At 41.3% G+C, this 72,089-nt stretch overlaps 1 pseudogene across 1 annotated transcript; it reads right to left on the bottom strand.

Annotated features, from left to right (window-relative positions):
* Nucleotides 1-54,157: 54,157 nt before the first annotated feature.
* Nucleotides 54,158-54,536, bottom strand: LOC113614337 (cytochrome b-c1 complex subunit 7 pseudogene; annotated as a pseudogene). Its single transcript, XR_003430588.1, has one exon. The product of XR_003430588.1 is annotated as a cytochrome b-c1 complex subunit 7 pseudogene (transcript).
* Between the last annotated feature and the right edge of the window lie 17,553 nt (nt 54,537-72,089).

The raw sequence follows: 72,089 nt of genomic DNA, 5'->3' as shown, positions 1-72,089 counted from the left end.
CCCTGGAGCCCAGCTTACACCAGCCTCCCTGCTCTGATTCATGATCTAGAAAATTCCTTCTGCTCAGGTAGGACAGAATTTACCCCGCACAGATGCTGGTCACAGCTTAAAGACCCCTGCATTTCCTATTCCCCGTAAATCATTTTCTAAAGCGACAGACCTGAAGGTAAAGTAATATAAAACCTTCAAACTTAAAAAAAAAAACAGAAAAAACCCCTTCTTTACCTTACACAAGAGCAAGGTCAATGTCAAAGTCCCTCGCCATGCTACGAGGTGAGGAAAGAGCATACATGGGGGGGAGGCATCCCTTTCTTTGATTGCTATGCAAAGTGATGGGACTCTGTGACTTGGGTGAGAAACCCAGGAAGCTAACACAGGTTCAACAAGCTCGGGAAGCAACTTCAGACACACACTAGCAGCTTTATATAAAAATCAAAGAGTTGCGCAGATGAGCTGAGGAACATAGATGGAATAGCTACCTCGCTCTCTATAAAGCAGCAGCAACATCAACCAGAAATAGCACATAGGACATGGCAGCTAACCCTTGCCACTGCCTCAGCTCTGTTCATTCCAGAAGAGGTGCTTCATCTCACAAAAGGTGGTGCCAATTCTCTCGTTTTATTTTTACTGTTTAAGGGCCAGTCTTGTCAGCCTAAAAGCCCCTCAGTAGGCTCACAGGAAAAGCACTGAGAAGAACCTGATCACAAAATGAGTTCTAGAAAGAATACACACAGAAAGGAAGACTCTAGCTTGGAAAAGAGCAAGCTTACACAGGAGGGCTGATTTTCCTCACTCCACAAGTATCAGAAGAAAGCTGTCTGAATGGTAGTGAAGGATTGGTTCGTGCCACGGAGACCTCCTCTGAGTGTATCTACACTTGGCAGGTGGGGGAGGGCCCTTTTCGCCAGCAGAGCTCACTTCTCAGCCAATGGTCAGAAGCAGCCTCTCCTGGCTGACGTTTCCCTCTGTCCTCAACCTCCTGCAGCCTCCATAGTTTTGCCATATTGGGGTTGAGTTGGGATCAGTCTCCTGCTTTGGTATATCCTTTGAAAGCATCATTATTTATAACATTAAAGAGGAGTTATTTTTTTGTGATGAGATTTGGATTTTCTTTACTGGCATTTCTCTGTCGGTCTTTCCTAGAAAGAGAGAGGTCATGCACCCCTTACTTGGCGACTCCCCCAGACAGAGTGATCTGCGCGAGGAGTCACAATCATTACCTAGTTGCCCTTGAAGTTTGTCGGAATCTGGATTAGACAGACTTGTAAAGGAGCAACACTGCAATCCCTCTGACTGAAATTTCGGCCAATATTGGCAACTATCAATTACCATTGACCTAGTGGAAAGGAAGGGGCTGACCTTCCCAAAGCACAGGTTCCCGGGAGGGAATCCAGTTGCTATGGAAGCTTTCTTTTCAGGAACAAGATTTTCATTTAGGGACAAGATCATACTTGCAAAAGCCAGAGGAAGAAGGAAATAGGAAAAGTATTGGCCTTTCCAAGAAATCGTACATGATAAAATTCAGAACATGCCATCTGACACAAATCTATTTTAGATACCTTCTGTGATTCTGTGGTAGGTAACTGGCTCTGTAGTCAACCTTGCCATGGCTAAAACGCATGCGCTGCTCCCCTCCCTCCATACCTCCATCAAACCCCATCAGACACACACTTCTTAGGTTAGGTTAGGGTGACCTACTTCTCCTAGTCTGCCTGGGACTTTCCTGCCATTAGCACGGAACGTCTCACAACCCAGGAAGCCCTTCAGTCCTGGGCAAGCTGGGATGGTTTGTCCCCCTACTTGGTTGTACAATAGAGTCATCTGGGGAGCTGTGAAAATTCATGCCACACTCCAGACCGACTCCATCAGAAACTCTGGGGGTGGGACCCAGGTGACGCCAATGTACAGACAAGGGTGAGGACCGGATGCTGAGAACTCATGGGCTAACTTTTTTTGTGCTGAAGCCAGAGCCTCCAAAGGTCAAACAACACAGATACAATTATCTTTCCTATCCTATTCGTGATAAATGGTGCCTGCATTTTAACTAGGTTAAATTTATCAGGAGCATTTCCTTAGTCCCCAAGATTGAAGACCATTTTGTATGACAAAGCCGTCCCTTGAAGAAACATTGATTGTACAAATGGGGAGCACTCCAAGAGCTAGCAATATTTGTACAGAACTTTGGAACGTCACCCTCCCTTCCCAGTCTTGTTTTCTTTCAGCTCGCTGAGATAAGAGACTCGTTGGGAGCTTCTCATTTCAAGTAGTGGCCACCATTCATGGGGATCTCAGCAGCCTGCTGCCTTTCACTGTCTGTGGGATTATCACTAGTGAAGAATGTCACTCGCCCTAGTTGGGTTACTTCATTTTTTTAAGAGGTTGTTCACCTATACTTATTCTGAAAAATCTCCAAAAGAAGATAATAGTATAATTTCCCTTAATAGCAAGGAGGAGGACAGGTTCTCAACAACTCTACACCCCTTTCCTTTCCTGGCTTTTTTTTTTTTTTTTTTTTTTAGTTATCTATTTAAAATATAGCAGTGTGTGCATGTCAATCCCAAACTCCCAGTTTATCCCTCCTCCCCCCAACCTTCCCCCTTGGTAACCATAAGTTTGTTCTCATTTCGTTCATTTCTCATTTCTCTCAAGTCTGTGAGTCTGCTTCTGTTTTGTAAATAAGTTCATTTGTATCATTATTTTTAGATTCTGCATATAAGCAATATCATATGATTTTTGTCTTCCTCTAACTTACTTCACTTAGTATGATCATCTGCAGGTCCATCCATGTTGCTGCAAATGGCATTATTTCATTCTTCTTAATGGCTGAGTAATATCCCATTGTATATATGTACCGCATCTTCTTTATCCATTCCTCTGTCAGTGGACATTTAGGTTGCTTCCATGTCTTGGTTATTGTAAACAGCACTGCAATGAACACTGGGGTGCATGTATCCTTTCAAACCATGTTTTTCTCTGGATATATGCCCAGGAGTGGGATTGCTAGATCATATGGTAGCTCTATTTTTAGTTTTTTAAGGAACCTCCATACTGTTCTCCAATAGCGGCTCTTAGCAATTTACATTCTCACCAACGGTACGTAGGAGGGTTCCCTTTTCTGCACACCCTTACCAGCATTTATTGTTTGTAGACTTTTTGATGATGGCCATTCTGGTTGGCGTGAGATGCTACCTCACTGTAGTTTTGATTTGCATTTCTCTAATAATTAGTGATGTTGAGCAGCTTTTCATGTGCCTGTTGGCCATCTGTATGTCTTCTTTGGAGAAACGTCTATTTAGGTCTTCTGCCCATGTTCTGATTGGGTTGTTCATTTTTTTGATGTTGAGCTGCATGAGCTGTCTGTACATTTTAGAGATTAATCCCTTGCCAGTCATATCATTTGCAAATATTTTCTCCCATTCTGTGGGCTGTGATCAGATAAATCTTTTAGGAATAAAGTTAATCTGAAAAACTCATTCATCATGAAGGTCTAAGATTCTTGTGGATTGAGGTCCCAAGGCCATTTGCCTGTAGAGGGTAATGCTTTCCATTCATTTATACATCAAACGGTTGAGTCTGTTTATTCCAGGCACTGTGACATTGACTGTGAATACACTGGTGAACAAGGAATTGCATTGTCCCTGATTTCATGGAAGTGACGTTCTGATGGACCTCTTATTACCACAAGAGGATTGAACTATCCATCTCAGAATTTCAGGCGTTTATAGAGAAATTTTTGAGTAATCTTGGATTTCCTTATATCATTGCATATAGGATACCAAATACTCTGCTGACAGTATGGTTGGCCCTATAACTCTCTTTAACACAATCTAAGTGATATTTATATAAATACATCTGTATATATACACACACATAATTGTGTTTGCATATTATTTAATTTGTAGGCTAAATAAATAAACTGAAAGTTTATTACAATCCAAGTCCTACTTGAACAGACACAGTGAAATGACTTTTTAAAAAAAAATTATTTATTTATTTTTGGCTGTGTTGGGTCTTCGTTGCTGCACGCGGGCTTTCTCTAGTTGCAGCGAGTGGGGGCTACTCTTCGTTGCGGTGTGCAGGCTTCTCATTGCGGTGGCTTCTCTTGTCATGGAGCACGGGCTCTAGGCACGTGGGCTCAGTAGTTGTGGCTCACGGGCTCTAGAGTGCCGGCTCAGTAGTTGTGGCGCACAGGCTTAGTTGCTCTGCGGCATGTGGGATCTTCCCGGACCAGGGCTCAAACCCTTGTCCTCTGCATTGGCAGGCGGATTCTTAACTACTGCATCACCAGGGAAGCCCTGAGATGACTTTTAAGACAAAGAACATCTTATTTTAGAAAATGATTACCAATACCTTCACCTCTCATTCTCTTGTTTTTCTATCACTCTGGTATTTACTTGAGACTGTAGAAAAAAGAATCATAGAGGCCCCTGTCTATATGTATTTTCACAAGAGCCTTAAGGCATGAACCTCTGGCAATCAGCACACTACAGGCAGTAGGACTCAAGAGATGGTTGATAAGCTTTTGAAGAAAACAAATCTTAGCGAGTTACAGAAGGGAAAAAATGAAAGACAACAAATGGGGCCTCCGTTTCTTTCTTTTAGCACATATACCTTTATGCTTAATATAATCAGGAATTAGGTAGGAATATGAGAGTTACAAAGATGAATAACCTTCTTGCCTATTCTTCATGTTTTATATGGCCCAGTCTTTTATCTAATAATTACCAGATCTATTTTGGTGATGGTGACTTGAAGGCAGTTCCCGATATATAGGATGCACACAATAGCAGGTGACAACGACTCAAACACTCTTTTCTAAGGTAAACAAATGCACTGGTGCCTGAGACAGCTTTATGGTTCCCTCTGGATAGTGGTGATCAATGAAACCGTAATTACTAATTAGTGCTCTGTGCAAGGCCCTGGCCAAGTGTATTTTAAGAGATGGATGAATAATACTCCTTGCAATTTCTAAAAGATCCTACGAATTCAGCTGGAGACAAATGGATAGTAGAAGGGACAGGCCTGACACCAAGCACAGTCAGGGAAGTTTGAATGACATAGAGAAATTATACACGGGATCTTAGAAGCTGAGTAGGCGATTGACAGGTGCAGAGGGGCTGGCAGCGTATTCAAATTTGAGCACATGGTTGCCAAGGAAAGCTTGAGAACCAGAGTTTCCCCTGGGCCCTGTGACTGACACCCTAATGACTGGTACATGCCACTGTAGTGACGGACACCGACTCCTCCTGTCAGGGGTCAGCACACTTCTGTAAAACACCAGAGAGTCGATATTTCTGGCTTTGTGAGTCATCTAGTCCCAGATGCAACTACTCAGTTTTACTATTTTAGTGAAAGCAGCCATAGATAGTAGTAAACAAATGGGCTTGGCTGTCTTCCAATAAAACTTTATTTACAAAAAAAAGTGGGGCTTCCCTGGTGGCGCAGTGGTTGAGAGTCCACCTGCCGATGCAGGGGACACGGGTTCGTGCCCCAGTCTGGGAAGATCCCACATGCCGCAGAGTGGCTGGGCCCGTGAGCCATGGCCGCTGAGCCTGCGCGTCCAGAGCCTGTGCTCCGCGACGGGAGAGGCCACAACAGTGAGAGGCCCGCGTACCGCAAAAAAAAAAAAAAGTGGCAAGCCAGATTTGGCCTGTGGACTGTCATTTGCTGACCCTTTATTCTACAAATCCAGTGTTTAATTGTCCCCTTTTTTTCTTTGTAGTCAATGGTAGTAAAGTAGCCATTTTCAAAAAGAAAACTGAGAAATGAAAATAAACTAGTCAATATGAATCAGCTTAAAAGATGAATGTTCGAGAACAAATCATGGACCAAACAGAAGCCACAGATGCGCTTGTCTCTAGTTCACTTGTCCCTTTCTTGGCTCTGACGCCATCTTAACAAAGTCCTGTATTCAGCTTATTTACAAAGATGAAATGACCTATTACATTTTGGGTACCGTGAATGGATAGAAGTTATCTGATTTACCCATGTTCTGTCTGATCCTTATCTTTTAGGGATGACTGGGCTGGGGTGGGATGTCCCCTAGAGTCATCAGATTGCATCTTTGCAGCATATACTATTGTAAACATGCAGTGAATTCTTATTCATTAATTCCCAACAAGAGTAAAAGGCATTTCCTCAGAAGTCACGATCCACATTACGCACAGGGACAAAGCCCATTCTTTTATGTAGTGCATAAATAAGACATCATTAATGAATATGTAGGTAGATTATATTAGAGAGAGCATAATATCTTCAAATTTAGCATTCCATTTCCCACACAACAGTTTGAATCCATCAATCTTTATAGAATACAGGGTACAATGATAATTTATGATTACTACGGTAGGCAATAGCTCTCTCACACACAGGAGATAGAAACCACACCAGTAATATTAACGGAGAGAATTTAATATAAATAATATTCTCAGGCATTGGAAAACTTAAAAGGCAAAAAGGAAACATATCATGGAGGTAGCAACTGTAAGAAGTATTATTACCTCTACGGCTTGGAGGAGGAGAAGAAGGAGAAGAAAGAGAAGAGGTTGGCTTTATTAAAACTTAGAAGCTTGAAGGAGGGGCCCACAGAAGTGGGACTCGGGTCTCTGGGGAGATGGCAACGCTTGGCTGGCGTTGGTGTCTTTTGAGCTTGGAGCAGGGGCACAAGAGGCTGGGACCTAGAACTCTAAGAAACTCTAAGAAACTCTAAGAAAAGGACTCTGCCTGTGAGTGATGATATCTCCAGGGCTACACTGTGAGGCTAGTTCTGAGAGTGTCAGCAAAATTTCAAAGTGGAATCAACCTTTACTACTGGAATGAACTGCCAAGGCTAGGGTAGCAGCATTGCCAGGATGACGCTGACAGAAATAAAAGCAAACAGGAAGGAGCAAATCCCTTCTTCCTCCTCCAGGCTTGAAATGTTCCTCTAGTGCCCCCTATCGGCAGAGCCTAATGCAGAGCCGCTGGCAAACTGAAATGTAGTTCGCAGAATGCCAGCTCCAGCACCACAGTGGTGGGCTTCAAGCTGAGAGTCAAGGGCTTAACAATGGTGCCCCCTTTAAGAGTGTGCTTCTGAGAAGTTGCATGTCAATACAATTTTATTAAGTGGAATAAATTTTTTTCACCAACTGTCAGAATAATTTCAACAGCTGCTTTTTCTACATATATTCCTGAAAAAATGCTGCAAACAATGGACTGCTGCACATTTTGAGTTTTCCACGTCTCTCCTTTCTTCAGATCAGGGGTTGCCAAACTTTTTCTGTAAAGAGCCAAATAGTAAATATTTTCAGCTCTGTGGGCCACAGGGTCCCTGTCACACTACTCAACTATACAGTTGCTGCAGCTCACAACTCTGCCTTTGTTGTGTGAAACAAGCAGTAGACAATATATACAGAAATGGCTGTGTTCCAATAAAACTTTATTAGCAAAAACAAATGGCTGGTAGGAATTAGCCCACTCTTGCTTTAGTGCAGTGATTCTCAACCCCAGATGCACATTTAGGTTAATCCTGGAAAGCTTTCAAAATACTGATGCCCAGTTGCAACTTCCAGAGCTTGTTATTCAGTTGGTTTGAAATGGGGCCTGGGCATTAGCGTGTCTTAAAGGCTCCTTAAGTGATGTGAATGTGCAACCAGAGTTGAGAACTATATACTGCTTCAGACTCTGGGTAATCCTTTAATCAAGTGATCAATCGCCAATAACTCTTTTTTTTTTAACATCTTTACTGGAGTATAATTGCTTTACGATGGTGTGTTAGTTTCTGCTTTATAACAAAGTGAATCAGCTATACATATACATATATCCCCACTACCACAATCTATTCTCAACACAGAAGCTAGATTCATCTTGTTAAAATGTAAGTCAAGTCAAAAAATAGAATTATCATATGACCCAGCAATCCCACTACTGGGCATATACCCAGAGAAAGCCATAAAGACACATGCACCACAATGTTCACTGCAGCACTGTTTACAATAGCCAGATCATGGAAGCAACCTAAATGCCCATCGACAGATGAATGGATAAAGAAGATGTGGTACATATATACAAGGAAATATTACTCAGCCATAAAAAGGAACGAAATTGGGTCATTTGTAGAGACATGGATGGATCTAGAGACTGTCATACAGAGTGAAGTAAGTCAGAAAGAGAAAAACAAATATCGTATATTAATGCATATATGTGGAGTCTAGAAAAATAGTACAGATAAACTGGTTCGCAAGGCAGAAATAGAGACACACATGTAGAGAACAAATATATGGACACCAAAGGGGGAAAGCAGGGGTGGGAGGTGATGGTGGTGGGATGAATTGGGAGGCTGGGATTGACATATATATATACTAATATGTATAAAATAGATAACTAATAAGAACCTGCTGTATAAAAAAATTTTTTTAAATGTAAGTTAAGTCATATCACTTCCCTGTTAAAATCCTTCCACTGGCTTCCTATCATACTCATAATAAAACCAAAGTCCTTATAATGGCATACAAAGCCCTACAGGATTGAACTTTCACTGTCTCTCTAACATTCTCTCCTACAGCTCTCCCCCTGGTTTCAAGTCCAGCCAGATTGGCCTCCTTCCTATTCCTTGAACAAACCAGGCATCTTTCCAACTCAAGGCCTTGAGAGTGAAGCCTTGCTGTTAGCTTTGCCTGGAACATTATTTTCCCCCAGATAGCCACATGCTTTCTCCTTCATTTCCACCAGGAGTTTGTTGAAATGTTACTTTTACAGTGAAATCTTTCCTGATCAACCTATTTAAAAATGTACCCTCAACCCAGCCCTCCCTATCTTCCTTACATTCTTTAAATTTCTCCATATCACTATTCACCATCCGACACATTTATACTTATTGTTTTCCATCTCTCGTCCACTAAAATATAAATTCTATGATTATTAAGATTTTTGACCAATTTATTCACTATTTTATCACCAGCACTTAGAACAGTACATAGCACAAATGGAGTGATAAATAAATAATTATCAAACAAATGGATGAGTGAAGGAAGGAAGAAATGAAGGAATGGATTTCCCTCTAGGATTTAAGTGGTACTAGCCTTAAACTATTTCAGACAGATGCTTAAAATATTATCTCAGGGTGGCCACTCATTCAGTGGATTCCGACTAAATTATGTTACTGACTTACAGGATATAGGTTGATGTTTAACAGCCTTCATTGTGTGAGAATTATTTCTACCTGACCTGCTGAAGTTAGAGATATTTCTATTCCTTAATCAGTGAAGATGGATAAACTGATTATAATGCTTCATATGACTGTATTAGCCAGGGTTTAGTCAGAAAAATAGAAACCACAGTAAGTACTTCAACTGAAGAAATTTAATACAGGGTGATGGTCACACAGTCATTGGAGGTTAGAAAGATCGAAAAGGGAACACTGAGGTAATCTAGTGATTATAACTGCAGGAAGGAGTTGCTACTTCTGGGGTTGTGGGAATAACATAAAGAGGCAGAGATTATCAGAATTAAGAAGCTTGGAAAATATCATATGACCCAGTAACCCCACTTTTAGGTATATACTCAAGAGAATGGAAACATAGGTCTACATAAAACCTGTACATAAATGTTCGTGGTAGAAGTATTCATAATAGCTGAAAAAGTAGAAACAACCCAAATGTCCATCAGCTGATAAATGGCTAAACAAAATGTGGAATATCCATACAATGGAATACTATTCAGCCATTAGGAATGAAGTACATACTACAACATGAATAAACTTTAAAAAAATTAAGTGAAAAAAGCCAGTCACAAAAGGCCATAAGTTATATGATTTCATTTATAGGAAATGTCCAAAATAGGCAAATCTATAGAAATAATAGGTAGATTAATGGTGGCTTAGGGCTGGAGGAGGGGTGGAAAGTGACTCCTAATGGGTCCTGGGTCTCTTTGGGGGATGGTGAAAATGTTCTAAAATTAGATTGTTTTGATGATTGCACAACTCCATGAACACACTAAAAATCACTGAACTGTACACTTTAAATGGGTGAATGTAATGGTATGTGAGTTATATCTCAATAAATCTGTTTAAAAAAAGAAGCTTGGAAGAGAGGCTCTGTGGATCTAGGGCTCAGACCACCGATGAGGTGCCCAATCTGACTGCTTCTGCTACCTCTGAGGTAATATGATAAAGCTGGTTTGGGGATGGAAGAAAAAAGTTGGAAGCTGGAACCAACTGCACTGCTGGGGTAAAGGTTTATTGCAGTTGCACAGTAACAGCAAGGAGAAAGGTGTTCTCTTTCTCTCCCCCAGCCTTTTAATCTCTGCCTGGCTCCCCCTACCATCTGAACTTCACGGGAAGCCAGTTGGCAAAGGAGAAATGTAGTTTGCTGAGCTCTAGTCCCAAAGCAGAGTCTATTAGAAGGGCGGATTTGAGTTATCATTGGCCTAATAACTGACAGAATCCAGACCTGTGGTACATCAGGATCCAAGCACACTCTTTTCAATTTCATGCAACCTAATGAACAAATTTATTATTCTACCTAACAAGATACAACTATCTTTTGCCTAAACAAAGATAGTCTCCTCTTCTCTTCAAAAAAGGGGAAAGACAAAGCCCCAACGATCATGGTAGTCATCTCTGGTTAGCAGTCACTATTTCTCTTTCCAGAGAATTTTAACACTCCTTGAGTTTAGTCACAATCACACTTGAATATTCTGTAAGTGAAAGGCTAAATTATGACAAAATTTGCAATTTCTTAGTCAAAATTACTTCAAAGTAAAAAAAAAAAGGACTAAAATTTGAAGTTAACTACCACCAACAATACATACATAAAGCGAAAAGGGAAAAGGAAAAGAGAGATAAAAAGGAATTAGTATTATATATACACACATACACGTGTATACACAGTTACGGAGGCAAGGAAGAAAATGTAACTGAAGGCTTCATTTCTGTAACTGAAGACCTATAACTGTTCACAATGCCATCACTGATGTTTATAACCTCTTTCTGCCAGTACCATTCCATATTCCTTTTTCCCTGAGTAAGCCACTTGCTATTCTTTTACCTGGTTGGGTGGTTCTGCCTGCTTTTGGGGGGGGGCAAGGGGCAGAGTACTGTTACCATTAACTTACTCTTGGACATAGAAAGCACCAGAAGGATTCCCAGATAGTCCCTTGGATTCCAGATGTAATCTACTCTGACCCCATGGAGTAGCAGCAGATCAATCTCCCCTTAAATCCGGATCATTCATCTCAACCAGGACAGATCTTTACCTTTCTTTGCCTTTGGATTCAGGGTCGTCAGGAGTCCAAAATGGTGGTACCAGTCTCAACTTCCAATTCAGTGAAATCATGGTTGTGTCTCCTGCTTGGAATTAAGTCCTCCGAACCAGCAGAACCCAAGTAATGGGTTTAAAATCAGATATTCTGTGAGTAGGATATTGGGTGTAATGGTGAGAGGAGCTACTCCCATTTCCATCCCTTGATTCCTGGGCCCATGATTTCTGCCTGTGGGAGTTAGACATGGATGCTGGTTGCCGAGTCAAAGCACATTCTACCTCCTGTGAGATAGTTCCCAATCTTTTCTTCATCTCCCAACTGGTCACAACTAAACCTTTAGTTGGGTTTTCCTTCCTTCTATTAGACCATCTGCTTCTGGGTGATGGGGTATGTGGTAAGATCAGTAAATTCCATGGCCATGCACTCATTACCACACTTTTTCTTCTGTCAACTGAGCTTCTGGTCAGAAAGCAATGATTTTGTGGGACATCACGATGGTGAATAAAGCATTTTGTGTGTGCACAGATGGTGGTGTGGGCAGAAGTATTATCATCAGGGAAGGCACATCAAGATCCAGAAAACATGTCTGCTCAAGTGAAGAGAGAACACTACTTCGTGGGTGACAGAAGGGATCCAGGGTAAGTAACCTGCCACCAGGTGGCTGTTTGGTCCCCTGGAAGACTGTTGCCATATCTGAGACCTAGTGTCGGCTCCTGCGGTTAGTCGTTTAGGCCGCTCAGCAGTGGCCGTGGCTGGATCAGCTGGGTCAGGAACAGCTAGCTTATAGGAAGAAGGCACTCCCTCTCCCCTCCTCCTGCCTGCCAACCTTCCTCTAGCGCCCCCTATTGGCAAACCCAAATAGGAAGCTGATTGGTAAAGGAGAAATGTAGTTTAACTGAGTCCCTGCCATAGCCTCATGAAGTGGAATAGAGGCTGGTAGATTTTATGGTGAGATACAGTAGCTTAATCACCAGTTGTACTTGGTAAATGTAACTCTCCCCTTCCTGGGCAGAAGGAACTGTGTGACGAGGCTGAGCCTTCTCTATTTGAACTGAGAATCATGAAGGTGTAATAGAATGACCATGGGCTTTGTTGTCAGAGCTCCATCCCAACAGAGAACACTTATGTGGGCAGTTGGGCAAATCACCTGATTCCTATGAGTCTATGTTTTCCCATCCATGAATGGGGAATAAAAACTATCTCAGAGAACTGTTGTGAAACTTACATGAAGTACATGAGGTGATATCTGTCAAAGCAGTTACTGCTCAAAAAATATTGTTTCCTATCCTCCCAATACTTCCAGTTTGAATCTATGATCACTTATCTCGAGTATGGGATTACTCATTACCTTTTAGCAGTTGTTTTCAACAGACTGATTTCTGCCCCAAGATTCACTTGGAAATGTCTAGAGACATTTTTGGTTGTCACAGCTGGGGTGGAGGTGCTAATGGCATCGAGTGGGTACAGGCCGGGGATGCTGCTAACATCCTACAGTATACAGCCTCCCACGGCACCCAAAATATCAGGCACCACAGACCAATAACGCTGAGGTTGAGAAACCCTGCCCTATGATTACTTTTGCAAAAGCCACTCTCTCAGATGGGAAGGAAGTAACTGCAAAAGTGGCTGAACTGAGTTCACTGACTCCTTGCCACACTGCCTTGATTTAGCTCCAAACCCCGCTCCCAAATGGGTTCATAATGGTGCTTCCGGATCATAGTGCAATGGAAGAGCGCCAGAGCACTTACAGAAGATAACCAGCTGCCATCCTGGCCAGAGACCAGCCATCTTCCTTTCTAAATTTATAGCAGTCTAACATTTTGCCTCGTAGAGCAGGGGATGAGCCAGCCACATATTCCCTTCCCCAGGTTAAATGACACTGACATCCAGGACAGCTTCAGTGGCCATGAGAAGAGCTAAAATTTATGGAGTGTTCCCTGTGCACCAGGCACTCTGCTCAGCACCTTCCATGCGTTATCTCATTTTGCTTTTCTGCAGGGTTCCACTTTTTGTTTATTCTTTTCCATTCAGATCGAAGTGTTAACCCTTTAAATGGTACTGCAGGGACATTCACAGGGTACAGGCAGTGCCATGCAGGTATTATGCTTTGCATGGTCTCCTTCCCTGGAAAACAAATTATCTAAAGAGAGAAATAAATCACTGACTTTCAGACAATTAGTTTGATGTAAGTATTGTCTACATATGACTGACTGAAAAACAACAGCTCACGGTTTTCAATTATTTTGCACTTGTCTTTTGGCTTCTATATTATAATAACCAAAAAGAAAATCCGATCGCAAATCTTGGTGAGGAAAGATCAGAGGCGCTACGATGTGCAAGATGGAATTTTCTATAAATTTTGATCACTAAATATTTGACTTGGTTAATCAATAACTGAAAACTGTATCTCAAAATGTGACTCCACACACTTCTACCTTGAGGAGAAGAAAACTGAGAATCAAACTCTAGAAGGGCAGCAACTCACACCTACATGGGCTTCTTTTACTGTTAATGGTTTCCCATATTGAAGAAATGCTCACCCTGTGCTGGGAAAGCCCTGGCTTTGGAGGCAGACGAATCTTTTACGACTTTGAGTGAGCTACATATTTTTAAAGAGACTCAATAAAATGGGGATAATGAGACTTACTTTACAGAATCTTTGTGAGGACTACAGAAAGAACGAAGGCAGTGTGCCTAGTATATAGTTGATGCCCTATAAACAGTATTTCCACTCTCCTGCAGCATTAAAATAGCATTTCCAAGAGATCAAGGTCAACAGCACAAGTAATGAGACACATCAACATCATGAGCCCCTTGATATGTCGCACTCTTGTCAAACATGCGAAACTTCAATCCCATTGTTAGAAACGTCAGACAAACCCCAAATGAGAAACCTTCTACAAAATAGCCAATCAGTACTTTTAAAAAGTTTCAACGTCATGAAAGACAGGGAAAAACTAAAGAACTATTACAGACTGGAGGAGACCAAAGGGAAATTAGAACTACATACAAAGTGGAATCCTGGATAAATCCTGGAATAGAAAAAGTACCTTAGGGGAAAAACTGGTAAAACTTGAATACGTTCTGCAGTTTAGTTAATAAGAGTCTAATATCAATTTCCTGGTCTTGATCACTGTGCTATGGCAAGATGCAAACAATAGGAACATCGGAGAGGGATATAAGGAGATTCTATTTTTTTTGAAACTTTTTTTTTTTTTGCGGTACGCGGGCCTCTCACTGTTGTGGCCTCTCCCGCTGCGGAGCACAGGCTCCGGACGCGCAGGCTCAGCGGCCATGGCTCACGGGCCCAGCCGCTCCGCGGCATGTGGGATCTTCCCGGACCGGGGCACGAACCTGTGTCCCCTGCATCGGCAGGCGGACTCTCAACCACTGCGCCACCAGGGAAGCCCCTCCACTACATTTTGACTATGTTTTCGTGATGATTATGCTCTAATCAGCTTGACATTCCTTCAACAGCTGTACTAATTTCCATCCATAAAACTCACTCCCACTGCTATTCAAAGCAGAGAATACCCATGACTGTGGGAGAGAACCAATCCCTCCTGGGAAGATTCAGTATGTTCCTTCTAGATCATGGGCTAACTTATTTGAACTGGTCTTTTATCTTTGTTGAGGAAGAAAATGACAAATATATTACTTTTGAGGGGAGGTAGGCATGCTCTTGCTTTAAACACTGGAAAATGCAATTCTACTCACTTCTTTCAATAAAAAGATGTAAAATCCTTGTACTAATTTTCCTTCCCACATCCGGTTCAAGCACCGGAAGAGCACAGTCAGAAAGCAAGATGCTCCACTCAACTGACTCCTGGATTAATGGTCGCTACCTTCCTCCTATGGAAAGTAGCAACTGATGCCCACTGTCCACTGAATGCTTGTGCCTTGTAAGCTGGTCTCAATCACACACACACACACACACACACACACACACACACACACACGCACAGAGCTGTTCCCACCGTTAGGGTCTGTGCTTATCAAGCATTCATTGCATATGCTTCTATGCCAGTTTATGCCACTCTTCTTTGTCACAGCAATTACTCAATTTAATAAGGAAGAAAATTGCTGTTCTAAGAAATTGAGTTGGGTGCTGTGGAAAAACGCTTGTAAAGGCGAGTTTCTGAAACATTGCTGTCAAAAAGTGTTAGGGGCATAACCAGAAAAGCTTAGGGAGGTTTGTAAAAATTAGAAGTATTCTGCACCTTAAATGAATTTCAAGCAACTTTAAATTCTCATTGTACTTGAGACTAAAGTGAACTAGGAACTTTAGTCAAAGTACTAAGGAAGGCCATCTGAAGTCTCATTGGCAGACTTCTGCTAAAATAAAAAGTCATGGCCTTATGCTGAAAGAATTGGTTAGTGCATACATATTGATGTGTTGTTATTCAAAGCAGTTTATTAAAAAAGAATTATTCTTTTTATGATTCCTTACTTTAACTGACTTTTTCAAGTTAACAACCAACTTCCAGTCCTGAATGAACTGAAGAGGAGAAATTCTACCCTAAGACCTGGAGCAGGGGGTGGCAATCCACAGCCCTTGGGTCAAATCCAGCCTACCCCTGTTTTCAGATGGCCCAGGAGCTAAGAATAACTTTACATTCCTAAATGGTTGAAAAATATTAAAAGAATAATATTTTGAGATAAGTGAAAATGATATAAAATTCAAATTTCTGTGTTTATAAAGTCTTAATGGAACGTGACCATGCCCGTTCTTTTAAGTATCATCTGGGGTTGCTTTCAAGCCACTCTGGCACAACTGAGTAGTTGCAACAGAGATGGTATAGCCCGCAAAGCCAAAAATATTTACTGTGTGGTGCTTTACAAAAAGTTTGCTGACCTCTGCGCTAGAGCATCACTGAGAACTTTCTTACCTGCCATCTCTTTTCCTGTGGTTTGGTAGGAGGCATTTAAGGCTACCTTCACCTGTCAAGGCCGCCTGGATTGATGTCACCTTTCTGTGGGCTCGGATTCACACTAGGACAAACTGCTCTTCTTGGCAGTCAGACATTTTTCTGTCACAACTGAGTGAAGAGAATCAAGAGTGACCTTTTAATGCACATTATTTACTTATTTAAGCCCAGGCAACTCTGAGTTCATCCTTTGCCTTCTGCATCCTTGGGGGCAGGTTGTCTGAAAGAACAAAGCAATTCTTTTGCTTTGTTTCTATTCTGAAGGAATGATGGAGGTGAATGACCTGGAGAAAATTGATTTTTTTTTTCTGCCTCTGCATCTTGGTTTGATTTTCCTTTAGGAGTTGACAGATAATCCTCCTTTCTGATCTAGTGGAAAATACTGGTATTCAGAGTTAGAAATTGGATAGCCAAATCTATGATTTAGGAAGGGAGAGAAAAGAAAAACCACATTCATCTGTCTCTTTTTTGGCAGGAAGCAATCAGAGACAAAAGAGAAGATAGGGAGAATCTAGAATTGCATGCTTTTTTATTGAGACAAAGCAATACCTTATTGAACATTAAAAAGTGTTCAGGGGGACTTCACTGTTCCGGTGGATGAGGACGACGATATTGTAGGATAATCAGCTTCTGGGGTAACAAGGTGTTAACTGAGAGCTTTGACTGGGGAACCGAGGTACAACATGTAGCTGTCTTAGACGGCATTCTTTAGAAATAGAGCCCGAGACAGGGATTTCTGTGTAAGTGATTAGAGGAAAAGTCTGTGAAGGAGTGGAGAAAGCTGGCCAGGGAAGGAGAGATGAAGCAAGGATGTGGTTTCTGGTGAAGTGTAGCCTTGGCTCGAAACTTTGGGGAGCTTTGGAACATGAATAGCACCGGAGTCTGCCCCACCCTGAGGCAAGGAAGCAGGGCTTTGGTACCCTCACATCACACAGACCTTTGTCGCCTTGGGTGAGGGAGTGAAATTCCCACGCACTTCTAGCCAGCCCACCCCTACTGCCAAGGGCAATCCTCCAGGGTGAATAAGGTGGCAGGGGAGTGGGCAGTCGCCTTCACAGCAGCTGGCCAAGGGACCCGTGGGACCAATACCTTTGGATATGGGATTAGATTCCAAATCAGGTTGCCAGACTGACCATCACCCAGAACTTGCAAAGGGTAAACTAGTCTTAAAATTCGCAGCCTCATCAAGGGGATGAGTGCCTTGGGGCAAATCTTTGCCTGCAGCAGAGAGCCAGCGAGGCATATTTTTCTATTTTGCTGTGCAACACACCAGACCCAGGGGAGGGGAACAAGAACCTTCAAATGAAGATTGAAGGGTTCATTATCATATGGAACTGAACACATGCTGATCGGACACTGCGTTCTGAGATTTACAGTTGCCACAGACTCCTTTGAATTACCTAAGAATAAGTAGAGAAGTATTTAATCCCGGTTTTAATCCCGGGACAGGGGAAGAACTAGCCCCAGCTGGGGGACTTGAAAGAGGACAATGGGAAACAAGAATGTGCTTGCTGGGTGACAGCATCTCACTAGCCTTGCTGAACAGTGTATCACTCTGTGCAGAAGGCATTCAAATTACCTATTTAAAATTTGTGGCCCGTTTCTAGAATTGATCAGAACTGTTGAATCCACGGAGAATAATTTTTCATGTTTATATTCTAAAGTTTGTGTCCTAGAGTCCTCCTTGGATTTTAAAGCATCAGAGTTGGGAATACTTATGTAGAGAGAGGCAGAAGCAGGAACGCAGAGACCTGTTTGGGTTGCTGACAGTTTTCCAGTTCCCAAGTTTGATCTTCTGTGGGCTCCAAGAGATACACTAGCATCCTTCTAACGAACGTTTGTTTAGTTGGCTTGAATGGACTTGTGTGTCTTACAACCGAAGTCTTTTAACTAAGACTCCTTCCGTGGAGGGTCTTAGAACCAGTGATCTAGTTCCTTGTGGGACGGATGAAGGAAGTGAGAAAAACGAAGAGTTTAAGGATTTAGCTTGAAGCTTTGTTTTCAGGGCAATCATACTATTTTTACTTAGTTTATCTTTACCTGTGATGGTTTTGGGTATGGGTGCTTAATGGAAATTACACAGGTCCTCAGAGCATCTCAAGCCAAACTCGGGAGGTTGCCATTGTAAGACAGTATCATTTCCCTCCTTTTCAGAGATGAGGAAAGAGAGACTGAGAGGTCCACGTAAATTGCCAAAGATCGCACGGTGGCCAAGTGGCAAAGCCTGGGACCCTAGCCTGTAGGCCTCCAGTGGCCTTGCTCCTTCAATCCTTCTCAGCCTGCTGGAAAAGACCCAGCTTTGGGGAGAAGTCCCCTTGAATGTGTCTGCTGGATGCATCATGGAACGAAGCTTTTGTTTGAAAAGATCTGAAAATCTTTGGAGGGAGCTTATTTGTTTCCATTCACGTAACGCAATTGGCCTGTTGAAAGTGAGATGAGAATAAAATGTTTTTCTCTGCTCGGTCTCTCCATTTTTAAAAGCACACGGAGAACCAAGTGTACCAATGCTGACACTAATGTGTGTGGGAACACTCACCAGAAATGAAAACACTCATCTATCTCCGTCTAGTTATTACTTTGGTTCCTTCCTTCCCTCTGAGGGTAAATTGCTAAGAATGTGAGACTATGTCCTGACTGAAGGTTTATCATTTCGCTTAATTAGATAACATTCTCCGAGGCACTGGTGTTGTCATCATTCCCTCCCTTTCTTATGGTCATTAGTTCAAATCCTTACATTTACTTCTAGAACCTGGTAGGTTTTCCTCCCTCTTACTGATGCTGCCAGCATGGTAGATATTTCTTGCTCTTTGATTTTCACTGTATTGGAACAGATTTTCATTAAACTTTATAGCGATTACTTTACCACATCACAGGACTCATCTTTTCTCTCTAGATGGCAAGATTCTCATGTTCAGCAATATTCTCTGGAACAGATTTTGATCATGTAATTTAAAAATTCTATAAAATGAAGAGGGAGGAAAATATTATAAAGTTTTTTTTTTAAACTAAGCAGCTGGTTTCATTATCAATTCCCCCCCTTGAGTGTATATTGCTGTACATAGTAAGCTTTTGCATTTAGGAAAATAATTGTTTTACATACAACGTTCATCGGAAAAACAAAGGATAATAATATCACTATCATAGGCATATCCATCTGTAAGTCCGGGAGGAGGGTAGAGGCTCCTAATTTACCCCGTAGAGATATTTTTTCCACTTGAGATAAATTCCTTGGGACAAATTCAAAATCAAAATCTTGGGCAATGAAATTTCTTCTATTAAGTTCCTTATGAAACAGCAAGGTTATCTTTTCAAGGTAGAAAGTACAAAAATAATACCCAATGATAGTAGTAAATATTTGTGGCTGACCCAGTGCCAAGTGTTTTATAGGCACTTTTTATTGATATTTTTTAAGCCACTTAATTGAGGTATGATTGACATGTCGAAAGCTGTACGCTTTTAACGTATACAACTTGCTGAGTTTGGGGATAAGAATACATTTAGAAAACCATCATCATCATCAAGGCCATAAACATATTCATCACCTTCCAAAGTTTCCTCCTACTCTATTATTATTATTATTATTACTATTTCGACAAGCACTATTCTATTTAATAGTCTACTTAATCTTTATAAAAATCCCGATGAGCTAGGTATTATTATTACTCTCTCCATTTTAGAGTTAAAGCAACTGAAGCTTGCAGATTGCCCAAAGTTCCATGCCTTTTATTAGGCAGATTTGGGATTTAAACCTTCACCTATTCGAGTTTAGATATTAATTTCTTTCTTATGCTACTTCTCATCACAGAATAAGAGAGGGGACTCTAGGGAGTCAGTTAAACTTGAGATCAGAAACCTTCACAGTCAGACCTTGTTTTATTGTGCTTTACCTTTATTGCTCTTTGCAGATACTGTGTTGTGCCCAGATTGAAGGTCTGTGGCAGCCCTGCGTTGAGCAAGTCTGTCAGGGCCATCTTCCCAACAGCATTTGCTCACTTCATGTCTCTGTGTCAAAATTTTTCATTATTATATTTGAGAAGCTGATCTGTGATCAGTGATCTTTGATGTTACTACTGTAATTGTTTTAGGGCTCCATGAGCCATGCCTACATAGATGGTGAACTTGATAAACGTGCATGTTCTGACTGCTCCACTGACAGGCTGTTCCCCGTCTCTCTCCCTCTCCTCAGGCCTCCCTGTTTCCTGAGACACAACTATACTGAAATTAGGCCAATTAGTAACCCTACAGTGGCCTCGAAGCATTCAAGCGGAAGGAAGAGTCACATGTCTCTCACTGTAAGTCAAAAACTAGAAATGATTAAGCTTAGTGAGGAAGGCATGTCGAAAGCCAAGATAGGCCCAAAGCTAGGCCTCCTGCACCAAGGAGTTGGCCAAGCTGTGAGCGCAAGGGAAAAGTTCTTGAAGGGAATTCAAAATGCAGTGAACACACAAATGATAAGAAAGCAAAACAGCCTTATTGCTGATATGGGGGAAGTTTTAGCGGCCTGGATAGAAGATCAAACCAGCTGCAACATTCCCGTAAGAGCCTAATCCAGGCAAAGCCCTGATTCTATTCAATGTTAATGAAGGCTGAGAGAGGTGAGGAAGCTGCAGAAGAAAAGTCTGAAGCCAGCAGAGGCTGGTTCATGAGGTTTGCGGAAAGAAGCCGTCTCCATAACATCAAAAGTGCCGGGTGACGCAGCAAGTGCTGATGGAGAAGCTGCAGCAAGTTACCCAGAGGACCTAGCTGAGATAATTCATGATGGTAGCTACACTAAACAACAGATTTTCAATGTAGATGAAACAGCCTTCTATTGGGAGAAGATACCCCCCAGGACTTCCATAGCTAGAGAGGAGAAGTCAGTGCCTGGCTTCAAAGCTTCAAAGCACAGGCTTACTCTCTTGTTAGGGGCTAATGCAGCTGGTGACTAAAAGTTGAAGCCAGTGCTCGTTTACCATTGTGAAAATCCCAGGGCCCTTAGGAATTATGCTAAATCTACTCTGCGTGTGCTCTATAAATGGAACAATAAAGCCTGGCTGACAGCACATCTGTTTACAACATGGTTCACTGGATATTTTAAGCCCATTGTTGAGACCTACTGCTCAGAAAAAGATTCCTTTCAAAGTATTACTGCTCACTGAAAATGCACCTGGTCACCCAAGAGCTCTGAAGGAGATGGCAATGAGACTAATGTTGTTTTTATGTCTGCTAACACAACATCCATTCTGCAACCCAGGGATCAAGGATAAAACATTAACGGATGATGAGTTGCTTCTTATCGATGAGCCAAAAAAGTGGTTTCTTGAGATGGAATCTACTCCTGGTGAAGATGGTTAAAATGACAACAAGGGATTGGAATATGACATAAACTTAGTTGATAAAGCAGCAGCAGGGTTTGAGAGGATTGACTCCAATTCTGAAAGAAGTTCTACTGTGGGCAAAATGCTATCAAACAGCATTGCATGTTACATACAGAGAAATCATTCATGAAAGGGAGTCAGTCGATGCAGCAAACGTCACTTTTGTCTAATTTTAAGTAATTGCCACACCCACCCAGCCTTCAGCCACCACCCTGGTCAGTCAGCAGCCATCGACGTCAAGGCAAGAGCCTCCACTAACAGAAAGGTTCCAATTCGCTGAAGGCTCAGATGACGGTTAGCATTTTTTAGCAATAAAGTGTTTTTTAATTAAGGTATGTATATTTTTTAAAAAATAAATTTATTTATTTATTTTTGGCTGCATTGGGTCTTCGTTGCTGCGTGCGGGCTTCCTCTAGTTGCGGCGAGCAGGGACTACTCTTCATTGCGGTGTGCGGGCCTCTCATTGCGGTGGCTTCTCTGGTTGAGGAGCACAGCCTCTAGGCACGTGGGCTTCAGTAGTTGTGGCACGTGGGCTTCAGTAGTTGTGGCTCACGGGCTCTAGAGTGCAGGCTCAGTAGTTGTGGCGCACAGGCTTAGTTGTTCGGTGGTGTGTGGGATCTTCCCAGACCAGGGCTCGAATCCGTGTCCCCTGCATTGGCAGGCGGATTCTCAACCGCTGCTCCACCAGGGAAGCCCCCTAACAGAGAATTAAATGTCTATATTTGACTCAAATGTCGAAGCCGCCTTTCTCTTCCCGACTTTTATTAGAATGTTCTGGAATTTTTTTTCTGAAGCCAGCAAGAGGCATATATGCTATGTCTTCCAAATGAATCTGAACCTTTTGGATCACTGCTGGGGGTGCAGGAGGGTGTGAAAATCATGGGTTCCGTTCTGAGGATGCAGCAATCAAAAGAGTTTAGCCTTGTTTGTGGCTCTAAGCATACCTGAATGTTCCCATCTCTACATGCTTGTGAGGACAAATGTGGTTTTATGAATACTGACTGCAAATACAGACTTATTAATATTAATACTGATTCCCCTTGGCTCCCAGTTTCCATCTGCTTATACGGAAATATCAGTGCCTTGCAAATTTCCCCTCCCCGGGCATTTTGGGGGTCCTCAGGGCTGCCTTGCAGGTGTCTGTTTATCAGACTCACTCCCGGCTTGCTGTGGCTGCCAGCCAAGTGGGGTCTCTGAATATGCAGGCCCTAAATCTCCTAGGAGGGCTGTGCAGTGGTGTCATTACACCAGCTATAGCTGCCTCTGCCGCCTCAGTGTGGCTGAGCCAGAGATTTGCTGCCTCTGTGGAGCTTTCCACGACCCTGCTGGCCCTGACGGCCCTGCAGAGGTACGTCACTTCTGCTCCCATGAGACAGAGTTGTAGCTGCTGCTTCCAAAACCTCATTCTTGTGGCCCACTTAATATCAGCATCCATACAGCCCCCTTCAAGGTGAAAGGAAGACTCTGTTCCACAGCAAGGCTGCTTGGGAACTAAAGTGCCACGAGGCTGAAGGAACCAGCAGTTTCCACTCCCACTCATGGCTCTTCTGCCTTGCTGGGTTCATCATACCACAGGGGGGTTAAGTTCACAGAAAAGCTAAAACTACTATCTCCTCCCACCCTCAGGCCATGTTCCTGAGTCTGGCTGGTTATTCTGGAGATCATCTCCCCCATCATAAATTCATGCCCAGGGCACCGGGCAGCCCTCCCTGAAATCCAGCCTTCTTTGGGGCCTTACCAGCGTGTAGAACTTGTTTTATACATATCTGAACTTAAGTTGTGGTCAGGGTTAAATATGCCTCACCCCCACTTCCCAGTCCCCAAGTAAATATGTAGATATAAACAAATAAATGTGTGTGTGTGCACGCGTGTGCACGTGTGTGTATCTGATGTATCAAACTTTGAAATCTGGCCCAGCCAGGGACCCCTGTTACAGAAAATCAAAAGACTTTTCTGTTAATGGAAGGCTTGATTATGGTCTACTATGAAGAGAATTAGATATGAGAGAAAACTATATATTATGAGAAAATATATATTTTACATTAGTCTTTTATTTTGAGAAAAATTATATGGCTAATAATGGCTTTTATGATGATTTTAATAAATGCACCACAAATATTTTTTCAATGAATGAATAAAAATTAAAATATACCTTATTCAATACAGCATTTTTCATCCATTCAGCAGCATCTATTAAAATCATCATTGAAAAAACATTCGTTGTGCATCTATTATCTACCAGGCATTGGGGATATTGTGGAGATATGAGAGGTCCCTACCCTGATGGATCTCATATTCTATTGGCGGAGTAATAAACAAGTAAAGAAATACATATATAACTTTCGAGTTGTGACAATTTTCATAAAGCAAATTAAAGCAGACCAAGGGGGTACAGAGTGACAGCTAGGGAATGCTACTGTAGAGAGACAGGATGGAGACAGAAGGCCTCGCTAAGGATGTAACTTTGGAGGGAAGACTTGAAGGAAGCAAGAGAATGAGGCTTGTGCCAGTCTTGGAGGAGACAGGCAGAAGGAAAGCACGTGCAAAGGCCCTGTGGGTAGGTGAGGACAGAGGATGGATGGAGCTTCTAGGCTAGCATGGATGGGCATTCCTTTAGGTCAACTTTCAACCTGAATCACACTCTCCTCCCTCCTTCCCTTTCAGAAAGTTTAAGCATGCTGCCTGAAACAAGTCCATTAAACACCACCACCCCCAATAACAACAAAAATCACCATTTATGAAGATCTACCACGTTCCAGAGATTTTTACATAAGCCACTGACAATATTTAAAATAAACCTGGGAGGTAGGCATCGTAATCCTCATTTTACATTCATCACGTGACCTGCCCATGACCACATAGTTGGTAAGTGACTGAACTCAAATCTACTGAGCTCCAGAGCCCAGTCTATTGCCATCATTTACAAAGTTTGCAGTCCTCTCCAACTTCAGCCTCTTTCTTCATATTAACTATTCTGTACTAGGTGGGTTCTGAGGCTCAAATGAAGACCCATTGGGCAGGAAGAAGGAGAATACGAAAGGAAGGTGGCTGTGCAGGAAGCTGGGTAGGTCCCAGGTGATTATACTGCTTCCATCGACTTTTGGAGGCCTCCACTGAGACCCTGAGAGCGACCCCACAGTGGGAAGCCTTGCAGGAAGAAGTCGGGGGAGCTCGTCTGCCTCACTGGCCTGTGGGTGTCCAGGAGTTTAGGGCCTGGAGACTGGGCATCCCATGGCCTGTGAAGAGAATTTCCCCGGAGAGGGCAAGTTATGATAGAGGAGGGCCTGTCCACTTATAGATCCTACAGGTCTTCAGCCTGTACAGATCAGGCTCACCATGTCATTTGTTCTGTCCCCCCGCTCTGAGTGTCTATGGTGGTCAGTAGCTGAGAGCTTTCCATCTCCTGTGGGGAGTCCACTAGGACCGGTGAACTCCGTGTCCTGAGCTTGGGCCAGAAGCTCTTCTCTGCAGGCAGAGGGGTGGTTCTGCCACACCAAGCACCCTAGACCAGCTGGAGGAGGGGTCTTTTTCTTCTCGATTCTCTGCAGCGAGATTTGACGGTTGTGCAGGTCAGGACCCCTCAGGGATTGTGGTTGGGTGGAACCCAGGATTCTCTCTTGTAAATCCAGCTTAGACAGGTAGTGGGCATTCTCTCTAGTACCTTCTTGAGGACAGGAATCTGTTTTATGTTTCTGAAATCCCAACCATGCTCTTGGAGTCTCTCAAGTCCTCTGCCTCCAAATGGGAATCCTAATTAGTTAAGTACTCGTTATTCAAAGAATGTAATTGTTCACAAACCCAATCGTTTATTCATGACTCCTTGTGTTCTTTTGCCCTTTGGGCCATCCCATTCAATTATCTAATACACAGAATGTAATTGAACAGTTCACAGCATCTGCAGCTGCCTGTTCACTACTATTTGAAACAAAATCACACACTTGTAAAGATGAGTACAAGGATAGAGTAACTGCTATGAAGAACTATCCTCAAATTTTATGAGAGTAACATAGCAAAAGCGAAGGTCTCACTTACATAAGAGGGTACCATGTGTATTCTCACTCTTATGACTCTCCTGGGATCCTCCTTTCAAATTGCTGGCTCAGGAACCCAGGTTCCTGCCATGTTGTGGCTCCATCTTCCTCTAAGTCCTTGGAGTTCTCTCTGTTCAATCATCTAGTGGAGAAAGAAAAGGAAAGGCCACATATGTGAGGACTGTGGAGGGTCATGAAGGGGGCTTATATCCCTCTGTCTCATATTCTTTTGGTTCAGACTCAATGATTTGGCTGCATCATAGGCTGGAAAATGCAGCTTAGCTGGCTACCCTAGAGGAAAAAGAAGTGATTTGGTGAACAGTTGGTTAGCCACTGTAAATTCATGGTCACTAAAATCAACTGGGATGCTGCCTGCCCAGCATCCTCTGTTGCCCTAATCAGCTCTTTCTCTTCTATCAGTTATTTCAAATCTTAGTGTTTCCCAAATTTTGGACTCTACCATAATTCCCATTATTCTTTTTTTCAAAATAAGATATTTCCGGGCTTCCTGGTAGCGCAGTGGTTGAGAGTCCGCCTGCCGATGCAGGGGACGCTGGTTTGTGCCCCGGTCCGGGAAGATCCCACATGCCACGGAGCGGCTGGGCCCATGAGCCATGGCCTCTGAGCCTGCACGTCCGGAGCCTGTGCTCCACAACGGGAGAGGCCACAACAGTGAGAGGCCCGCATAACGCAAAAATAAAATAAAATAAAATAAAATAAAATAAAATAATTTCCGACATATGCAAAAGTATAAAGAAAGAAGCTCACCTGTATATCCACCACCCACTCAGGAAATAAAATATTGCAAAGACAGTTGAAGCTTTCTGTATATGTATCCCTGATTCTTTCTTAGCAGGTGATGTTGGCTCTTATTTAACAAAGAAAATAAAAGCCCACCATATTGTAACTCCCTCAGTGTTCTGCCATCAATAATACAAACATCCTTGCTTCCATCACCATTTCCTCCTGTTTTCGGTGGCTCCAGGAGCTCCCCTCTCCTTAGCCCACCCCTTCCACTTGCTCTTTTCTCTCTTCCTCATTATCAGAGAACTCACTCTTTTCTTATCCTCAATCTCTATGTATTCGGTCTCTTCCTTGTCATCAACACTGAATTATCTTCAAGTCTCTTCCAACTTACTTACAAATACCAAAGCCAACCATCACGGCTCTACGTAACTTCTTGCCCATCTCCAGGCTCACTCTGCTCTTCATGAAAATTCTCTGTGAAATGTCTGTCCACGCATACTTTAATCCACTGTAATATGGACTCATCCCAGTGCTCCAAGGAACCAATTCTCTCCTAGGCCTTTATGACCATTGACTCAAGCCAGCAGATATTTCTCAGTCCTTATCATCTTTGACCTCTTAGCACATTTCACTCCATGGATCTCCCTCTCCTTCCTGAAATAGTCTTTTTCCATGGCTTCCCTGGAACTATGTTCCACTTTTTCTCCTATCACTGTCTAGATCTTAGTACATTGATCCTCTACATTCCCTTAAATGTTGGTATTTCTTTGTGTTTTTTTTGTAACTACGAAAAGTTTATTGGTGCGTATCTTTCCATACTTTTTCCTGTGTACATATTTTTAATTTTTAAAAACAAAACTGGGATAATATTCTACATATTATTTTGGTTAAACAGATGATAGTTATCCATACAGTGGAATATCCCAGCCATCTTTGTACATCATTAAATATTCTTCAACATTATTTTTAATGGCAGCATAGTATTCCATTTTAATGATAACCATCAAAATGATGATATTTCTTAAATGTTTTTTCCTAGATCATTTTCCCTTCTCCCTTTATACATTTTTCTTAAGTGATCTCACCTACTTCTTTGAATTCTCCCCTTTTTCTTCCATATGTCATTTTCTTCTGAATTCTTGTCAGCCCCAAGCCCAAATCTCTCCCACCAAAACCAAACAAAAAATGAACAACATCATCAACAACAAAAATTTGTCTTTCAACCTTTGCTATGCCATGCACCTACTGTGCTACTCCTTCTTAGCCAAAATTCCTGATAATTACCTACAAATGTTCCTCCACTTCCTCACCACCCACTTTCTCTTCAGCCCATTCTAACATACTGGCTTCCACTCTCATCACTCCACCATGATGATTCTTGAGAAGGTCATTGGTAACCTTCACATTGCTAAACCCAGTGGGTATTTTTATCCATCTTTCCCCTGACCTCTTAGTAGCCTAAAGCCCGTGGAGTGAGTGCTTGTTAAAATAGCCTTAGACTCTCTGACATCACACTTTCCTTCCCCTTTTCTGACTACTCCCTCTATGCCACTCTGCGGGCTCATCTCAAAATATCTACCTTTCAAATATTGAGCTTTTCAAGGTTTGATCCTAAGAACCTTTTTTGTTAAAATTCTCAAAGTCTCCCTGCCCTTGACTTCAGTTACTATTTAAATCCTGATGATCCACAAGTTTATTAAATGTCTGATCAGATCTCCCTTCTGAACTCCAAACCTGTATATCCAATTTTCCCCTCAGCTTTGCCACTTGGATATTTTAAAGGCTTCTCCAATTCAATATTTCCCAAACTGATATCTTGCATTTTCTCTCTACATTTAGATCTCGTTCCCCAGTGTTTTCTGTTTCAATGAATGACACCATCATCCATTCAGATACACAAACCAACAGCCCCCACTCCAAATTATACTTAATAATTTCTCCTCCCTCTCCCTCTAATTCTTCTTGTTATCTTGTCAGTTTTGCCTCTTAAATATCTTGCAAATTTGTCAATTTCTTTCCATATCTACCAACACTCCTCTCTACATATCTTGTACCAATTTCCCTTCCCCTCCCACCCCCCCAAGATCCTGCCATACTGACTTTAGAGGCCTTTAAACTAGGTTCACTGCTCCTGTCCTGTTTTGTGGAACATTCTCTTTTTCTACTCCATGTTTCCCTATGACCTTGGAAACCCCTCTCATAATTCTGATCCCAGCTTAACCACTTTTTTTCCTCAGGGGATTGTTCCTCGATTCCTCAGACTGGATCAAGTTTCTTTGGTATATACTCATGGTTTACTGTACATTTCTTTCAGTACCTAAAACAGTATATTTATATTTGTGTGATTATCTGATCAATGTTGAGCCTTCTCCACTAGATTATATAGCCTAGTCTGGATTGCTAACCTCCCTACTCCTGGCACAGAGTTCAGGACATGACACGTATCAGGTGTTCAGTAAATGTTTAAGTGGTTTCAAGTACCAACTGTAGGCTGACAACTGCTAAACTATCTCCAACCCAAGTTGCTCTTCTGAGCTTCAGATCTATATAACCCACTGTTTGCTGGGCATCTCTGACTGGGTATCTCACTGGCATCTCAATCTTAACAAATCCCAAACTATGTTTCTTATCTCCTCCACTCCCATCCAAACCTCAATCTCTCCCTGAGTTTCTGTCTTGCAGAATGATTCCCCGCAACCTTTTATTTGCCCAAATTAGATACCAGGCATCAGCTTTGAAGTTTCTCTCTCCTTCATCTCTCACGTCTGATAAAGCACCAAGTCCTACTAATTCTACCCCTCAATTATGTTTCCAATCTGTCTGTTTCTACTCTACCTCATGGTCCCCATTCCAGTTCAGATTATGATCATCTCTAGCCTAGATCACTACAAATGGTGATCCCTTTACTGGCCTCCCTCCCCCTAGCTTTGTGTTCCTTGTAGTCATTAACCTTTACAAGCAGTAATATGTCAAAACTGAAATGCTGGTCATACATATTCTTCAACCCCCTAGAGAGCTTCCCATCACTTAACTCTGAAGGATCCAGTTCTTGCTTGCCTCTCCATCATCATCTTTCATTCTTTTCCCTCCATACTCCTTTCTCTATCCATCCTAGATTACTTCTAGTTTATTGAATGGACCCTGCTCTCTTATACCTTCAGATTTTCTGCATTAGTAAGTTACTGTTGCATAACCATTCCAAAACTTAGCGTCTTATAACAACAATCATTTATTATTTCCCATGGACCTATGGGTTAGCTGGGTAATTCTTCTGTTTGGGCCAGATTCATCTGATCTCCAGTGGACTAGCTCATTTGTCTTTACTCATTTAGCAGGCCAGGTGGGGGCTGGCTGGTCTGGAATGATCTGGCTCCCCTCCACGTAGTTCCCCACCTCCAACAGGCAAGCCCTGGTTTATTCCCATGGTGGTGGCAGAGTTTAAAAGAAAGAAAAAAAGAGAGAGAGAGCAGAAACATGCAAGGCTTCCTGATGCCTAGGCATGAAGCTGACATAATATGATTTCTGTTGCGTTCTATTAGTCAAAGCAAGTCACAAGGTCATCCCAGAATCAACGGGTTGGAAATAGACTCCACCACTGGATGGTAGGAGCTACAAACCCACATTGCAAAAAGATGGGTACATAAATGGGTGGAGAATCTGGGCCGTTTTTGCAATCAGTCTACCAAATCGACTTTATTTTCCTTTTGCAGAGAATACCTTTACCCCAGCCCTTCTCTTTAATAACTCATAATTCTCTCTGGTCTCAATTCAGGTGTCACTTCTGGGAAGCTTTCCTAGATTCCTCTAGATGTCTTTCCTCTGGACCTCACCATTACAGCACGTATATTAAACATCTGACTACTTATCTAACCCTCCATAAGTCTTTGAGGACAGCGTCTTATTTGGTCACTTCCTAGTACAATGCCTGGCAACAACAGCAGGGACTGTGATAGGTAAATTTAAATTTAAAATGTGCAATAAAAATCAATCAAGCTAGGTCTCAATAAGCAAATTTAAATGTAAAATGCACAATAAAATCCATCAATATCAGCATGTGCGTCCCCTGCCACTCAAATCTCTGATTATGGATAAAACAGCATCAAGTATTTTCCCCAACTCACCTTTACCCCTTTATTTTCCTTTCTTTTTTCTTCCTCAGTAGAAGCAAAAGAGCAGGATTTGAACTTTACTGTGTGATTCTACTCATGCAGGGTAGTCACAAACACAAGAATAATGGGCATCAATCTACCTTGTTTTCTTAGTGGGGCAGGAGTATTCATTTCAAGCCCCTTTTTTTACTGCACTGTTCTCATCGCCCATCTGATAAGAAGTAATGCACTGTTTTATCTATAAATTACTTTTTCTCAGGGCTCAGTAATTTTCATCACTAGTCTCATGTCTTCTGTGAATCCTTGATGTCTCACAACAGAGCTAAATCTGGTATTCATGGTGCAATCTCTAGAGCAGTGAGGCACAAGATGACTCCAACTTCCTTCAGTTGGCTGGCTTCTTTTTGCCATCTTATCACATTAATTTCCAAGTTGTTACTGACTTTTCTTAATCGCCTCTCTCTCTGTAATTACTTTCCTCTTGCTGTAGCAGCTTCTTCAACCACACACCTCACCTCACCCCATGCACAGGTTTCATGTGCTGCTGTATCTTCCTCTTAGGACATGGGAGTTGACAATTTTCTAGTCACTTTCCCATCCACCTATTTTCTTTTGCTTTCCCATCCACAAATTTTTTTCTCTCGCAAGTTATTATTATTTTAAGTATCTGATCCAACCGGAAATGCTAATCCCCCATCCCTATATAATTCATTTTAATAGCAAGTTGCGATGAAATGGGAAGTTATCGCTCTTATATCTTTAAGCCCATCAAGGCTTATACTGTCCACTCCTCACATGGATACACTCCCATGGTTCCCATCATTGCCACTGCAGCCCATCTTCTTGCCCCTTCACCAACTGCCCCTGAGGTCAACTACCATTTATCACAAAAGAGAGGATAAGCAATAAGAACAACCCATGCAAAAAGTATTTCTCAGAAACTCCCCACAATGACCATTAGAGTTAGTCAACTAGGACTCTGATTCAGCAAGATAACCCTTAGATTCTCAAAGTAATGGGATGAATGCTAAGTGAGCCACTATTCCCAGCCAGTAGAAGGTTCAGTATTCATAAATAATGCCGAAGTAGCCCAATTTACCTCTTAGACAAAGTTACTGGGTAGTCTTCAGTAAAATACTTGGCAAAGTTTCCTGGGTAGTCTTGAGAACCATGAGGGAGAATATAGATAGGATGATTCTATGGTTGCATAATTATGTGGATGGCTAATTATTCCTACACATAGAAGTTGATCAGTGGGGTTGGAAATGTTTTTTTTTTAAATAAAGGGCCAGGTAGTAATTATTTTAGGCTTTGTAGGCTGAACTACTCAAGTCTACTATGGTAGCCCAAGAGCAGCCCTAGGCAATACATAAAAGAACGAGCATGGTTGTTTTCCAATAAAACATAATTTACAAAACAAGCACGGGCTGAATTTGGTCTATGGGCATAATTTGTTGACCCGTGTCTTAGGGTCTAAGCTACCAGGGGACATGACTATCTCTTGCAAGTTTTAGTGACCCATACAGCATAGAATTCAAAACCTTCAATCTGCAACTGGACTGTCGTCTTTAATTACTGGACCTCACAGCACTGTATTAGTGTTCACACTTGCTGATGCACACATGTTCACACACAGATGCTCAGTCACCATAGAGTGGTTTTCTTTTATTCAGGTTAGTATCATATATCCTTCGAGAGAAAAGAAACATTGAGCCCTTTTTTAACAGAAATCAGTGCAGATTAAGAATTCATCTACACATAGACGAGCTCATAAAAAAAGTAAGACAACATTAGCAGTTAATTAGAAATTAATGCTAAATGACGTTCTTAGATTAAAGCAACTACATCACACTTGAATTGTTAATATGGCAATTAGCTTAGTCACCTACAAAGTACTTGTTAATAAATACTTCATAAAGACTTCTGTTAAATGAGAGTACAGCAGGTTTAGAAAATGTACGTTTATATGGTCTTTAAAAATGTACTTAATATGCTTGCTTTTTAAAAAGTCTAGTCATGGTACCTTCTTGAAAGAATTCATGCCACAGCTAAATGTGAAATATGTTTTTCCTTTCTGAAACTAAAGCCAATACTTTACAGTAGTGGTTCTCAAAGTATGGTCTGCAGACCAGCAGCGTCAGCATCGCCAGGGAACTTGTTAGAGATGTCAACTCTTGGGCTTCACCCAAGACTTACTGAATCACACACTGTGAGGTGGAGCCCAGAAATCTGTGCTTTAACAAGCCTTTCCAATGATTCTGATACAGTTCAAGCTTGAGAACTACTGCCTCACAACCCTGAGGATTAACTGCAAGTAAGGTTCAGCTGCGCGTGTCCTAGACTGTGTGCATGGGGCAGTGGGTCCTACTATGTCAGGTCCTACTATGTCACTGTGTTGGAATCACCCGGGGTACGTCATAAATACTGATGCCTGTGTCCTATGCAGAGATTACGTTTAATTGGTCTGATGTATGGCCTGGGCTTTGAAATGTTAAAAAACTTCCCAGATGATTCTAACCTGCAGACGTGTTTAGTAAACATTGGAGTAGAAATCATACTCCAACCCAAACATGGCAGAAAAAGCTATTTTTGATGGTATGGAGGATGGCTGTCTGCTTCTTAGTTCCCTCCCAGGTTAGATTTAGCTGTGTTTTTGTTGAAAGATGCTTTATTTTCTGTATTTGTCTTTGGGAAAATCCTAGGTTCTTAATAGCATCAGCTTAGACAGGCTCTTTGTGAGGCTGTAAAGAGTGGTATATAATTGTATGGTTATACACCTGTACTCTTGTTTTGCATACATTAAAATATAGTTTCTTTTATCCTTAAAACATCTACACACACACACAGACACACACAGACACACACACGCTTATCTGTTATGCTGTAAGTCCATAGTGGCATGTACACCATGCCTTTTTGTTAATCTGACATATAGGAGACAACGAATATTGTTTCCAGATTACCAGCCATTTACTAGACAAGCAAAAACGAAACAAATGAATCCAGCAGTCAACTCAAGAAGCAAATAATAAGAAATATAAACGAAAGGAAAGCAGAAGAAATTCACTCACAAATATAGAAAGACATCAGTAAATGAAAATGCAGAAAAAAAATTGCCATGTTTTCCTTAAAAATGAGAAAAAATAGATGAACCACTAACTGGTCTAATTAAGAAAAAAAGATGAAACTCAGCAAACAAAATTAGGAATACAATAGGAGCATCATATATACAGAGGAACAGAAAAGAATTATACAAATATTCTACATACTTCTATGCTAATAATTTTTAAAATTTGGATAAAAAGGAAAAATTTCTAGGACTACACAGTTGTAAAAAGATGATGCAGAAAGAAGGAAAATGTTTAAATAGCTCAGTAACTATAGGAGACAGTGAAAAAAAAAGTTTTCACAGGTACATTTTTTCAAATCTTAAGTTTCAAATATTCCTAAACCATTGAGACAGTTCCAGGGAATAGTGAAAAAAAGGAACATTTCATCTTTTTACAAAGCCAGAAGCTACAGTGATGCTGACAAGCACACCTGACATTCAAAAAGATTTTCACAGGCTGGAGAGAGCAAAGGAGCAGGGGAGGGAGAGAGAGAAACTGGGGATTTCGCAAGGACTTCACAAAATGGATCTAAGGAAAACTAAATGTTATTAGCCCAAGTGGGAGGCCAGGAAAAGGCCTTGAGCCTCTGGAGCTCCCATTGTTGCGGGATGAATGGCCTGGGGGATCAAAGTATTTCCTTGATTCTAAATCTCCATTGACTGTAAAACCATCAATTTAATTATAGATACTTTAGGGATAAAACAAACTACATTGAATTAACCCAAAATTAGAAAACACGCATTCATATACTAATATACCACCGTCTCAATATCACCAGATTGCGTCTAAGCCTTCTTCACACTGCAGAATCTAAAACTTCCTGGGACTCATTTTCAGCGGCTGCAGTGGTGAACAGCACACAGTGATGGGCTGATTTCAACATCTGAGCTGCTGGACTTGACCTCCCCACCAGCTTTAGGATGACAGTAAGTGTGGAGAACTATCTAAGAATACCAAGGCTGTGCCTGCATTTCTTATTTGGTTAAACTCTCGCTTCTGATTCTTTCGTTTAATCAAATCCCGTATTCGCTGGAAGAGATTCAGCTTCCGTTGAAAGTGAGCCAGAAGCTTTAGACTAATAGCTCTTTGGTGCCTGGGTAATAGTCCCTTCTCACATGTGTAGGAGCCACACCAACCGCTCTTGGCTTTCAGAATCCTATGGTCTCTGCTGAGATTTTTTATTTCTACTGCCTTTGTTGTCCTGGTATTTTCACAAGAAATCTATTTGCACAGTAATGTCTCTTTCCAATGCAGCATGAGTGGAATATTTTTAAAAGTCATTTTAAAAGACAATTAAAGTAACTACTGCCCAAATCTTTGTTTGTAATACCATTCTCCAATAAAAGGAACTAGGGCTCTTTGGACAAATAGTTGATTCTAGGGCTGGGGCAGGAAATACACAAGTCTGGAGCATCTGGTAGAGGTAGAAATAAAGGAAATGCTTAAAAAAACCCCACAATGATGGGAGTATGTCGAGGGATGCAAGAGTCAACTGAAGGAACTCCCAATGGACGAAGCTGGAATAATTTGAGCAACAAAATAAAGCAGTATAGGATTATTATCCAAAGTATAGAATAAATATCCATGAGTCCATATGGATATAAACAAATGGTTGGATGACTAAGTAACTGACTGAGTAACTAACTAGAGGAAAAGCAGCAAATCCCCCCAGGCATAAGAATTTCAAATAATTTATGTAGATACTCTGCCCTCAAGGAGGTGGAACATTATTCCCCACTTCTTAAGTTTGGGCTACACAAAGTGACTTCCTTTGTAATCTAATCAGGAGACAAACATCAGACGAATTTCACTAGAGAGAAATTTTACAAAACAGTTGACCAGTCCTCAAAACTGTCAAGGTCATCAAAAACAAGGAAATTCTGAGAAACTGTCATAGCCAAGAAGAGCCTAAGAAGATACGACAAATAAATGTAATGTGGTATCCTGGATGGGATTCTGGAAAAGAAAAAGGACATTGGGAAAAACTAGGGAAATGTGATATGGACTTCAGTTAGTAATAATGTATCACTATTGTTTCATTAGTTGTGACAAATGTACCATACCAATTAGAGAAACTAATAATAGGGGAAAGTGGTTATGGGGTATGTGGGACTCTATTATATTCCAACTTTTCTGTAAGTATAAAACTATTCTAAAATAAAAAGTTTATTTAAAAAAACAAGGATGTAAATATAAATTAAAATTCAACTGTGTGTACCACGTTCAAAGCAAATATCTAAACGGTGGTGGCAATCAGATGAATGGATTCCTTTAATACATGGCTAAATTCAAACATTCAGGCTAACAACGCAGATTTTCTTTCTCCTCTGACATCATGTTTTAGAATGCATACTGATTTCACAAATATTAAAATCTAACAAAAGATCACTTAGTGTTAAGGATAATTAATTTTAGCATTTATTAAGTGCTAACGGAAGAATATTTATTTTTGTGCTGTGAGCTCCTAAAGAGTACGACTGGGTTCCATTCATCTCTGTCTGCACCCGACAACACGGGTGGCTCAACTGTATTTGAAGTACGTGACGCTGAATGCATAATGGCATAAATTTACTGAATGATTAATAAGGGTGCCCGGCTCTGCCCGTAACAGGGAAGAGCTAAATCGGACTCCATGTTCGATCTGCTTCATTGACTTTAACCTTTGCTTTTCGTTGCTTTTGTTATCATAATCATACGTAATGGCCTGCCTCAGGGAACCCTGCCCCTCTGCCTGAATGTTAAACTAAAGTGCCTTTGTTCAGCTCCCAGGGAGACAGTCTGACCCCTCCCACCTGTGGGTGGCTGCAAGAAGGAAGAAAGTAACACATCCCCTCCCCGAGGCTGGCCATTCCAGGGGATATTTGCAAAACTTACGGCCTTTTAACTTTACGTCCTCATCTCCTCCCGCTCTGTGTGCTATAAAAGAAACTGGCATCCAGACTCCGATAAGATGGTTTTTCGGAGACTCTAGTATGACATCTTCTCGGTCTGCAGGCTTTCCCGATAAAGTCGTCTTCCTTGCATCAACACCTCGTCTCCGATATATTGGCCTGTTAGTGGCGAGCAGAGCGAGCTTGGACTCGGTAACATGCCCACCAGGGCGGTTACAGAAATGGAGACGTGAAACCGAGCAGGACCTTGCGGGGCTCCTGGGCACAAAAGCCTTTCTGTGTCCCCCATGGTTTTTTTTCGCCGTGCAGCTTGCGGTAGTTCCCCCACCAGGGACTGAACCTGATGTCGAAAGCTCAGCCTCTCTGTGCACCGGTGCCGAATCGAATCTCGAAGTCAGAGTTTTGGGTGAAGTAGTAAAGGACCGCTTTATTGCTTTGCCAGGCACGGTGGGACACCACAGGCTCCTGCCTCGAAAAACTGAGTCCCGACCCAGGGGCGTTTGGTGAAGAGTTTTATAGCAACGATTCAAGGGCGGGGCTGCTGACAAGATTAGGGTCTCAGGTGGTGGGTCTCCTAAGCTTGATGAGCTTCTCGGGCCCCTTTACTCTCGCCTCAGGTGTTTTCCTGGCTGCTCATCCCTTGATTAGAAACTGTTCACATCTGCCCTTTGGAACTCAGGGAAGGTCATGGAGGCTGGAGTCTTGCCTACAAGAAACACGGGACAAAAAGGGACTCTGTGCCCAGGAGCCCCACAGGACCGCACTCGGTTTCAAACTCTTACCGTCAGCAGTGAAAGCCTGGAGTCTTAACCACTGGACCACCAGGGAATTCCCCCGCCCCCAGTTTCTTGATTACAGGCAATAGGCTTCATTCAGCCCCCCTGACCTTCCCTGAGTTCCAACAGGTCAGTGCTAATTAGGGAAGGGAGGGGATGCGGCGACAAGGGAGGAACAGTCAACAGAAACAACAGTGCTGCCTTGGGGCAGGGTCCTGGTTCCCCTCAAGGGACACACATAACAATATCTTTGAGCTGTTCAGCAGATACTGAAACCCCCGCCAGGTGGGACACGTTAACTGCATGCTGCCCACAAGCACGTAGACCCCAGACCAGCTGGAACCAGAAGTTTGATGATGCTGACGCCCACTTACCTCCCCACCAGCCAATCAGAAGAACGTCCACGAGCTGATCACGCCCTCTGTGAACCATTACTATCAAACTTCTGACTACCCCCTCCAGGTGGGGACACACAGTTTTGAGGGCACGGGACCGCTGTGGCCCCCTTTGCCTGGCAAAGCAATAAAGCTATTCTTTTCTACTTCACCCAAAACTCTGTCTCCGGGAATTAATTGCATGTCGGGGGTACAGAGGTCTGATATCGCTTCAGAAGGAGTAATAAAAGGAACACAAGCAAACTCATACACATACAGCAGCAGAAATTCTGCTTTGACACTATTTTCTTAGGGTCCTTTGTTTACGTAAGTGGTTTTGGTCTAATTTTACAGGTGTGCTCTTTCAGATGTCAAATTGATTTTCTTATGATTGTTCTTTTGAGTTATTTTTTTATGCTCAACAAAATGGTAATTTAGAACTATTTCACCAAAAGCATTTGTAAGATATATTTAAATAAAACAAATATGGGAAAAACAACAAAAACCCCAGAAGCTTCAAATTTTCTTGAGGACATCTGGAGCACTGTCCCCCAGTATCTGCCAGGCATGCTGGAGGGACTGTGGCTTCTGGGGATGACGATTCTAAATGAGATGAGTCAAAGAAGAGTTTAAAGTTTTGTGGCAAACTGAGTGTTGTTAAATTGTCAAAGAAGACTTTAATCTTTATTTGCAGATCTTCTCCTTCAGTGACCCCATTCCCACAAACCCACCTTCATTCTCCCAGTGAACCCTTTCAGAAGCCCATGGTCCATCTGGATCCTTCCTTCTCCACATTTCAACAGCAAATTAATCACAATATCTTGTACTTTCTAAGCACAAAGCTTCTCTTGAATTTGCCCGCTTCTAAAGGTGGTGACTCCTTTTGTCTGAGTGATCACTGTTCACTAACGGATTGCTTTTCTTTGATTCTTGTCCTTTCTGATCCACTGCCACACAGGAGCCAAAGGGATTGTTAGCAAATGCAAATTGTATGATGTCATTCTGAATGACTTCCTGTTGTTCTTGGCAGAAAGCTTAAAACCTTTCCGCAGCCTCTCCCTCCTCTGTAGTGAACCTCACAGGGCAGGGCCCAGACCCCTCCCTTCAGGATCCAGGCATTCATCTCCCACTTGATGATGCAGGGCTCACAGCTGTCTCTCCCTGGGAATCACGCTCAGTTGGGATTATCATCCAATGACTGGTCAATGGTGGGATGTACAAAGGTCTGTCCCCCTTGCCTCAGTGTGGGACAACCCTGAAGGGCGATCCCAGCTCCCCTTGTTATCTGCCGAGTCCTCTTCTGCAAAAATGTTGAAGTCCAAATTCTCCCTCTGCTCAATCCTGCTCCTCCTGACCTCCTTTAGAGGCTGTTCCCCTGAACCCAGTTTAAGACACCATCAACTCTCTTGCCTCACCCCTCCCTCTCTGCATGCAATGCATCCTCTGCTCCATCTCTGTGGCGACCTGGATTCCAGTCCTGCGTCTGCACCAGCTGATGGAGCCGAGGCTCATCATTTGACATTTACTCTTCTGTAACAGAAGGCATTCTAGATGAGAGAGTCTTAAACTTTCACATACCTACGAATCACACCGGTCTTGCTGAAATGCACGTGTGGATTTTCTGAGATCCTGCATTTCTAATAGCAGCTCCGAGGTGATACTGATTCTCCTGGTCTATAGACCACACTCTAGGATTAAGAGTCGAGAAATTCTCTTAGATTTGTTGCAGCTGTACTAGTTTGACAGGTAGCAGCACAGAATTCTGGATCAAAAATTCTGCGGTAACAGAGAATTGGTTTCAAACCCCGGCTCTGCCCCCTCCCAGCTATGTGGCCTTGACCCGGGTATTCAGTCCAAGCCTCAGTTGCCTCATTCACAAAATGGGAGGAAATGGTGCCAACTCTTGCATACCGGTGGAGACTGAATGATATAATACAGGCAGAACACTTGGCACAGTGCCTGGCACATGGCCCTCAAAAATCATCAGCTTCGGGCTTTCCTGGTGGCGCAGTGGTTGAGAGTCCACCTGCCGATGCAGGGGACGCGGATTCGTGCCCCGGTCCGGGAGGATCCAATGCGCGGAGCGGCTGGGCCCGTGAGCCATGGCCGCTGAGCCTGCGCGTCCGGAGCCTGTGCTCCGCAACGGGAGAGGCCACAACAGTGAGAGGCCCGCGTACCGCAAAAACAAAACAAAACAAAACAAAAAAAACCACATCAGCTTCATACTGTAACCACACATCAGCATCCCAGTCCAGAACGTGCAGACGGCTATCATGGATCAGTTCCTTGAGCCGCAGCCAGACATTCAGATGGGCACTGCTGGTAGCACCATCTCTGAACTCGAAGTGGTACAGAGCTGCAGAGACGAATCCAGAACAAAACTGACTGTTTGGGTGCAGAGAGGTGAAGAGGGGCTCTATCCAACAGAAGAGCAAAAGCTAGGAAGGGAGATAGCACTGCTTTCTGGAATTTTCCATGTCATGTCACAAGTAAAGAAAGGCACATAAGTCTTAGCTCCTGGTCGTTCTGTGTTCTGTGAGTCAGATGACCTAGGAAGTGGGGAATGGACTCCTCGCAGAAGCAGAAGAGAACCCATCATATAAAATAGATAATCATCGAGGACCTACTGTATAGCACAGGGAACTCTACTCAATATTCTGTAATAACCTATATGGGAAAAGAATCTGAAAAAAATAGATATATACGTATGTATAACTGAATCACTTTGCTGTACACCTGAAACTAACACAACATTGTTAATCAACTATACTCTAATATAAAAAAATTAAATAAAAAAAAAGAAGTGAACTCATCACGTTATTCGTCTTTTCTGCCCTTTGTGCTTTGTAGCCCCTCCCGGAATATACCCTTAAGACTCATGCTGGATTTAATCCTAGCAATTGTATGTATGATCAAAAAACCAATAGCCCCCAGACACAGCATTAAATAGGACTCCGTGGCCTTAACATCTTTTCTTTGATTCAGAGCAAAGGAGCTCTATCAACAGGAAGCACCGTTGTTTTCTCTCAGTAGGGATGGCTGAGAGCAGCAGCTGTTGTATGAGCCAGCATACCGACAAAGGGACAAAGGGACAAAGGGACACACCCTGGAGCTGTGTGAGACAAACAGGCAAACAGCGAATGTCTTTCATTCCATTTCAGCCAAGATCAAGTGCAGATGGGCTGGAGAGGCAAGGCCACACTCAAGGCAGCAAAGTTGGGGGTTGGGGGGTGGCATTCGGGGACGGGGTGGGTAGGAAGCTGCCTAGCAAAACTGCTATGCCTCTGAGTCCTTGGTAGTCCCTAACCTGAGCAAACACACTGTCAGAGGAAGGGCAAAGGTAAGGCAGGCCTGAGTGAAATAATTCTGTTTTTAACTGGTGAAAGGAGATTGACATAGAGGAGGGCACATTTTGCAAAAGACCTACAACACCTCTGGAAACACAAAGAAAGGGGAAAAGGGAACATGAAATTTACCTGAGCCGGTTATAACAGTCCTGCTTGCTTTTCAACAAGTTCAGTTGCTGCTAATGTTTCAGTCATCTACTAAGAGCAATGTGTTCACTGTTCTAAATGAATGAAATTTTCCTATACTCACAACTCATTCATTCATTCATTCAACTTCATTTCTAGCTTCCTCTACTGCTACATGTGGCCAAAGGATGGGGTCCTCACCGATGGAACACAAGCGGAAGGGATACACTCCAAGCCTGGCCCATACAACCTTCTCTCCCACAGTCCTTACTCTCTTCTTCATTTGACTGCAGAACAGAGAAGATCTGAAGAATCTTCTGGAAGACTGAGCCACAAGACAGGAGACTGAGTCATTAACTGATTGAATGGAGTAGAGTTCAAATGCTCAACTGATTCCACGGCCCCATTATATGCGTGAGAAATAGACATTTATTGTGCTAAGCCATTTCAATTTTAGTGCTGTATGCTGGGTAAGACCACTAAATTGAATGGCTTATTTGGGAAATTCTGTTTTCATATGGTTGGAATGTTAGATGGCAGGTGAGACTTGACAGGCAGCAGACAACTGAGGGGCAGGGGTGGGCAAACTATGGCTTGTGGGTCAGTTCTGACCTGCTACTTGTTTTTGTATAACCTGTGAACTCATAATGGTTTTTGTATTTTTAAATGGTTGGAAAAAGTGAAAAGAAGAAGAATATTTTGTAACATGAAAATGATATGAAATTCAAATTTCAGTGTCAATAACTTAAGTTTCATTGGAATACATCCAGCTCATTCATTTATATATCGTCTACGGCTGCTTTGGCACTACGATGGCAAATGGCAGAGGATGAATAGTTGTGACAGAGACCATATGGCCCACAAAACCTAAAATATTCACTATCTGCGTTTTTACAGAAAAAGTTTGCCAACCTCTGCTTTAGAGTCTGGACTCGATCATGTGTGATAGACCACATTATTGTTCCCATTCTTCACTTCTCCTTGAATCCATACTCTTGTCACGTGACTTTGAATTTCACACCACTGGGTGGAGTATGTTTTTCTGCTTCAATGATGCTGGGCTTGGGCCATGTGACTTGCTTCAGTCTATGGAACATGAGCGATAGTGCACTTGTTCCAAACCTTGGCAATAATAGAAATTACATGTTTTTGCTTTTCCTTCTTGTATTTCTGTCATTGTCACTAGAAGGACACATCCCTCATAGCATAAGAATAAAAGGAATGTGGAGCAGAGCCACTGGAACTGAACTTCAGACACAGAATCTGAACCAGAGCCATTCCAGCCAATTCTCAGACCTATTAGAGGGTGAACAAATGTTTATTGTTGTATGCCAGTGAGCTCTGGAATTGTTTGTTAAGCGGTAGAAGCCGATTGATATATCATGTAGCTGCTGAGGAGAGAAAACACTCAGATGCAAGCCAAGGCACACTTCCTCATAACCAAACGTTAAAGAACATTAGCAAGTTAAGGTTGCAGAGACCTGATGCTAAAGGCATTTTATTAGTCATATGGAAGCCCGGTTCGAAAGCACAATCACAGTGAATTCAGGCAGAAAACATTTGACTCTTTCTCCTTTTCTTGAGATCTGAATAAGGCCTCTGACATTCCTTCCCTAAAGTTAAGTGGTCCTATATTTGCATAGAAATTGTCTTTTTCTTCCTTTTACCACAACTAATATTTGTTTTGGTGTACCACTGCTACGTCTTCAATGGCTCTCGAATAGGGATATGTCCCTTCCCACAGTCTGACCTGTCATAGTTTTGGAGCTTGAGAATCTCTAATTCATCTATCCCAGGAAATTCTCAAATATGAATCATTCTCTGAACTAAGAAAGGAGATGAGGTAAAACACTAAAAGTGTCCCTTCCGGGTTTCTTGGCTAATAATCTATGTGGGTTGTCTTGGTGACTGGAGAAGAGATGGAGAACAGAGCAGAGACTAGAGAAGATATTGTCATACTGGGACCTATAAAACCTTTGTGAACATCTGCTTCTCGGAAATTAACTCAGGAAATGGCATCATTCACTGACTTGGTTTTCTGGGTATCATAAGGTTAATGAAATCCCCTCAAGATTCTACAAACTGGGATTATTTCTTTTTTCCTCTTATCCCAGAGTCTTAGGGGTCATGGCTAGGAGAAGAAGCATCCTGGGCATGGTAATATTAAAATTTTAAATTTGATATGTGCTTATTTATTTGTTATATCAAAATTTCCCACTTCTTTTCAGTTGCCACCTGCCCTCTCACCACCAGAATTAAGCAAATAAGACAGGCAGACACATAAAAGCACAATCATACTCAAAATAACTAAATCACAATCTCTGGGGGATGACACACAGGCATCAGTATCTTTTGAAACTCCTGCGTGATTCCAGTGTGCAGATCAGTTTGAGAACCAGTGTTCTGAGCCTGTTCTTGGTAAAGCAGCATTCTCCTCATCATAGGGGCACAAAGAGACTATCACGCCATTGTAAGAGCTGGGGACATTTAGTCCAGATCAAGACATGTATCAGCTAAGATATTTTCAGTTTCAAAGTAACAGAAATCCTGATTCACACCAATTCACATAAGGCCATTTGCAGTGTCACACACATGGAAAGTTCAATGGCATGGCAGGATTCTTTCTGTCTCTCCATGCTGCCACTCATGGTGTCATCGCTGTCTACGAGAGCATTCCAGAAGCATCTGGGGCTATACGCTTTCCTTTCAGGTTCAGTCCTAGAGAGAAAGCTTTCTTTCCTTCAACGACTGGACAGTGTCCTGCCTTTGCTTTGATTGGATCAACTTAGGTGTGTGCCACCCTCATCCACATAGTAACCAATCACCAGCTGTCTTAGCTCAGGCTGCTATAACAAAATACTACAGACTGGGTGGCTTCAGCAACAGAGATTTATCTCTCACAGTTCTGGAGGCTGGGAAGCCCAAGACCAAGGTGCCAACAGATTCAGTGTTTGGTGAGAGTCCATTTCCTGGGTTGTAGATGGCTGCCTTCTCGCTGTGTGCTCACACGGCCTTTCTCTGGTGTATGCATGTGGAGACAGAGGGCTCTTATACCTCCTCCTCTACTTATAAGGCTACCTCATGATGGCATGAGGGCATCACCCTCATGACCTCCTATAAACCTAATTACCTCCCAAAGGCCCACCTCCAAATACCATCACACTGGGGGTCAGGACTTCAATATATGAATTTGGGGGGCACACAAACATTCTGATCATAACACTAGCTAACTGGCCAGGAAGGTCTTTACAGATTGGCTTAGAGCTAGGTTACAACTCATCCCTGAACCAATTACTGGGACGAATGTTTGGTTTAGGCCAATTAGGCCTCACCATTAGAGCCGGCACAGAGAATAATTCCATTCAGAAATCCCAGCTGCTCCACAGTAGGATACGACTGGGTCCTGTTAAGAAGGGAAAGGTATGGAATAGCTGCTGGTTAGGCAAAAAGCAAATATCCACTGAAGAGTAGAGACAAAGCAGAAGATGCTTGAGGTGCTTCACTGGTTCCCCTTTGGCAGCAGAATACCATTGGATTTCTCCTGAGAAGAGGAGGCCCTTCCACACATTCTTTTCCAAGTTGTGAGCCATGCTGACGGATGATAAGCATCACCAAAGTCTGATCATTCCTGATGTTTTGGATTTCTTCTGTCTTCTTAACCATTCTAGGAAGAGGGGAGCAACATAGCTATTTGCCACCCAGGCGGCCAGAATGTACCAAGGAGTCAGGAACTCCTCATTCATGGGCCCAAGAGAGCTGACTGCTTCCTTATGATAAAAGCAATGGTGATTCTCTACCCCATTGGGAAGATGTCAAGCCACCCTCTGAATATCCTCAGCGATCCCTCAGCCTCCGTAGAAGAGGGCAGCTACTCTCCTTGTTTGATTCGAGTAGCGCTCTGAAGAGTAGGAAATTGAAAACCACTAGAGATTAGCCTCTTGGGTGAGGTAGTTCCCCAGTCAAGATGGAAACACTCTTTGGATTTATCAAGTAAGTCATTAACTTCTATAAACCTTTTAGTGTGGATCATAGAAAATCAATCTTATGTCTTCTAAGAGAGTTAAAAAAGAGCAGGACTAGTGGACAAGTTCTCAACTTGAGCTGCACATAGGAATGTCCAGGAGATTAATTAAATCAGAAACTCTGAGGGTGAGACTCTGGTATCAATCTTTTCAAGCTTTAATGGAGATTCCACTGTACAGGTTAGATGGAGACCTGGTCTTGGTGAGGGCTTTTGGGACGCCTTGGATGGATGAAGCACCTGGAAGGCTTTGGAAGCTGGACAGTAAAGTAGGTGGGGTGGGATTGGGATAGAACCACAAGGAAAGACAGTGGTGGAAAAGGAGTTTGGGTACCAGAAACGATCTGTACCAAAAGAATACATATCTCTATCTTCACACTCCAGCCTTGGTGTATTCATAGTCTGTTTCTGATGAAATGATGTGTCGAATTCCCTGGTATGCTCTTCTCAAACTTTAATGTTCTAACATCCCTGGGGACATGTAAAAATTCAGATTCTGATTCGGTAGGTCAAGAATCAGTCCTGAGATTTCTGCATTTCTAACGATCGCTGAGGTGCCGTTGCTGCGGTTTTGCAGATGAAATTTGAGTAGCAGTTATGCATATTACAGTATGTATGTATACATACAGTATGTATACATACAGCAGTATGTATATTACAGGAGGGAACCATTTTGCCTGCTTTAGGGTACCAGCGCTCTTTCCCCCTATAAACTTATAAATCAAAAAAGATATTGAAATTTGACACATTTCCTGCTTATTAAAGATTGAACATGACCAGATAACACATCTCCCTTGTAGGGGAGGAAAAAATTCTTTCCTCTACCTCTCTTAGGTTCTCAGCTACGTCTCCATGACAAAATAAAGATTAAACAAGAGACAAGCACACAAATTTATTTAATGTATTTTTTACATGACTTGGGAACCTCAAAAAAGGAAATGAAGACCTGAAGAAACAGTTACATTTGAGTGTTTCTATATTAGGCTTGGTGATGAGTGGAAAGTCGTGGAAAAATATGACAGGACAAAACGGTATGAGCTAAGGGTAGTCAACTCTGGGAAACTTAGCAAGGCCTGTTGGTTCAGATTCCTCTCGGTGTCCCTCCATCTGCGGACATCAGGATGCTCCTTTCCTCCGAGTATCCGGAGGGTACTTCTCACAAGAAGATCTTATGATCTGTTTCACGGGAAAGTCAGAGAGTCCTTCCAGCACCTGCCATTTCTCCAATTCCTTCTGTTTAAAATATTCCGTAAGTTAAGGTGCCATATTTTGAGGTAGTGTGTCCTGAACCCCATTACTTCTTGTCCCACTGTCTGGCCAGACGTGTCCACCTACAATAAAATCTCAGGGTTCCATTTGCACCATCTAAGCCATGCTTCACTGTTAACCTGGCTTTTCTGATTTAATCCTGTGGAGTTCCTGAGGGTTCATATGTACTGAGACTGAAGCTCTGAAGTTGACAAAGAATAGCCAGGGACACAATAAAAGAAAGAAATGCTTTCAGAAGGCTGTCCCATGTCCCCTTGGAACCAATGATGCATGCAACAAAAAGAAACGGGGTGTGGGTGGGATAGATTGAAGTCAAGGACCTTAAAGGCTCCAATGAAAGGAAAATACATGGTAGAAAGTTGAATTACTCAAAAAGCTAACAGCAGGATTTCTCATTTGCCTAGCAAAACGGACATTCTGAATTAAACATTAACATCAAATTGAGCCAGTGCTAGTGATGTAATGCTCAAATAAATGAGTTTTACAAAAATCGTATTCTTTAGAATGCCAGCTTCCTACCGCAATAGGCATTTTAGTCCAACTTGTCCTCTCTCTGGATCAAAAGGAACATTCAAATTTTTAAGGTAATGCAACAGAAGCTTCAGATTTCTCCAAGGGCCATTTATAACAATAAGCATAGGCTAGCAATGCCTTCTTATCCAGGAGACCATAATCTGAATTTGAATTGAAATTCAATAAAGTAGCATTTGGAATGCAAACAGGAAAGTAATTAAGGTAACAAAAAAGGATGTAAAAGTATATGATTCTCTGAATGCATCCTAAAATCTCTTTGGTCTGAAGAGCCCCTCTAGCTGGAGCCTGTGCAGAATAAGTTGTGCTAATACAGAAGCAAAAAAGCAACAAGATTTTTTTAAAAATTTCAGTTCTTTAATGTTCTTTCAAATTAGCATGCTGATAATGCAGAAATCTTTGCAATGAAATGGAAGGATAAAAGCAGTGCACGCATACTTATTCCAGAGAAACTTCTCCGGGATGAATTAGCTCTCTCAGTCAATAAGCATGGATTGCGACGACACCATAAGATAGTTAGCTGTGGGGTAGCTGATAACAGAATTTGGCCTTGCGATCTTTAAACACATAAAGAAGAGGCGGTGTATTGTATTACTGCTCACAGCTATTCATTCTCTTGCCTCCTTCTCAGAGCACCTTTCTGCCCCACTGATTCTAGACTTGGCTACATAACTTATGTTTGGCCAATGAAATAGGAGGTCATGTGATATAGATCAAGTTCAAACAAAAGCTTTGAGTATGGCTGTGTGGTCTGGCTTAGCCTTTTGCACATCCTCTTGGCCAGAAATGGGCAGACCGCCTCAAGAGCTCCTTGAGCCTGCATGTTAGAATGAGAAAGACAAGGGAAGCAAAGCAGAGCCAATCAGAGCTAAGGAAAGCCACAGTCCATGCAACTGACCCACAGCTAAGGTGTCACTGCCGACACGCTACGTGTGTGAGAAATAAATGTTTATGACTGTAAGCCATTAAGTTCTGCGGGACTGTTTGTCACTGCAAGCAAAAGTGGCTAATACAGAAACTGGTATACAGAAATGACAAGCTGCCATAGCATTCTCTCCCTCCCGTCTCTCTGTCTCTCTCTGTCTCTGTCTCTCTCCCCCTCTCTTTTTGTCTCTCTCTCTACACACACCACACACACACACATACATGCATATGTATGGGAGTGCAGGTATGGTGTGTATGTGTGTCTGTGTGTTTTAATTTTCTTGGTTTTACTGCTTTGTTCACATGCAATTTTAAACTATGTTTTCTTGTTATCTTTGTTTCAAAGAAATAAACATTTAGGAGGAGAATACTGGTTAAGGTCATGGATCTGCAACGATCGTGCCTATGCTTGAAAACTGGCTTTAGAAAATAGGGATAATAACAGTTTGACATCAAAGAATTTTTGTGCACACAAAACAAGCTTAGTCACTGAAGTCCTTACAAGAATTCCTGGCTCTGAGAGGCACTCAACACTGGAGACCTAGTCATATATTATGTTTGTACATACTACATAACATTGTGATAAAAACAACGTAAGTTGAAACTGGAAGTCTGTAAGAAGAGTTTTCCTTTTTATAAAGGTTGGACACCTCTCCAGCTAAAAAATGAAACTCTTCAATTTGTCCTCCAGCAGCTGACTGAATATAGCTTGTGGGCGATGGTGATTTTAGGGACTGAGGGGTGACAGGCAGTGCTGCAGAGAGTGTTAGAATAGTTCATGTGTGGATGTGGATGTGTGTGTGTGTGTGCGTGTGCGTGTAAGAGAGATCATTTTATTTTATTTTTTAAAAAAAGTTTCTATTGAAATAGAGTGGATTTATAATGCTGTGTTAGTTTCAGATGTACAGCAAAGTGATTCAGTTATACATACAAAATATAAATACATGTATTTTTTTCTACATTCTCTTCCATTATGGGTTATTACAAGATATTGAGTATAGTTCTCTGTGTTATACAGTAGGTCCTTGTTGATTATGTATTTTGTATGTACTAGTGTGTATCTGTTAATCCCAAATTCCTAATTTATCCCTCTCCCCCTTCCCCTTTGGTAACCATAAGTTTGTTTTCTATGTCTGTGAGTCTATTTCTGCTTTGTAAATAAGTTCACTTGAATCATTTTTTTTTTAGATTCCACATATAAGCGATATCATATGATACTTGTCTTTCTCTGTCTGACTTACTATGAATCTCTAGGTCCATCCATGTTGCTGCAAATGGCATTATTTCATTCTTTTTATGGCTGAGTAATATTGCGTTGTATACATGTACCACATCTTTTTTATCCATTCATCTATCGATGGACACTTAGGTTGCTTCCATGTCTTGCCTATTATAAATAGTGCTGCTACGAACATAGGAGTGCGTATATCTTTTCAAATTATGGTTTTCTCTGGATATATGCCCAGGAGTGGGATTGCTGGGTCACGTGGTCATTTTAGATCTATCTTCATTCCATAAAAAGAGCAGGCGTACACACTATTAAAAAGGACTGGTGGGGGCTTCCGTGGTGGTGCAGTGGTTGAGAGTCCGTCTGCCGATGCAGGCGACATGGGTTCGTGCCCCGGTCTGGGAAGATCCCACATGCCGCGGAGCGGCTGGGCCCGTGAGCCATGGCCGCTGAGCCTGCGCGTCCAGAGCCTGTGCTCCGCAACGGGAGAGGCCACAACAGTGAGAGGCCCGAAAAAAAAAAAAAAAAAAAAAAGGACTGGTGGAGGAATAGGAGATAGCAGGGGGCGGCCTGCTTTGGTCAAAGACCAAGAGTATCTGCCTCTGTCTTCTCCCTCCTTCCCCATTTTCCTCTCCCACTCTCAGGGACTCCTCATAAGAAGTTTGCTTTTCAGACAATTTTTCAGATCAGTGTTCATACTTACAGATTTTACCCAAGATTCTCCCTTTGGACTCACACAGAGATGGATAAAAATGCCAATCCAGCCTTTTACACACTTTCTTTCAACCCTCTGTACATTTGTAATAAGAGATTCTTGGGTGGAGAAATATATTCTCCTAATTTTGAAAGTTCTGGAGTCAGAGAATGGGCAGCCTTTCCTTAGGTTTTTTTGTTTCCATCAGGACGTAGTCGCTCTTGAAGCTACTCAGAGAAAGAATGTCAGGAGAAACATTACTGAGGAAAATTATCCTGTCTAGTGTCCCTGGAAAGTATTTACTGAGAGGAGCTTCTTAAATAGAAAAATCTGATGGCCTAACTCATGTGTGGAGCTAGTTAGCAGAGCACAAGTGATGTAGGAGCACGATGTATGAAAGTGACAGGGGTGATAACTGCAGGTCACATGTCATGCGAAGACAGCATGAAGACATTATGAGAGCGGCAGGGTAGGGTGAACGCCTGGAAAAATCATTTAACTGTGCCCTGGAGAATCATGCAAACTGTTGACATGGATGCAACTTCCAGGATATGGGCTAAAGTTTAAACACACTGTTACTTACAAGTGCAAAGAAAATATAGCTTTATTTTTCTCTTATTAATATTTGTTTAAAAGTATTTATGCATATGTCATATATATGTCATATATATATAATTTTACATAGATGCATGAAGGTGAATATGTACATGCTCTTTGGAGACCAGGGGTCAGCACACTTTTTCTATAGAGGGCCAGAGACTAAATGTTTCCAGCTTATGGATCCCGTGGTCTCTGTTGCAACTACTTAACTGTGCCCTTGTAGGCGAGAGCAGCCACAGACAATACATAAATGAATGAGCAGGGCTGTGTTTCAATAAAACTTTATTTACAAAAACAGATGGTGGACTGGATTTGCCCTGCAGGTGGTAGTTTGTCAACCCCATTTTAGATCTTTTTTTCCTTTTCTTTCACTGTTTACCTCTCTCTCTCTTCCCCACACACGTGCCAATTACCTCGAATTTCACCCTGTACATACAACCCATGTGAACTAGCATGCATGTCCTTCCATATTTTCCTTCATAAAATAGCTTTATATTTTCTTCCTATAACTCATTAGGTCCTTGATCCACAGGGAAGTAGGGAGATTAAAAACTTAAGTTGTAAATTAATGATTTCTTTATTAATTAGGGTAAAAAAATCCTAGCTGCTGTAACAAACTCCCTAATCTTAGTAGCCTAACCCAATAAAATGTTTAGTTCTCGTTCATACAAAGTACAGTCAGTTGTGTATGAGTAGCGGGCACCCTTCCATGGGGGGATCTCAGAGATCCAGTTTCTCTCCATCTTGTGGCTTTGTTACCCCTCATGTTCTAAACGTCCTAAACTCTGCTGGAGCTTCTGCACATCACTGATAGAAGAGATAATGCAGAGGATCACACAGGAGACTTTTAGGGGCAGGGCTTAGAAACAGAATGCATCTCTGTCCACATTCAATTGGTCGGAACTTAGTCATGTGGCTCCTTGTGACTGCAAGGGATTCTGGGAAATATAATCACGCTGTGTGCCCAGAGACACATCCCTCAGCCCTTAATATACATAGTTTGGCAGACTTCTTTCCCTTCTAGTTTGAGAAATAATTTGAGTGCTGGAACTCACTCTTTGAGTGCTGACATGTAACTCCTTCATGTCTTACTCATTCTTAGACTCAGTTCAAATGTCATCTCCTCTCTGTACCCTCCCAACATACCCTATGCAGAATTGATAGTGTCATTAATTCCTTGTAGTATTAATAGTTTCTTCATTTTTAGTCCTAAAGATCTTTATATATGTCCCTTTATTTTTGACCTGGTCACAATATTTTCATCATTTGGTTCAACTTGTAAGTTCAGATCCATGCTATCCTTGAGGTCAAGGTTAGTGATTTTGTTAAAATAATTTTGTTGGCCCTAGTCCTAACATACTGCCTCATACAAAGCTTGGACTTGGGAGCCAACTCTTCTGGTTGAACTTCTGACTGTCCTTATGAAAGTTGCTTACACTCTTTGTTCCTTAGTTTCCTAAACTATAAAATGGAGATAATAAAAATAGTACCTACCTCATACAGTTGTAAGGATCAAATCAGATGATATTTATAAAGTTCTTAGGCATGGAGTATAGTAAGCACTATATAAGTGCTTAATAAAAATAAATACTTGCGCTGGACAGGGTGTGGAGAAAAGGGAACCCTCCTACACTGTTGGTGGGAATGTAATTGGTGCAGCCACTGTGGAAAACAGGATGGAGCTTCCTCAAAAAACTAAAAATAGAGTTGCCATACGATCCAGCAATCCCACTCCTGGGCATATATCCAGACAAAACTATAATTCAAAAAGATACATGCACCCCTATGTTCACAGCATTACTATTCACAATAACCAAGACATGGAAACAACCTAAATGTCCTTCGACAAATGAATGGATAAAGAAGATGTGGCATATATATACAATGGAATACTACCAAAAGAATAAAAGCCACAAAAAGAATAAAATAATGCCATTTGCCACAACATGGATGGACCTGGAGATTATCACACTAAGTCAAGTCAGACATAGAAAGACAAATATCATATGATGTTGCTTACGTGCGTAATTTAAAACATGATACAAATGAACTTATCTATGAAACAGAAACAGACTCACAGACACAGAGAAAAGACTTGTGGTTGCCAATGGGCAGGGAGGGTGGGGGAGGGACAGGTTGGGAGTTTGGGGTTAGCAGATGCAAACTAGTATATAGAGAATGGATAAACAATGAGTTCCTACTGTAGAGCACAGGGAACTATATTCAATATATTCAATACCATGTGATAAACCATAATGGAAAAGACTATGAAAAAGAATGTATGTAAATGTATAACTGAATCACTTTGCCGTAAAGCAGTTATTAACACAACATTGTAAATCAACTATACTTCAATAAAATAAGTTAACAATAAATAAATAAATATTTGTAATAAATGTATTCTACCTGGTCAGCTGAAGCCAATCAGGATTCTTCCCTTTCTAGTAGTAATCATGTCATGATGTGGATCTGACCTCGAGAGAAGGTTTTCCCATCTGCATTGCCCCAAATTATGGTCACTGCTGAATTGTTTCCTGAAGATCTAGGGCTACATATGGTGCCATATATGCCACCATATCCTTGTGAAGCTTTTCTAAAAGGCAAATAGCATGTGAATTAAATGTCCTCTTGGCTCTAAGAAGAACAAATACGTACAGTAAAAACGAGTCCTGCATAGATAAGCTGATATGGTCATACTGGTTGGCATAAGAACTAGTTCAGATGTTTAGATGTATAAGAGTGAGTAAAATTTGCTGTGTGTGTGGAAGATAAGTTGTAAGTGTGTGCCCACTGAGGACATGGGACTGGCTGGTCAGATAGTATAAGCACTAATGCAAAGGCCAAGGCAAGAGGAGGACTTGCTAGCAGGATAGTGCCAGCAGGAAGGCAGAACAAACAGCTCAGAAACAAAACAGTAGGAATTCCCTGGTGGTGCAGTGGTTAAGAATCCGCCTGCCGATACGGGGGACACGGGTTCGATCCCTGGTCTGGGAAGATCCCACATGCCACGGAGCAACTAAGCCCTCGTGACACAACTGCTGAGCCTGCGCTCTAGAGCCCGTGAGACACAACTACTGAAGCTCGCACGCCTAGAGCCCGTGCTCCACAACAAGAGAAGCCACCGCAATGAGATGCTCGCGCGCCACAATGAAGAGTAGCCCCCGCTCGCTGCCGCAACTAGAGAAAGCCCGCATGCAGCAACGGAGACCCAACGCAGCCAGAAAACCAAAAAACCAAAACAACAGTGCCTGGCATAAAAATGGGACTCGCTAATGCAAGACCTCTTTCCTACATTACTTCATTACCTACCTCCTCCAACTAAACCCCTTACCCCTAGTCAATTGAACGTGGCCTGCCCTTGGGTTTACTCTCAACGACCAGATAACTCATGGTCATATGACTTCAACTGCAGGCATATTTATCCCCCATTACACTGAGATGTCAGGTTTATGTGGTGAGTTTGACTTAAGCTCACCCCAACACCAGAATTCATGTTACTCTTCTAGAAATCTTTCATAAAGATGTAATAGATGACCAATATTCTGATTTACTTACAAAAACATGAACTGCAGCCTTACTTACAGCTGCAGAACAAAGGAAACACTTTAACAATGGAGAAAGGGTTAACTAAGTTATGAAGCATGCATATTCTGGGACATTATGCAGCCATTTACATTCCTGTATTTAAAGTCCATAAAGACAAAGAAATATATGATTACAATATACATTAGGTTTTTCTTTTTTTTAATAATTATAATAGAGATTTATTTAAATTAGTACATTTACAGCCCAGATAGTTCTACATTGTACATTTTAGGTTTAACCAGCTTCATAAAAATACTTTAGGATAGCCGTATCCAGATTTAGACTACATGATTATTTCTTTGCCCATTCTTCTCTCTCTTTTCTTTCCTGAATAACCTCTTTCAGATGTGGTTCAAGGTAGAATTTATCCTCCTCATATTTTGTCCACTGCTCTTTAGGCAAGATCTGCTGCCTCATGGTCAGGTCCAGTGCTCTCTTAATGCGAAACACCCTGTCATCATAAAGGTTCTCAGGAAGCCTTCTTATGGCTTCTTTTACATCGTCATTCTCACATATTGTATCATCTCGCATTAAGCCCAGTGTATTGAACCCGGCAGCATTGTAATACCATTTTCGAATACCCTCCAGCCACTTGCTTGACGCTGCAACGGCAGGCCTACTCACCATTTTAACCTGAGACAGAAGCGTTGCCTGCTGGGTAAGTCTTATACATTAGGTTTTGTTATAAGATTACAGAATGACTTGCACAACATAATTCTGATTTTATTAAAACTTATATATATATATGCACTGACACAAAGGTGAAAACTAAAAGGAAAAGTATCAAAAAATTAATATTAACCATATCCAGCTATTGGATTTATGGGCTACTTGCATTATATTCTTATTTTTTTTATGGATTCCAGATGCTCTTTCCTAAGCAATATTGCCTTTATAAGCAGAACAAATACACTGTAATTAAAACAATTTTAATTTTTATTGACAATTCATGTGAGAAACTGTTAGGTTAGCAAGTAGTGCTTTGGGACAACATTTCACAGGGAGAGTTCCAGGGTGCAGTTGCAAAAGCTGCAGAGCTGATCAGATCTACAGCTGCCATGGCCAACCCACAGCTAATGACTTGTGAGCAAGAAAAAAAGTTTCTTCCTATAAATTACTGTAAATGAGGGTTGTTTGTTATTGCAAGAAAGCTAAGTCAGAAGATAATGTTTGAAAGTTTCATGACCCTGTTAGTTGTTCTCTTTACTATGAATCTTCTCCTAATAAAATTCATATAAGGCTAGATTGGAACACTTTGGGGTTTGTTTTCCTTTCTAATTTTTCACATGAGTAAGCTGAGGCTCACGCATGTAAAATAACTACCCTAAAGGCACAGTGATTTAATTACAAAACCACGATTGGAGTTTTCTTTGTCTAGAGTCTCTTCACTATTTTTCTAGTGGATGGGGCAACTGAGAGATTATTGGGGAGATCTTGTATGCTGGTGCCCCAAGTACCATCCATCTAGGTCCAGTTTTTTTTTTTTTTTTAACCATAGTGTTACTGAACAGTTCAATTTCTGTCCTCTCTGTTGTAGATTACAGACCTGGAATCAGAAGCATGTAATAAAAGCTGGGCAGAATCTATATATGAAAAAATTTAGGAACTTATTAAAAGTCACTAAAGGACACCAAATAATTGTTTATGGTTAGAAAATCAAAACAATGTAGATATACCACTTCTCTTCAAAGTGGTGTATAGAATCAATGGAAGTTCAATGAAAATCACAACAGATTCTAATTCAAAAATTTATATGGAAGAGAAAGGAGTCTCTTTCTCCTTTCTGTATGTACATTCATGAAGAAAAATAGGGTGAGCTTATTTACTATGGGAGATATTACTATATAATAAAGTGAAAGGGTATGGTAATTAGGACAGTGAAGAATTCATACAGGGATAGAAAAAAATAGACCAATGATACAGGAGTGCCCAGAAACAGATACAAGGAGAGCATTTCAGATCAGTGGAGAATGGATGGGCTTCTCAATAAACAGTGGTCTGACTAATTAATTAATTAATCTATAAAGAAAAAAATGGATCCTAATTACAGATCATCCACACAATTAGTTCCAGGTAGTTTAAAAACTTAAGTGAGGAAAGCAAAACTTTAAAATTTCTAGAAGAAAAATAGGAGACTATCTTTATGAGCTTTGGGTGGAAAGGAGTTTTATAAACTACATATAAAAGTATAAGCTATTAATGAAACATGATAAATGTGATAACATTAAAAAAATAAAGAACTTTTGGGCTTTCCTGGTGGCGCAGTGGATACGAATCCACCTGCCAATGCAGGGGACATGGGTTCGAGCCCTGGTCCAGGAAGATCCCACATGCCACGGAGCAACTAAGCCCGTGTGCCACAACTACTGAGCCTGCACTCTAGAGCCCGTGACTTACGACTACTGAGCACGCGTGCCACAACTACTGAAGCCCACGTGTCTAGAGCCCATGCTCCACAACAAGAGAACCCACTGCAATGAGAAGCCCACACACCACAACAAAGAGTAGCCCCCACTCGCCACAACTAGAGAAAGCCCACATGCAGCGACGAAGACCCAACGCAGCCAAAAAATAAATAAGTAAAATAATAAATAAATTTATTTAAAAAATTAAGAACTTTTGGTGATCAAAATATGCTATAAAGAAATTGAAAATATAAGCCACAAACTAGGAGGAAATATTTGCAACTTACATCATCAACAAAGAATTATTCTCCAAAATACATTAAGAAATTATAAAAATTCATTTAAAGATCCATATAAAGATATAAAAATCTGTAGACATCCATATAAAGATAAGCAAACTAAGGAAAAATGATCAAAGGACATTTACAGAAAGAGGAAACCTCAGTGACCAATAAACTTAGAAAAACATGCTTGATCTCATTACACGTTGGGGAAATTTGAAGGAAAACTAGAATGAGATGTCTTTGCAGTCCACCAGTGCTATGGACTGAACTGTGTCTCCCCCAAAATGTATATGTTGATGTCACCCAATGTGACTGTATTTGGAGTAAGGAATTAATTAAGATTAAATGACATCATTAGGGTGGGACCCTAATCCCATAGGATTAGTGTCCTTATAAGAAAAGACACAGAGAGAGCTCTCTCTCTCTCCCCTCCATCCCTCTCTGCCAAGTGAGGACAGAGTGAGAAGATGGCCATCTGCAGTCCAGGAAGAGAGCCGTCATTAGAACCCAACTATGCTGGTAACCTGACCTTGGACTTTCAGGCTCTAAAATTGTGAGAAAATAAGTTTTTGTTGCTTAAGCCACCCAGGCTATGGTATTTTGTTATGGCAGCCCAAGCTTACTAAGACAATCAGATAGGCAAAACATTTTAAAGCCCGACAATGCCAAGTGGTATGCATATGAGTGAGGGGAAATCTTATAGATTCCTAGTAGAATTATAAATAAGTACTTTGAAAAAATTTGGCACTATTCATTAATTTTTAAAATAGCGTAACCTCCAACCCAGATATTCTACTTCCTGCTATTACCCTAGAGAATCTCTTCTATGTGCACATAGGAAACATAAACAAAAATGCTTTTAGCCACATTTTTATAACAGAAAAAAGCACAAACAAAACAAAAACCAAGAACAGCAACAACACTAAAAGTAATATAAATGCCTGTTTTAGGAGAAAGGTTAAGAACATTCTGGAATAATAGTAAAATGGAACACTCCACAGTAGAGAAAATTAACAACCTAGTACTAAATTCATCAACATGGGTTAACCACAGAGACATAACACTGAATAAAAAAGCAAATGGTAGAGGAATACCATTTATAAGAATTTTAGAAAACAGTTTAAACTCTTTGCATTTTAAGAATGCATGTGTATGTCCACATGTGCCACAGAAATCTTAAAGAGAATCAGTATAATAATACAAATGCTAAATGTGGATAATCACTACCCTGGAGGAATAAGAGAGGAGTCAAGAAAGGACAAACGGAGGGCTTCAAATTTTGCATATGTTACATTTCTTAGCTGGTGATTGGTACACGGGAGCTTATTTTATTAATATTTTATAGGATACACATACTCATTTGTATTCACCAGATATTTTAGAATAAATGACAAAATTAAAGTTATTGAGAAGTGTATTCTGGAAATTAATGTGATTTTCTTAATTAATGGGTACATATCCTTAAGTTCTAGATCGTACTGGAGAAATATAACTAAAGAAACAAGGTACATGACTCATGACAGAATTTAAATCTGACTAATTGGAACTAATTGCTGAGAAACACACTGTGATTTGCTCAATTTTATCATTAAGTTCAGGGAACGAGAAACCACCATGAAAAACCAGTGAAACAGCATCTCAAAATGTACCTTGCCTGATTACGCAATGATTATGTTTAGCTTCAATTAATTATGACAATTAAGTAGTTCTTACTCTAGTGGTAGCATTAACTCATTACATTAATTTGTTAGCAGAAGAATTAGCTTGTGACCTGAAAGGGGAATGGCTTTTTCTGATACATTGGCATTTGAAAAAATGATTAATATGCCTCTTTTGAAGGGACATATATGTAGACTCTTTCTGTGAAACATTTTTTATTAAGTGAGTCTTACTTTCATATCAGCTAATATTACACACTATTAAGTATTATATAATATAAAATATATTAACCCTGGAGAGAAAAAAGTAATGATGGATTCTGTTTCAGAATTCTATACTGAACACATAGCCTCCCCCTCCTTAATAAAATCTTTAGAAATGATAGCAAAGATATGATAAATTAATGACTGCATCATCAATTACAAAAACAAAAAGAAGAACGTTGGCAAACCAGAAACTCTGAGAAAGTTCTGAAAAGTAGAAAACCAAGAAAACTGTACTGAAAAAGGAGATAGCAGACCCAAATGCTTGGAAGTGAGGTCCACATCAAAAGGAGAGAACAACACTAAGAACTCTTCCCTCCTGGGTGTCCATGATCCCAGGAGCAGAAAGGGGCTGGCTCCTGCATGTTGGTTAGTGTAGGGCAGCAGCAAGAGTAGTCAGGGATACTCCTGCATGAACTGAGCCGTACACTAGCAAAGGGGAATGCCTGTCCGTCTCTTGTGGGATCTTGAATCAAAGAATAAAGTCATATCCCTGAGAGGGACAGGGAAACCAATCATAGAGGATAAGCTGCTGAGGTTCAGTGCCTGGCAGTTCAGCTGTCCATCCACTAGTCTTACTTCAAATGCATTGAAAATAGAAATCACTGTAGCATCTCTTGTCTATCCAGAGATTTTGATTACAAAGTTGAGTATACAAGCCCAAATTTCTACACGTTTAACGAAAGCCAATTATGAAGGGGAGACAAGAGACCCAGCAAACGAAAGAATTTCCAACTAAGGAAACAGGATAAGAGGAGCAAATGGGACAGGGTTTTAAAATAAGTTTAATTTGTATCCTTAGAGAGTAAAAGGGATTTGTACCTATGAAGAAAAACAAGTGTTGTCAATTATAGTCTTAGATATTAAAAATAATAATTAGAAAATAAAAAGCTCAACAGGATAACTGCATAGCAGATTCATAAATTCCAATATCCTTAAATATTTCTGGAAAGAGAAAATAGAGATAATGGAAGTACAACTCAATACGTCAGGATTTCTCAATGGTAAATAAAGAATAGTCAATAGAAAGAATAAAGACCGACCCAACCACTTGCTGAGCAAAATAAATTGAACAATACTCAGTGCCACACACACAGACACAGACACAGAAACACATACACACACGCTTGTTTGGCTTCACTGTGCGTGGGGCACACGAACTTGGGTTCAACAACAGGAGACAGTGGGGTTCAAGAAGCAACGCTGGGGCTTCCCTGGTGGCGCAGTGGTTGGGAATCCGCCTGCCAATGCAGGGGACACGGGTTCGAGCCCTCGTCCGGGAAGATTTCACATGCCGTGGAGCAACTAAGCCCGTGCACCACAACTACTGAGCCTGCACTCTAGAGCCCACGAGCCACAACTACTGAGCCCGTGTGCCACAACTACTGAAGCCCACGTGCCTAGAGGCTGTGCTCCGCAACAAGAGAAGCCACCGCAGTGAGAAGCCCGCGCACCGCAACGAAGAGTAGCCCCCGCTCGCCGCAACTACAGAAAGCCTGCGCGCAGCAATGAAGACCCAACGCAGCCAAAAACAATAAATAAATAAAATAAAGTAAATAAATTTATTTAAAAAAAGAAGCAACACTAAGCAGAGAAATTAGTAAGACTTCTTGTTAAATCAAAATTAGCACTAATTATACATTTTAAAAACATGTCCCATAATACATCTCCACATCAAGGGGATGACAGAGATAGAAGGTAAATCCAAGCATGCTAATTATTTTGCTTTATTTGGAGAAGGATCTTATACTGATTTACTTTAGTTTGGAGGAGGGCAAACCATCAAAGAGCCAGAAGGAAAAAAAAGAGCAGCAAAAAGTAGCTACAGTGCAAAAACAAGAGATGCCTATAGTACATAATAGACTAAATATATGAGTATTAAAAATAAATGAGTGTATAAACTACAACCCAGATAAATAAACACATGAATAAAATATATCAGGCAAAATGCCACAAAATGGACGGATTCAAAAAAAAAAACAAAAAACAGAGAAGAGTTCTGTTTAGGCAATGGCCAAGTCACTTGTATCCAACTATCAATCCCACAGATAACAATTAAAAACTGGCAATGCAATTTTAAGATAAACTATTTTAAAAGTGTGGTGAATGAATAAAGCTGGAAGAAATAAGACAGAAATTGACCCTTGAAAGAAAACTGCACTGGGTTAAATTTACATTTATAGGACTTTCTGCCTGAGGGCACTCCAGCCAGCCCAGCAAGGGGCTGCTAAAACTCCAGCAGAAAGCCACAGTCTTAACTGCTTGACGAATTCAAAGATAGATAGAGTTCTGAACTACTAGAGCAGTGGGAAAGTAAGTAGGCTTATCCTAAAGGAGGGAGCCATAGAAGGGGAGACTGGAAATCTGATATTAACTCCACCCAAATACTGTGTAAGTAGGATTCCAAGAGTCCTAGGGAAAGCCAAGATCTGCAAAGCTAAAAGAACTGAGCGGGTTCAGCTGCCACCTACTGCCAAAAAGAGTTTTGAATTTGAATCCAGCCGAACTGTTAAAGCAACTTCCTGTGCCCGACACACAGTCAGGCCAAACACACGGAAACGTCCGAGTTTGGAGCGGAGAAAGGCCATGCAAGGAGAGGGGCGGCTCATGCCCTAAAAGCCCTGAGCTCCCCGACGGCTTTCGGCAAAGCACTTTTAAAAGCCAGGTTGGTCTGTGTCTTTATTTCTGTCCTGCCCCTAGGTTCATCAGAACCATTTTTTTTTTTAGATTCCATATATATGTGTAAGCATACGGTATTTGTTTTTCTCTTTCTGACTTACTTCACTCTGTATGACAGACTCTAGGTCCATCCACCTCACTACAAATAACTCATTTTTTTTCTTTTTATGGCTGAGTAATATTCTATTGTATATATGTGCCACATCTTCTTTATCCATTCATCTGTCGATGGACACTTAGGTTGCTTCCATGTCCTGGCTATTGTATATAGTGCTGCAACGAACATTGTGGTACATGACTCTTTTTGAATTATGGTTTTCTCAGGGTATATGCCCACTAGTGGGATCGCTGGGTCATATGGTAGTTTTATTTTTAGTTTTTTAAGGAACCTCCATACTCTTCTCCATAGGGGCAGGACAGGAATAAAGACACAGACGTAGAGAATGGACTTGAGGACATGGGGAGGGGGAAGGGTAAGCTGGGATGAAGTGAGAGAGTGGCATTGACATATATACACTACCAAATATAAAATAGCTAGTGGGAAGCAGCCGCATAGCACAGGGAGATCAGCTCTGTGACCACCTAGGGGGGTGGGACAGGGAGGATGGGAGGGAGATGCAAGAGGGAGGGGATATGGGGATATAAGTATATGTATAGCTGATTCACTTTGTTATACAGCAGAAACTAACACAACAATGTAAAGCAATTATACTCCAATAAAGATGTTAAGAAAACATGAATCTCAAACCAGCAAAATAATATGTAGTGGGTCAACTTGATCTCTGACATCAAAATAAACCTTGCATGGACCCCATAGTAAAAAAAAAAAAGCCAGGTTGGCGAGGGTGGTATCTCAGGGTCTGTGATCAGCTTGTGCACAATTCTCTGATTGGCTGACGGTGCAGTAGCAGGGCGGTGTCATAGGGGTTAACATCATCAGTCCTTAGGCTCCGGGAGGCCTGGGGATATGTGCTCATGGTCTTCAAGTAGTTAACATCTTCCATTTGTTGGAGAGGGGGGATTTTTACATCTGCAAGACAACTCAGGAAATGTGCATCAAATACTATTATCTAGGTACCTCAGAGAAGAGCTAAAGCAGAGGATATGGGGGAAGGCCTGTCCCAGGAAGGCCCCCATGGGGTCTTGCTCGGTTACAAAATTAATTGCCTACTAGAATAAAAATCATCCCTTTTCAATGGAAGATGATGTAATCTAAAATCTCTACAATATTTTTTTCTAAATTTGGTGACATATTTAAACTCATGTATGTAAGAAGCTCAGTGAACCCTACACAGGATAAATACAAAGAAAACCATACGTAGGCACATCAGCGTCAAACTGCTGAAAAGCAAAGATAAAAAGAAAATCTTGAAGGCAGCCAAAGAGAAATAGTACATTGAACACATTGCAATGATTCAATTAATGACTCATCTTATATCAGAAACAGTGGAGGCTAGAAGACATAGAATGGAAATCTCTAAAGCCATAAAAGAAAAAAGCAAATCAATACAGAATTCTATTCAAACATCCACTAAAAAGAAGGCTATTTTCCCTCCTTCCTTCCTTCCTGCCTTCCTTCCTTAATAATTCAGTCCAAAAGCCATGCAAGGTAATTACCAGCAAGGGTGGTTGCTAGGACCCTGTAGGGGTGAGAAGGACAATGATACGGAGGAGGAGTGGTAGCTCAGACTGCCCATGTCAGACCCCAAGTAAGTTAAGAAAGGTGTCTGGATGGGAGTAGAGGTTTTGATGGGAAGACTGGTTACATACTAGAAAATTGATCCTATAAGCAAATATACTGAAGATAATTGTAGTCAGGTTTCTCACTGCTGGATAAAAGAGGTATTAATATATAGGGAGAAATTTAGAATATACTTTATTGTATTATGTTGGAATCGGAGGTATCAGTGTGAATTCAAAAATCTATATAATCAGTAGAAATAAGCATGTATAGTATCTAGATCTTGGTTTTTGAACACTGTTTTCCAGTAAATGAACCAGAACTCCTTAGAGAAAAGGCCAATTCAAGGTCAGGACAGGGAAATACAAGATTAGCTTGAAATATCTCACTCACCAGAAAGTAACAACTACTCAAAAAAATTTACCAGATATTCCAAAAGGATACAGGTAGCTGTTTGAGGAGGCTCATATTAGTAAAATCTAGAGCAATTTGAGCATGAAAATAAAGAGATTAATGGATAACTTAATAAACTAAGAGTCTATGAGTCTATACTAATGAAAAAAAGCAGATAAATAAATTAATGATGGGGAAGAAAAAACCCCTTCCTTACAGAAAAACGCCAACCAATAAATAGAGAATGATGGAATTAGAAAACCACCAATGGATGCTTAAACTAATGGGTAAACATCCGATGAGGCAGAGTATTGAACCCATATTTACTCATTGATTATAATGGGGAGAAGCATAACTGCACAGTGGTGAGCCTGGAAAACTCCACCTTAATCAAGTGATCAAAGTTAACACTACCTATACTGGGGCAAACCAACCTCACGTGGATTCTGATATCATACACTGAGAAGGACACGATATCACTCCTGTGGTGTTCCTGCCAATAACGAATAATCTGGAATTTAGTCATGAGGAAACATGGTTAGGAGCATCCTCCATGATTGTTGGCCTGTCTCTTCAACAACGTCAAGATTAAAAAGAGCAAAGAGGCTCGGGGATATACAGATCTGGAAGGAGTCGCTTTCACTCTTTTTAACAATGACAAAAGGATGGGAAAACTGCAAATTCATGAGTTTCATGAGCCATAGGGAAGCTGTTTCATAACAATGTTGACCCAATATCCATGAGAAGCAAACCCTGATTTATCTGGGGTAGACCCAACTGCACACCAGTAAGAAGAATGCAACCAGGGTAGTTTGCAGATTTGCAGAGGGTGAGACTGAACCCTCTTCAAAGTTTTTCTCCACACTCACCACCAGGTACGTACAAAACAGATTAAAGAAAGTATTAAGAAAATGTCCTTGGGACTTTCCTGGTGGTGCAGTGGTTGGGAATCCGCCTGCCAGTGCAGCGGACACGGGTTCGATCCCTGGTCTGGGAAGATCCCACATGCCGTGGAGCAACTAAGCCCGTGCGCCACAACTACTGAGCCTGCACCCTACAGCCTGTGAGCCACAACTACTGAGCCCGTGTGCCACAACTACTGAAGCCCACACGCCTAGAGCCCGTGCTCCACAACAAGAGAAGCCACCGCAGTGAGAAGCCCGCGCACCACAGCGAAGAGTAGCCCTAGCTCACCCCAACTAGAGAAAGCCCGCGCACAGTAACGAAGACCCAACACAGCCAAAAATAAATTTAAAAATAAATAAATTTATTAAAAAAAAAAGAAAATGTCCTGTGTGGAGCAGATGACGTGATGGAACCACCAAAGCTAAGGGGCCACAGACCCTTCTCCTCTATCTTCTCTATAGAATGAAATCCTGTCATAAAAGTTATAGAACTGCCATAAATGTCCAGTTAGTTTTTTTAAAGTGAAATTTGTATTGAAATATAATGTTATCTTTATCCATTCACTTGTTGATGGACATTTTTGGTTGCTTCCATGTCTTGGCTATTGTAAATAGCGCTGCAATGAACATTGGGGTGCATGTATCTTTTCCAATTATAGTTTTCTCTGGATATATGCCCAGGAGTGGGATTGCAGGATCATATGGTAACTCTATTTTTAGTTTTTGAAGGAATGGATAAAGAAGATGTGGTACATATATACAATGGAATATTACCCAGCCATAAAAGAGAATGAAATAATGCCATTTGCAGCAACATGGATGGCCCTAGAAATTATCATACTAAGTGAAGTAAGCCAGACAAAGACATATATCATATGATATTGCTCATGTGTGGAATCTAGGAAAAAAAGATACAAATGAATTTATCTATAAAACAGAAATAGACTCACAGACATAGAAAACAAACTTATGTTTACCGAAGGGGAAAGGGAGGGGAGGGATAAATGAGGAGGTTAGGATTAACATGCACACACCACTATATATAAAATAGATAACTGACAAGGACCTACACAGGGAACTATACTCAGTATTTTGTAACAACCTATAAGGGAAAAGAATCTGAAAAAGAATCTGTGTATATATATATATATGTATATATATATGTATATATATATGTATATATATATAGCTGAATCACTGTGCTGTACATCTGAAACTAACATGATGTTGTAGACCAACTATATTTCAATTAAAAAAATATGTCATACAGAAAAGTACACGAATAAGAGTACAACTTAATGCATTTTAACAAGACAAAAGCACCCGTGTAACCAGCATCCATATAAAAAACCCCACAAAAACAGAACATTGTTAACCCCCCGAATCCTGCACCCCCATGCATTGTCCCAGTCACTTCTCCCCCAAATACAACAACTATCCTGACTTCCAGCACCATATATACGTTCTGCTCAATTTTGACCTTTAAATAAATGGAATTATGTAGTTTGGATGTACAGTTAGTTTTAACATGCCAAGAAAATAAAGAGAATAGACCATAAAATAAGCTTCAAATGCCAAATCCTTATTAACAATGTCTCTTGGATGGGGTAGTATTAGACAGTCAGCCGAAGACGACCAGTAATTATCAGAAAAGTGGGTCATATCTGTGTTGACAGCTCTGTTTTAATCTTAATGACTTAAGTTTGTAGCTAGAATCCTCATCAGAAAGTATACACCCATTAAAAAGTAACTTGAAAAGCTTGGAAAAGTTATGATATGCATTGCTAATGTTTAGCTGTCATAAATGTCTAAGGGGAAGCTAGGGACTTACTGAAAAGGCACAAAAAAGAAGGTGGTAAGCGCAAAATTCCAGCACAAGAATGCCCAAACCTCTCGGGTTGGGAAGAGTGGTCCTTTAGAGCAGCGTTTTCTCAGCCTATGAAGTTTTCCATTTGTTTTATCGGTGGTAGTTACCAGGATTGTTTAGAAATATGATAGAGCTGCACTTTCCTGCCTCCTTGAAGCAGCCATGTAACTTGTTTCAGCCAACAAAGCGACAGCAGAAGTAACCTGTGTCATTTCCAGTTGTCAGCCTTAAAAGCCAGTGATTGGCCACAGTCCTATCCCTCTGCTGTAGTGATTACAAAGCAAGTGCTGAGTGAACACCACGAGCAGAAACCCTATACGTGAGAAATAATTTTTATGTTCATGAAGCCACTGAGAGTTTGGGGCTGTTCGTTACTGCAGCATATCAATACTGATAGAGTATTGGTTTCCCTCTCTTTCTTGAAATGACTGAAAGATGAAATCATTATATGAATACTTTTCCTTTGAAAGAGAAGTATTTGAGATTATCTTGAGTTCACAGTGATATTTGCATATGATATCTGTCTGTATGACAAGTAGTGGAAATCAGATGAGCACACTCAGTAGTGACTCCAACCATCACTTATGTACAAAGCTCCCAAGGAGCTTATCAGTATCATAAAGTTTCAAAGTGTTTCCATTCTGAGTCAAATATTATTTAATTTAATTTAATGTAATAATGAACTGATGCGTAAGGCAGGACTTATAAAGCACACTGATGTTGAAACACTGGTTAGTGAAGAGCATAGAAAGGATAACAGTTCTGTGGGTGAGCCTACAGATGACCTCCATCAGAGCCATGAGCTGCATCCATTTGGTCCAAATTCTCAATTCGCACATGAAGATTACTCTAGGACTCCCAAAGACAGTGTGAAAGGTTAAGTGGTGAAAATTACATAACTGTCACTTTTCATTCATTGAAAATGAAGACCCTCCACACCTGCCAGGTATTGTTTGCACACTTACAATTGCAAAGAGCAGCGGCTACCTCTACTTGATGTCACTTAGCAACAAACCTCCAAATTATACAAATAAGCCAAGTGGGTGTTTAAATAAAAAATGCAAGAATTCTAAATATCATGCCATCCAAATGATTCTTACCAATTTTAAATACCACAACACATTGTTCGACATTAATCCATGGCTTGTCTATTCAATTGCCAAATTAAATATTTATATAAATTTTGAATTTAATTTAATAAATTATACATTTTTGTTTAAAAACTTATTTAAAATAAATCAAATGCTTGTATCACCCTAAATGGGAAAAAGTAAAATTTGTCTTTATGAATTATGATTATTACTATACTTCAATTAAACTTTCTATTAAATTATTTAACAGTATAATGATCTTAAGTAAAGTATATGTGCACATTTTTCCTTAAAACTATTTACCTCTTACCAAGAAAAGAGCCTAAGTGATTTTTAAAATGTCCAAAGGACGTTTACAGGATTAGTATATATTTTTATGAAAGAGGACTACAAGTCAAGTAAGGTTTATAAACAGTATTTTAAAAAAGCATTATTATAGTTATGAATATATTTCTAGAGTTGAAAATTCTATTAAATCAATGGTTATATCATGTCAATCCTTACTAACAATTAGAGAGCCATTTGTTGGTAAACAAACCACTTTTACATACTTTCCCATTTTATTCCTCTCTACAATTATCCACTTTTTATTCAATAGATAAGAGGTTAAAGAGTTAAAGAGACTTGCTTAAAGTTTACACTCTATTTAGTGGGCGATCCAGGAGGAATCTTCTATAAACTACTCACTTCTGCTATACCAGGATCAGGAGCCAGTATACTTTCAAATATTAACCAGGATGTAAACTGTATCAGAAAAATTAAAGAAGCCAAACATGTTTGGTCTGAAGAGAACAGAAGGGAAAAAAAGACTAAAGACTGCAGGATGTAGCATGATTACTATATTATCTTCTAGTATTTTAAGGGGTGAATGAAGATTCTTTTTATAAATCCTTTCCTTCCACAGAGGAAAAGAATCATAACTTCCATTTATTGGACATCTTATATATGCCAGGAGCCACAAATACATTAACTCATTTCTATTTTACAGTAGTTCTCAAATTGGGGTTTATCATTTCTGTTTTTGTTTGTTTGTTTGTTTGGCCACACCATGTGGCTTGTGGGATCTTAGTTCCCCGACCAGGGATTGAACCCCAGGGCCTCAGCTGTGAAAGTGCCGAGTCCTAACCACCAGACCGCCAGGGAACTCCCATCATCTCTGTTTTAAAGATAGAGAAACTATGATTTGGAGAGAGAGAGAGAGAGAGCGAGAGCGAGCCAGTAAATGCAGGAGCCAGGATGCAAAATTGTTCCATATATCTCAACCAAAGCCCAACACTTAGCCACTATGATCTACTGGAGGCATGAAAATAAGTTAAATTGCAACAAGACACAGAAGATTAAGGGTCCTGTTGCTGCTGCTGTTCTTGTTTTGTTTTCTTTGTTTTTAAATTTCTGAGCTTCCAGAAGAAACTCTCTGGTTTGGGTGTGCTCAGACTAGAGGCAGGCTTGGAATTTTTTTTTTTTTAACTTTGAGTATAGTTGATTTATAATGTGTTAATTTCAGGTGTACAGCAAAGTGAATCAGCTATACATACATATATATATATATATATCTCCACTCATTTTTTAATAATTTTTATTTATTTATTTATTTATTTTGTGGTACACGGGCCTCTCACTGCTGTGGCCTCTCCCGCCGCGGAGCACAGGCTCTGGACGCACAGGCTCCGCAGCCATGGCTCACGGGCCCAGCCGCTCCACGGCACGTGGGATCCTCCCGGACCGGGGCATGAACCCGTGTCCCCTGCATCGGCAGGCGGACTCCCAACCACTGCACCACCAGGGAAGCCCTCCACTCTTTTTTAGATTTTTTTCCCATATAGGCCATTACAGAGTATTGAGTAGAGTTCCCTGTGCTATACAGTAGGTCCTTATTAGTTATCTATTTTACATATAGCACTGTGTATATGTCAGTCCCAATCTTCCAATTTATCCCCCCACCTCGTTTATGTGGGAAGACTCAACCATATCATGGAACACTTTGAGACCACGTGCCTCAGTACTTTGCATTTCACCTGTCTCTGGAGACCCAGTCTCCTCTAGCCTGAGCTTGGTCTTCCCTTTACTGAGCTGACACCACACTGGGAAAGGAGCCTTCCTGAGAATGCACGGCTTGCATTTCAGACAGCCGCATCATTTTGAAGCCAAAACATGGGGAACATTTTTTTTCTCTGCTTCGGGCATTAAAAATGTTATCACTCACTCACTCAATCACCTAACAATGTAAATGTGCACACTGATAAAGTTTCCCAGCCCTCAAAAGACCCCCATATGCATTAGTACTCAGCTGTATATTTTCCACACATATATCGTACATTTTTACTTTATCATTATGAATATATGTTCAAACTCACCATACAACATTCCCTAGTCTGCAAATGCTATAATCATGGTTCCCTAAAACAGTAGTTCCTAAACAATTTGAAGTTGCGAAGTATTAACACAGTTTGATTTGGTGACACCATTCTTCTCACCTGAAAATGCCCTATGATATTTTATATATTAAAGCTAACATTAGTTTGTAGATTCCTTGTTTCTCCTCAAGATAACTGGAGGCACCTTGTGGTACTATAAAGCCAGGGTGGTAAGCACAGTAGAAGCTGCAAAAATTAAATTCTAGGAAGCACTCAGTTAACTCTAGGAGTTGAACCTCACGTTTGTTTTACCTCCTGGAGGTGGTGGTGGGATGGGCAGTAAGAAACTCTCCCCAGGGGAGGCCCTTCCGATGGAGAGAACTAGAAATCTAAAAGTCCAGAGCAAAACAAAGTTGAAAGCAGTGAACGGGACCAGGTATCACAGACAAGAATATGGGTGAGGGAGAGAGTGGCTCAGAATAATTTACGAAATGGTTTGCCTGCCATTGTGGCTGGCCTTGATTAAGCCCAGCAGTTCATATGGCATTTCTTATTTCTGGGGTATCTTAATTCCATGTGGCCCCTGACACATAAATTGTAAGTCAGTGATGGTCTGTAGTGAGCTTGAACCATCTTTGGTACCAGAAAGTGCTGCCCCTGACCATGGTTCCATAAATAAAGCAGACTGATGAGAATAGATTTCAAAAAATAGAAAGGAAGAGACTGATGAGCGGGGAGTGGGAGAGAACTGAGGTAGTGTACTAGGTGATGAAGTGGGAGAGAGCTGGCAAAGTAGAGGAGATCAAAGGTAAGACAACAAAGGGGACGGTTGACATGGAAACAGAGTCTGGACCTTGAAGGATACCTACATGTTGGCTTCTCCTCTGGTCCCTCCTCAGAACAATGTCCTGATACACAAGGCGGTATTCTTTGGAGAAAGGTGAGGAGGGTGTATGGAAGAGGCTGCTGAGATAGACATCTATTGGAAGGTGAAATAATACAAAGTCTTAACAAGTCTTCCTCCTGAGATCTTAGAGCTGATCCTGTCAGTGGATAGAATCTCGGCCATTCTCTGGCTATGCTCTTTGGGAATATCACTTACTCTCTTTAAGCCTTAGTTTCTATATCTGTAAAATTTGAAGACAATGATACTTGCTTGATCTATTTCATGGATACTCAAGTAATAACATATAGCAATGCACGTGGCTAATTGTCAAGTTCTAGAAAATGAGTAATTAGTTAACTATTGTAGGATGTTCCTTGGGGGCATGAGTGAGATGCTCCCCAAGAAGTTGGAAAGAATGTGTCTCAATGAGCATTAATCTAGTAACACACACACACACACACACACACACACACACACACGCAATCACACACACATACAGTCACACACAGAGAATGTCCAGGGGTAAAGCTAGGGGTAAACTTGCATCTGAAATGTCAGATACCAGAGTTGGACACAACTTCAGTCACAGTGACTTGAGCATACATGGAGGCTGAGTGGGAAAGTGAGCACCATTTAAGTAGCAGAAATCCAATTCATTGTAATTTAACCTGTTTGGAGAAAGGCTATGAACATACGATTGTCAGGTTTGATCATAGTGTTTCTCAAATATTTTTAAATCACCAATATTTTTTAAATGAAATAGAACAAAATAGAAAATATCTGAGGTATGTGTTGCAAGGGTGAGAATTGTTCAGTGAAAGTTTTCTTTCAGTTGGGGTACATGTGTGTGTCCTCAGGTGTGTGCTTCTGCCCCTGGACTCCAGCCCTTTTCTCTCTGTTTTGGCATAACCTGTCATGGATCATAAAGTTTACGCTCCTTCTGATCCCCTGCTCACCTGAAAAATTTCTGCCAATCATTGGTATTTGCATGAAGCTTCCCTATGAGGAGAGAATGCTCTGATCTACCAGGTCAGCCTTCCAGTGGTATTTGGCTTTATGTGTCAGTTTCAATAAACATGGAATGATGTGAGTCTTCCCATAGGATGGATCTACTTTCAGTGTGGGGAATAAAAATCAAATTTCTAAGCCTGGACTGGGGTGAGTTCATCAACTTAAATGACACTGTGGGAAACCTTTTAGTGACAAGCAACTTTCTCTGGTGACCTCTAACCTCGACCAGCTCCTAGGGTAACCAGCTGTCCCTGAAATGCCTGGGATTATGAGGGGTTTCTGGGACATAGGATACTCGGTTCTAAAACGGAATCAGTGCCAGGCAAATCAAAATGAGTTGATCACCCTACCAGCAGCTTTTTGTTTGAACTGCAGCAGACATTCTGGCACAGTTGTCATGAAGAGGTAGTGATGTGAGGGGCAGGAGGAAAAAGAAGACACTGCCTACAGATGGGGACACAGGAACACACAGGGGATCCAGCAGCTGCCTGAAGGCAGCTGGTCTCTTCTGGAGCTCTTCTGGAGCTGATCTCCAGAAGGCAAAGGGGCAACCTTCCGTGGCTTACAGACCCCCGGCAAGATCACCTGAATGAGGGAAAACCCCTTCAGGTCCTTTCACAGCTCCCCCTTCTCATTCTCCCTACTATTCTGAAGCCTCTAACCACATGTCTCCCCAGGCACTGGTGCAAATAATTGGTAAGGGCGACCAACATACTGAGGCTGAA

Source organism: Aethalodelphis obliquidens, unplaced genomic scaffold (assembly GCF_003676395.1).
Source record: "Aethalodelphis obliquidens isolate GAN/ISIS:26980383/991018 unplaced genomic scaffold, ASM367639v1 scaffold94, whole genome shotgun sequence".
NCBI classification, from domain to species: domain Eukaryota; kingdom Metazoa; phylum Chordata; class Mammalia; order Artiodactyla; family Delphinidae; genus Aethalodelphis; species Aethalodelphis obliquidens.
This window is presented reverse-complemented; position numbering and strand designations above follow the sequence as displayed.